Here is a 71,447-nt window from a genome sequence, read left to right as displayed (position 1 = left end):
TACTAATATATGTTATTGATATAAAATATTCTTTCCAATTTTTTTTTTAATTTCCTCTCGCAAATGTATGGAATTTATTTTTTTTTTTTGAAAATTTCATAAATCATTTTTTAAAAATCTTTAGCAAATTTTTGAAAACCTAAAAAATTTATCAAATCCATTAACATCAACTTATTTTTATTTTTTTCATTTTCATTTTTTGGAAATTGTGGGAATTGTAACCTTTTTTAAATTATAGAAAATTTTATTTCTTAGAATTTTTAATTTATAAAAAATAAATAAATACATAAAATTAAAAAAATGAAAAAAAGATTATTTTTCAAGTTGAAGAAATGAAAGAGATTTTGAACATTTTTTAAATAATTTTTGTTTTTTTAATTTACAAAATTTTCAACAAATTAAAAAAAATCATACATTTGCAGATTTACTTAATTTTATTTTTTGACATTTTTGCAAATTTATGGAATTTCAAAAATCCTTGAAATTTTTTTAAATCATTTAAATTAAAAAAATTAGCAATTCATTTAATATAATTTTTTTTTGCAAATTTTTGAAAGTTTTAAAACTTCAGATATCTTAGAAATTCAAATGTCTGAATTTTTTATTATTATTATTGATATTTTAATTTTTTCATAATTTATTTAAAGTAAAAAAAACTGAGAAATCACACAATAATATTATAAATTTTGAAAATACTTCTTGTTTAAATAGTTATTCACTAGATTTAAACAATGTATAGTGTTTTTCACAGCCTCTATTGTAAAGATAAAGTAGTTTTTTTCTCCATAATGACTTTAACTCAAGTGAATTGAGGAAAAACAGTTCATGTGAAAGTAAAGGTTGCAGACCCCTGATCCAGATCAATGTAAGAGCAGAGACTAAGAGTGAGGAGAGAAGTGCTGCGAGAACACAGTGTGAAGGAATCTGAGTGTGTGTTTGTGTGTGTGTGTGTGTGTGTGTGTGTGTGTGTGTGTGTGTGTGTGTGTGTGTGTGTGTGTGTGTGTGTGTGTGTGTGTATGAGTGTGTGGTTAAGAGGAGCTGACTTTCGAAGCCTTATTTGGTTGTCGAACACCAGCACCAGACTGTTTGGTCTCCCAAAGAGGGGCAGAAATATTGCATATTGCCTACGACGGCGATAACGACGCGCTGCACGTCGGGATTATTCTGCTGTATGAAGTCTTGGCACCCAGCCGATTAAATATGCATGAATGTTTGAAATGAATTTTGGAGGATTTTTCCCCCTTCTCTGCTCTCCTGCCCCCTCCTCCCCATTGTCAAACTATATAATCATATTCCTGTCTATTAAAATTCGGATGAATAATTTAAATGTATGACAACAGCCAGGCAGTGAAAGAGGAGGTTTGTGCTCAGCAGCTGGCAGACAAGGTTGCGTTTGATGAGCGATGCATGCTAAATTGACATTGTTGCAGCAGAAAAAAAAGGGCTTCGCAAAACAATAAAAGAAAAAAAAAAAACAACAATCCGCTCAAAATTTCACCCCTGTGAGATCTGACGCCACAACTTCAAAAGTGTGACACAGAAACATATTGGCAGATATCAAATATTTAGGGAGGTTAGAGCGCGGCTGCAGCAGATGGAAGCACGTTGTTGTTGTTTGCAAACACCTGTCAATCTTTGGTCTTTCCTCACAGTTTAATTCCACTCAATTACTTTATTGGTGTGACAGTTGTTGGGTAACAAGTCTGCAGAATGTAGACTGTGTTTGAACAGACGTGAAAACAACCAAACATTGGTACGCGGTGAGGAACACGTGTGGAGTTTGACAACAACAGCCATGCTCTGGCTCCTGATCGTAAATCTGATCCTTGTTTATCAAAACTACGTCACTGACAGATGGCCAGGAGTCATCAGCAGGTCAGATCCAGAAGGAATGAGACGTTTTGGATGAGAAAAAGTTCATCTTGGAGGTGAAAAACTTCATAATTCATTAGTAGAGCAGCAGAGACTGTGAGGGATTCTGGGAGAATCTGTCTGGGTGACAAAAAATATATATATTTTTTTTCTTTCGAGAGTCTTTTCACTTCTTGACTCTACCTCCCAACATATTTTACAATCCCCTAAAAAGTACACAAAACAGCAGCTGTCATTCATTGTGAAACGATTGCAAAACATGGCTAATATTCATATGGAGTAGCAAAGGATTGGATATCTGATAAAAATATCCATATCATTTTAATTTTTACTTCATTTTCCACCGCTTATCGGGGTACAGGTCGCGGGGGCAGCATGGGCAACAGTATCATCAGTGAAGACCAACGACCCCTGTCCCTGGCCACTTCCACCAGCTCCTTTGGGGGGATACCGAAGTGTTCCCAGGTCAGTTGAGAGACATAATCTCTCCACCGTATCCTGGGTCTACCTGGGGTCTCCTCCCAGTTGGAAACACCTCCCGAGGGAGGCGTCCAGGAGGTACCCTCACAAGATGTCCGAACCACCTCATCTGGCTCCTCTCAATGCGAAGGAGCAAGGACTCTACTTCAAGCCCCTCCCGGATGTCTGAGCTCCAAACCCTATCCCTAAGGCTGAGCCCAGACACCCTGCGTAGGAAACTCATTTCAGCCACTTGTATTAGCGATCTTGTTCTTTCGGTCACTATCCAAAGCTCATGACCATAGGTGAGGGTCGGGAACGTAGATTGGCTGGTAAATTCAGAGCCTTGCCTTCTGGCTCAGCTCTCTCTTCACCACAACAGACCATTATAGCCTCTGCATCACTGCTGACGCAGACCCTATCCGTCTGTCAATCTCTTGGTCCATTTTCCCCTCACTCATGAACAAGACACCGAGATACTTGAACTCCTCCTTGGGGCAAAGACTCTGTCCCAACCTGGAGTGGGCAGTCCACCCTTTTCCGACAGAGAACCATGGCCTCTGACTTAGAGGTGCTGATCTTCATCCGAGCTGGAGGTCGGTGTTCGATGAGGTCAACAGGACCACATCATCCGCAAAAAACAGAGATGGGATCCTGAGACCCCCAAACCAGACTCCCTCACCTTGCCACTTGACTGTGCTTAGAAATCCTGTCCATAAAAGTAATGAACAGAATCGGTGACAAAGGGCAGGAGGAGGAGTCCAACCCAGACTTGGAATGAGTTTGACTTAGTGTTGGCAATACGAAGCTCTCACTCCAGAAATACAGAGACTGAACAGCCCGTAACAACAGTCCATCGACTCCATATTCATGGAGCACACCCCACAAGATACCTTGGGGTACTGGTTGGGCAAACTCCCATGCGCCCTCTAGCATCCTTGCAAGGGTATAGAGCTGGTCCAGTGTTCCACAGCCAGGACGAAAACCACATTGTTCCTCTTGAATCCAAGTAAAAAATAAAAAAAATACCTTGGGAAATTTGTCAAACCCCTTGATTTGAAGTGAGTTCCAAGGGCTAAGGGGTAAAACCAAAGACTGTATAGAATATGGACATACTCTCTGCGACGTCACCTGTCTGTTCCTGGAACAGTGAAACTAAGCCAATCGTTAGATGCGGCCATATTGGATATGAGCTTCCTCTTAAACAGCTATAGGGCACCTGACAGTCACATGAGCTGAGCTGTGTTTCTGATTGGACAATCAGACAATCCTAATATCTTTGAAACCGCAGGGTTAGAAAAAGTCTGTTTTTTGTCTTTGTGTGTAGGTGGTTTCCGGTCTTTCTGCAGCCAGCCTCATGCAGATTTTCGATGAACAGCAACTTTTAACACTTCAGCACAGGCTTCACTTTTCCAAATTGGATGTTGACCCTTGGGAAAAACAAGGGCTAGGGGGCAGAATTGGGATTGGCCCTAAGTTTTTCTTGATCCCACTGGGATCAGTATTTGAAGAAATAAGAATACCAAAATTTCTATTCTTACCCTTAAAGTGTACGTATCTCTAATTTTACTGATAAACATGAATGAATGCCAAGAGGTGATATACTATTAGCTCGTTATTCAGTCAGAGAAGGTCTGTGTGTTTCTGTCTGTATGCACGATCAGGGAGTGTCTGCAATGCTCATGTGCTCTCCTTGTGCTCCTGAGTGTGTGTTTGTGTGTGTTTGTGTGTGTGTGTGTGCACCCCACGTCTTCACACATTCAGCACTAACTGTTCCTCTGGAGTCTCCGCTCAATAAGTTGGCAACAAATGCAAAAACCTGCGAGATCAAAGGGAATATCACCCCACTAATCCGACTTCAGATCAGAGAGAGATCTTCAAATTAAGTGCGAGGTTTTGAAGTAAACGCTGTTTTGCCACCGCGTTTCATTTATTTTCGGCTCCAGCGCCCTAATTGGCCCCAGAGGTGAGGAGGAAAGTGGATGGGATGGGAGCGCAGACCCCGGGCCAACTATCCATCTAAAATGTGCGCTAATGAAACGGTCTGGGGAGAAATTGACATTTCGGTGCAAAAAGAGCAAGGCCGTGTCAGAGCGGCTAGTCGCCCGGCAAGGTGCCCCGCGGGACCGGCTCTCTGAAAGCAAGTCAATATTTCATATCATGTCAGTATTAATTAGACTCTGCATAACAGATCTTCACACCTACTATCGTTAAGACGGTCCAGACACAGAAATTGACCTCAGCGTGTCTGCAGACTCCTCATCCTGTTAAAGCATCAGAGCAAGGACACATGGGGAACATTTAAAGCTGCTGATGTCTGAAACAAAAGGAGCACGTGCACCAAACGTCTGGCAGCAAACGGCTTCATACGCCCGACATGACTGCACAACAAAACATGGTTCCTAAAACACCTCCAGGGAGGCCAACAACAACCAGCCAGGCGTTTTTCAGCAGCTCATTTCATCCAGAGAAATATCAAATGTCATAAAGTGACGTCTGAAATCTGCCTTCCAAAAATGGACCGAGCTTTAAGCAAACAGCTCGTGATGATCTCTTTTTTTTTTTTTCAGACGCCAACCTTTACCTGCCCTTTGAGAGCGCCGTGATAAAGAAAAGGGAGGGCGCTGTGTTTGATAAACATAAAGACTCATCTGCAAAACAAAATGCCATCTGGTGTCACTGCGGTTGCATCATGTTCACGTATCCTGTTTCTTCTAAAGTCAGGATGCCACAAAAGAAGACGTCTCTGTGAGACTTTCAAATGATCAAAACCTTGCAACTTTAAAAGCAGCGACAGGAACAAGACCTCCGACGCCCTGTGTAGAAGACATAAATGAATTTAGAGTTTAATTTGATATATTTTTTATTCATTCTTTGGGGTGGTAATTTGTTGGCTTGGGATTTAGCTGAATTTGGGGAACATGTTGAAAGGTTTATAGTTGATTGTATGGGAGGGGGTGGAGAAATGAAATTATCTCCTTTTTGAAGTCACCTGTCACCTTTTGTTTGGTGTTTGAGATATTGAGGGTCAGCTGGCTCGCCATTTTTTTGTTGACTGCTGTTTTCCTTCAACCTCTGTTAAATATTCCTTATCATGTTACCATCAGTTTTTCAGCAGTTCATCATTACTTTTTATTAATAGAAAGTCAAACTTTTTCTTTTTTTTTTGTCAAATCTAAAGATGCTGTGAGGAGAATCTCTTTTAACTGGACTGCACTGCCACCTTCTGGCCCGGAGTCTCCGCACACTGTCATAAAGATGTGGCTTTTAACCAGGCATTTGTTTGTTTTGGAACAAATTTTCTTTGTTAAAGTCAACTTTTATCATTGTACGGTTTTGAAGCCAAAATTCCTCCGTCACAGGCGCTGCCATTGTAGCAGTTGTGCAGCCATAGTCTGCGCAGTAGAGACTGTGAGGGATTCTGGGAGAATCTGGGTGGAGCTGGGCAACAAAAATAATATACATTTTTTTCTTTCGAGAGTTTAATCACTTCCTGACTCTACCTCCTGACATATGTTACAATCCCCGAAAAAAAAAAAACTCTTATAACTAATGAAAACGAAACTTTTCAGAAAAAAAAGAAACTTGAATACAAAGCAGCCAAATGATATCTTCAAATCACCACAACAGTTGGACGTGAGAAACATTTCTACCAGGAGTATTAATTTATTAAAGTTTGACCACAGCCCATCTGGAATGACTGGAGATTGATTTTTTAACCTATACTGCAGCCAGCCACCAGGGGGAGCAGTTTATGTGGCAACCTCGCTTTGAGCCAATTAAGATGATGCCCATTGTTTTTACAGTCTATGATTTAACCGTATAGTTACGTAGCGCTAGTGTTTGAAACATGGCAACAAACAAATGTAAGTTTGTACCACACGTCAGTAGCTGGCTAAATGTAGTGCTAGCAGCCCGGTGCTGCCACATATCCATAGGCTAACGTGACAACAAGCTAACTGTCAGTTCAGTAATAGTTTAGTAGCTGTACCGCTGCTGATGCTGTGAGACGTGTCTGTAAAGTGTAACATTAGTGAATCCTGGTTAGGCTCCAGTGTCCACCATCACGACCAAATTAATCACAGAAATCGTTCAGCACCTTTAAGTGATTTTTTTTTTCCACACCACCCAGTTTCACTTTCAATTACACGAACAGACTCTTTTATCCTCTGTGCAACCTGATACCAAATGTAGTCTTCACACCAAACATGTATCACTTAATTAACATGTTTTCTAACAGGTGGATGTTTCTCACTTGATTAGTGCAAATAACTGGCTCCATTCCAGAAAACCAAGAGGATGCCAGTCTTATGAGAGGGGAGGAGTCACCTTTAAATGTCTCCCAAGTCTGTTGTCATGAAAGAAGGTTGAGTTTGAGGTTGAGATGCACTGCACCTTGTCAAAAGTCACGTCTTCACGACAGTGTGCGTGAGACTCCGGGCCAGAAGGTGGCAATGCAGTCCAGTTAAAACAGATCCTCCTCATAGCATTTAAAGACAAAATGTGGTCTGAGTTACTTTTAACAAGTAAAAAAAATCTGCCAAGGGGGTAAGAGAAGTTTTTGGGATTAAGACATTATTCGAATTTCAAGAAACTTGGCAAGCAAATTTTTCATACATGTTGCTCATCTGCACACTGACTTTACAAGTTATTTTATTCCTGTCAGTATATCTCATACAACACTCCTCTTTCTTTTATTGCTCTGCTCTCAAAAAAAAGGTAAAGGTTAAGTGTTTGAAAAAACAAGATGATCATCACAGGCTGTTTGGGAGGCAGGGACTCAACTCTTCCTCGATAAAGGCAGTGTAGAAGAGTAGACGGCTTTTTTTTTTTTTCAGGGTGAAGTTAATCATATTGTTTTCAAAACTTACAGAATAGAATAGAATAGAATAGAATAGAAAGCCTGTCCCTCATTGTCCAGTCAGCCAGCCTCCACCTCCACAGGGTCCAGGACTGAGCTTCTTCAGCAGTCTGTTCAGTCTCTGTCTCCTGGATCCTGTCTGCTCACAGCAGGTGAAGCTCTTCCAATGTGGCGTTGGTGTCTGCTGTTAGCTCTGTTAGCCACGTCGGTGAATAGCATGATGCTACTCTGCCTTCTGGTATTCCCTCTGTTGCTGGGTTAGCACAGCTAGCTCGTCCATCTTATTGGAGATAGATCTTACGTTCCCGATATCGATGGAAGGAAGGACAGGTCCACGTCGTCACTTCTTAGCCCCTCCTTCTCCTCACCTTCTTGGGGAACATCCGGCCTTGCACCAGTTAGCACTGACAGGCTGCTAACAGCTGATTTCACATGTAAACAATGCTGCCATGGTTACATGTAGGATCTCCAGACAAAAATGATGAAAAAAAGACAAAAAATAACAAGAAGCAAACAAAGAAGAGAGGGCGGCGCCTAGCAACCAAGAAGAAATAGCACCAAACACATTCATAAACTATATTTTCATTTTAGGCCAATCAAAGGGTGACGCTCCATCAAGGCGGGAAAAGACAAACACAAACTGTTGATGCAGAATCCCAAGACCAACGTTCCCCAAACTATCTCTGTGTGCTGTAGCTTTTCAGCAAAACCTCCCTGGAACCAAGGAGCCTGGACAAACTCGGACTTTTGTTTATCTGATGTGCATAACTCTAAGAACATGTATACGGTTGCAGAGGGAAGAAACATCACAATCCAGCCGAGAGACGCGAGGAAAAGCCTGAAGAGCCGGGGTTTTGTTTTCTGTCTGACTCTGATAGATAACTTGAGCCTGGATGAGGACGCGTCTGGACGGTCCAGACCTTTGAGAAATCCCATGGATTAGCAGGAGGAAAGAGCACATCAGCACATCAGTCGCTCAGGAAGGATTTTACAGTGAAGTTAGTGTGTTGTTGATTCGTGACGTGTTAAACTTCCTCATTTTGAAGCACATATAAAACAACAGCCCTGTGTTCAACTCAACACGTTATTACTTTATTCAAATGAGGGATTAGAAAGCAGACAGTTGTTGGGTTTGTTCCATCGTATAGAGGCGCGTGTAATCCTTCAGTTGACCTTAAAGTCGCCATGAAATGAAACTTTTTCAAGGCCTTTGTTCCTTTTTTCTCCACATCATAGTGTAATCCTTCCTAACAAAGCAGACCTGAGGACAAACCTAAGCTTCACCAGTCGTGTAGAAACAAAACTCTAAGCCAATTAAACTCTTTTTATGTCTTTAAAATCACAAAAACTTTCCATCAATCATCCTTCGTCACGTCCTGATTTTATGGAAGAACATCAAGTTAATGAGGCAAGATGCTGAAAGCTCCTTAACCTTTACGTTTAAAATGTGTTGTTTACCATAAAACCTGTTTAATGTGCAACAATGAAAGAAATTTATGGAAGTAAAGCCTGAAATCTTTTCAACCTAGTTTTAATATGACTCAAACTAGTTGAATTCCTCAGGGATTACATCATCTGAAGGCCACATTCATCTTTTCAACAGTCACACTCGTAGGATGGACATTTCTGCTACGTGACTGCTTCACCTCACTTCGTGCGATCAAGGTTTTTTCCCTGATAATAAACACGCTGTGGCGAACTGGAAGCAGCCAACATGCTGGAGGACGCTCGTGCTCAAAAACCTCTTCTGCCTCCTCACCAAGGCCCCCTATTCATGCTGCTGGAAAAGCTCCCACATGCTGTCAGTGGAAACACAAGGGATGACCGTGGGTGCCTCAAAAGAAATCCAAAAAAAAAGAAGGAAAAGAAAAGGAAAGCTACAATCACTGTCAGGACAGGCGGTGATTTTTACAGGGAAGAAATGAGTTTCACATGAAGGTGGGGGGTCCGGATTATTACAGAGTATCAGCCCTAATCCCATATTAGGATCTCATTGTGGTGTAGGGCACTCAGGGAAGCTTTATACTCTGTTTTTGCTGACTCATTTCTATGGTGTCTCTCACATGCATGTTACAAACAGGAAGAACTCACCTAAGCATCCTTGAGACTCTTTTTTTATGGCATGTTTCCTGTTTAAATGACAGGAAACTCAAAGAAATAGAGATTAGGGATCTTTCTGACCTAAAGACTGAATAAAATTAACAATTTAAAACAATACACAATGTCTAGTTGACATTATAGACCATACTTCATCTTGGGACCACCTTTAAAAACCTATTTATGCCTAAATAGACATGTTTTGGCAAAGAAAAGTAGTTAAAATACAGTAAAAATTCAATTTAATGAGATTAAAATTGTGATTTAACAAGATTAAAGATGTAATACACTAGAAAAATAAGTTGTTACAAGATTTGATTTGAAAAAAGTCAAAATGGTATGAGGTTATAGTCTTTATGTCACAAGAATAAAGTTGAATGTTAAGATTAAAGTTGTTATAATAAAGTCGTGTTGTTTAGAGATTAAAGTTATAACATAAAAGTTTTCATATTAAAGATGTAATGTTTTGAAATTAAAGTCGTAATGATATAAGATTAAAGTTGTGATGCTTAAAGTTTAAAGTTTTAATGTTTTGAGTTAAAACCCATAGTGAAATTATTATATTTAAGAATTTATCTAACTTTTTTTTTTAAAAATACAACTCAAATATCCAAACACAGGAACTTTAATAAAAAAAAATCTGTTTTATTTTATTTTTTTCTTAAACTGCAACATTTGCTGTACTTTATCACATCTCTTAATATAAGATTATTGCATCAGTTGGCAAAGAAACAACACACAGAGTGATGAAAAATACATTTTTAAGGGTTAATTTGGCTTTATGATGCTTCTATTTGTTTACTGCATATTTTGTTTTAATAAACTCTGTAGAGAAACTGAATTATTTACTGGGAACACTGGGAGAGACGTTCCCTAAAACCACCAAAGGGTCCTAAAACTTTGGGATGCTCCCAATAACTGATTTTATAGTTGTTTCTTTAATACAAAAAAAGACATAACTCTGATACAAATTGTGTTTTCAAAATAGCTCATTTGTAATCTCCTCCATTCAGTTAATATTTGCAGTGTCATGGCAAGCAGAAGTTGCTAAGCAACACTGAAGGACAGTCCTTCCACTTATTTATCTGATTGTGTAAAGAAAAATAAACGTATAAAACTTAAATAAGAGGACGCTGTTCACCATTTTTCTAATTTTAGTGATTTACTGGATTTAACTAACAACTTTAGTTGACTTGTGTTGCGCTTTTTAAGACAGAATGAAATATTCAGACGCCAAAACATCTAAACACGATCTTTCGGCGACATCTGGTGGATGGTGGTTTGAATTGCTTTATAAGAAGAAGCAGAAGAAAATAACATTAATTTAGTAGATATATTTTATTAATAAAGTTTTAAACGTGATAAATTATCATTTGAACCGTCCATACAGTTTGTTTAAGGTAGTTTTTAAATCTAAAAACCGTTTAATCGTCCTTCAAAACCGTCCCATACTACTGATGTGACGTAAACCAATCACAGTCAGTGTTCTTCGCGCTCCGGCCAATCACAAACAAGTATGTTTGTATGTGGAAGGTTAACTCGCGAGCGTCAAAATTTGCTCAAGTCGTGCTACCAGAGCTGTGACGTATGGAGATAAGCTAAAGTCCCGTTGAAATGTGTTCGAGATCTGGCATCTGCGCAGTTGTGACAACCGTTTATGTGCGCACAACTAACCCAGCGTGTCAAACGTTGCGATAACACACGGCATGAGAGGACACTAAAGTGGGATGCAGGACCGAAATGAGAATGGTAACGAGGAATAACTGACAGCGTGGGATTAAAATTGGTTGTTTTATAACCAAACATACTGTGAGTAGTCTGAATTTAACACGCAAACAGCTGACAAAACCATGTTTCGACAAACGAAGGCAGTGCTCCAGAAACTTCGATATGTGAGGTAAGTCAGCTAACGGCACCGTTTGCCAACTGAGCCATATTGTTGATGCTTTAACCGTTTTTTTAGTGATTTTTGAAACACAAATGTGAATTGAATGAACAATTTTGACCTCGTTTTGCCTAATTTTCGATATAAATAGTGGTTTCAAGGTGACGAAATGCGGGTCTGCGAGAGCTGATGTAACTAAACATGACAACTTATCTTTTAACCTATGTCTTAAGTTTATTCAGGTAGTTACATCAACTGATATTTAAATAGCAGGTGCCTACAGGGCGTGTGAAACCGCCAAAACACTCATTCAGATACTAAAGCAGTGTAAAGATAAGAATTGGTTCAGGTCTTTAAAGAGCTGGACCAATTCTTATCTTTCTTATCTTTACAACACGACAATTGTCGTAGTTTCTGATTGCATTACAATGAGCTAATCAGACATTTGTATCATTTTAAATCCTTTAATTATGCCTTTTATCACTAATAGTGATGATATTCTCTCACTGTCACCTACCGGGTGTCTAAACAATGAGCCAATAATCCCAAACAGGATCACATGTGAATATAGGATAAAAATTAAGCAATGGTGTCAGCAATTAAAAAATAAGCACTGTCATTAATATTTAAAACTAAAGTCAGTGTTTAAATACCCTAAGTATACATAACAATAGAGCTTTTTTAACGTAAACATGAGTGAACACATAGTACCCACAGTCCTTTGACATCTATCCAGTCAGATAGTGTTATGGGCGGGTCATTAAATGTGACAGAGCTGTGGGTGTAAACAAACCCAAAAGGAAAGACACACTAGCATATGAGACAAAGATATACCCTTTTCAATAAATAATTTTACTATAGTAGATTGGGGGAAAGAAATGCTGATACAGATACTTGGCCAAGGTCTATGAACTGTCAAACCCTGTCTTGAACTGTCATTGCGCATGTCTATAACTCTGTTGGACTGTACTGCTGCCAGTCTTGTTCACAGCAGTTTTGTAAAAGAGACATTCAGAATCAGAATCTAGTTTTTTGCAAAGTAAATTTTCTACATTGGCCGGTGGGTGTCAGATGATTTGCAAAAACCAAGACATGAATGCAAATGCAAAAAGCTATAACACAAGTTAAAAGAGATCAGTTATCCCAACAGACACAGAAAAGCTGCGAAAGTAAGTAAATGATTATCTTTTAACTTCATGTATGATAAATAAAGCTTTGTAGGGGTCTGACCTTGTTATATCCTTCATAGTTCTTATATTTTTTTTTATTTACCGGATAAATACGTCATCTTATTTAGCTTTCTGAATCAATAGCATTAGCATTAAAGCTATCTTTACTATAGCTGAAGGTTAAAAAGAAACCGATCTTTAACTTACTTTGACAGCTTTTCTGTGGCTGTACTTTTGTTGTGTTGTAGCTTTTGCATTCATATTGTAGCTTTTGCAAATCGTCTGACACCTACCAGCCACTGTAATTTAGAATCTGACTTTGTGTATTGGTCCTTTACAGCTACCTAGGAAATAACATGAGGCTAGCAACAAATTAGAATCTACAGAATTAAATGTGATACAATATAAAGAATAGAATATAAAAAAAGTTGAGATATAAAGTATAAAAATATTTTTAAAAATACAAAATGAAAAGAGGTGCAATGTAGGAGCTGTGGAATAATACAGTCTGAGATTTTCATCTGTTTTTACAAAGATTTTTGGTTTTATAGTAATAATAATAATAATTATAATAATAATATTAATAAACTTTATTTATATAGCACTTCAAAACAAAGTTACAAAGTGCTTTACATCATAAAAGCAACCAGTAAAAAGAAATAAAAGAGAAGAAGTGAAAGAGAGGTAAAAGAGAAATGTGAGGAAAAATATTAAAATATATAAAAGACTAAGAACCATCACCAATAAAAGAAAGGAAAACATCTGTAAAAAATAAAAGCATTAAGGATTGAAACAATTAAAACAACAAAGGATAAAAAAATCTTATTCTAATTTGTAACTATTTTTTTTATCCGTCAGTCTCAACGGGCAGAGGAATACATGGCGCCTAAAGAGCTCCTCAGCCGTAGAGAGGGCGTCTCAGTACCAACCAGGACAGAAGATCCATGGCTTCACTGTCAGAGAGGTGTGAGACGCTGTCCAATAGGAGCAAACACTTTCATCAAAGCTCAAAAAGTCGTTTTGTTTTAAATTTTTAATTCTGTTTCCTCAGGTCGTTGCCGTCCCTGACTTGTTCCTCACTGCGGTGAAGCTGACCCATGATAAAACTGGAGCTCAGTACCTCCACACAGCCAGAGATGACTCCAATAACCTCTTTAGGTTGGTCAAAGCATGCGGATGAGAGGCTTTTAGACAACGATCTAGGCTTTATATTGTCTCCTTGGTAATTTACAGTATATGTCTGAAACCCTTACCCAACATTTTGGAAGCCCCCTTCACACTTTGTTTTAGCTACTTTCTCTTAAAGTTCTCCTGGAGCTTGCATTCTGGAAGCCTCCTCACTGTTGCCATGCGAAAAAAGTTGGTTTTTAAGATGACAAATTTGCCCCTTTAAAGCAATCTACCAACCCTTGACGTCATAGTTTAAGTTACCAACATGTTGATCTCTGTGAAGTCGTGTGGAGGGTTTGAACTAACTGATCATCCTTGAGTTACTCCAAAACATTTTTACCTCACAATTTACAATTTTGTTAAAATTTATTATCGACAGTCAGCGTTTTAACTTCTTAAAAATGAAGAAAATAATACGTCATGTTGCATGTTTCAGCGTCCAGCTCAGAACGACCCCCATGGACAGCACCGGGGTCCCACACATCCTGGAGCACACGGTGCTGTGTGGGTCTGAGAAGTATCCCTGCAGAGACCCTTTCTTCAAGATGCTCAACAGGTCTCTGTCCACGTTCATGAACGCTTTCACAGGTAAGAAACATCCCCTGGATCAAAGAAAAGGAAGTTTGATTTTTTTGTTCATCTTTGAAGTCAAATGTCTGTTAGTTTTAGATTGTGATGAGTGACTTTGCATGCGTTTCCAGCCAGTGACTACACCATGTATCCGTTCTCCACCCAAAATGGAAAGGACTTCCAGAATCTTCTGTCGGTCTACCTGGACGCAGTTTTCTTTCCTTGTTTACGTGAGCAGGATTTCTGGTGAGTCTTGACTGTGTCCTCAAGGTATGGTGAAAAACAGAATGAAGTTAGAGACAGTTTGATCATGTTTGTCTTTGCCGTCCAGGCAGGAGGGCTGGAGGCTGGAGAATGAAAACCCAACAGATCCCAACTCGCCTCTGGTTTTTAAAGGAGTGGTGTTCAATGAGATGAAGGGCGCTTTTGTAAGTCAACTTTAACACCCAGACATACCCAAACATCTGATTCAGAGTATTTCAAAATGACTCAAATGTACAGAATTTTAGGTTTTGGTGACATTTTACAGCTCAAACATTAACATCTTGTTTGTATTTTTACAGTCGGACAACGAGCGTGTGTACGCCCAGCACCTCCAGAACAAGCTGTATCCAGACCACACTTACTCTGTGGTGTCAGGAGGAGAACCTCTGGCCATTCCTGATCTTACCTGGGAGCAGCTCAAGCAATTCCACGCCACACACTACCACCCCAGCAACGCCAGGTAGACAGACAAAAAGACTTTACTCCTTGCTCTGATGAAAGAGACAGACCAATAAGCTTTCAGCTTTTTTAAATTGTATGTTTATTTACAAAAATGACCTAGAGAAAAAGTTCATAGCACACACATATCAGAGTCTGTCTTTAATGTGTTCCTCAGGTTCTTCACTTATGGAGATCTGCCTTTGGAGCAGCATCTGAAACAGATTGAAGAGGAAGCTCTGTCCAAGTTTGAGCGCATCAACCCGAACACGGAGGTCCCCTCCCAGCCTCACTGGAGCAGCCCTGTAAGATTCAAGTTTAGATACATTTCTGTTACAACCTGTAACAGAACCTGTGGCTCTGGAGCCCCCTGCGACTCTTTGACTCCTTTGCAGTGGCTCTTTGTAGCTTAAAAAAAAGTAAATTATTATTGAAATAAACTATTTTTAGTATTCTTACAGAGGTTTTTGATGAATTAAGACATTATAACAAAATAATATAAATGTATACATTTAGATTAACTTAATATGCTTTTTTTTTTTTTATTTCAAATTTTTTTTTTTTTTGACTTTTTGCAATTTTTTTTTATTTTATTTTGGACATTTTTTAATATTTAGAAAAAAAGAAATCTTTAAAAAGATTTTGCACATTTTTTTTTTTTTTTAAATTTCTTTTTTTAATGTCTGCATAATATTAAAATTCCATTTTTAAATTGTAAATTTTTGATTTTTTTTAAATGAGCATTTTTTTTAAATTTTTTAATGTTAATGTATGCGATTTTTGCAAATTTTTGAAATTTCAAAGTTTAAGGAAATGCAATTTTTTCTTTCAAAAAAAAGTAAATTTTTGAAATTTTAAAATTGTTATAAATTTTTTAACTTTACTTTTCAAATTTTTCCATTTTTTTTATATTTGCATTTTTTTTCAAATTAGAAACAATGACATCCTATGTACAATTTTATAAGCACAAAAAACATTTTGGTAAGCTAATTATACACAAGATCTTTTCTATGTTTAGAACTTTATGCATTTTTTTTGTCTTTATTGTGAAGATAAAGTACATTTTTTTTGCTCCCCATTGACTTTAATCCAATAGAGCTGAGGTAAAATGGCTCTTAGAAAATTAGGGTGCAGAAACCTGAGTTAGAGTGAAAGGATGTGGAGGTTATTAAAATACTTTAACAAGTCTCTCAGCAGCTGAGGAACAAAAGCTCATTGTATTATTGACACAGGTGCATCATTTCTGAAAAAAAAATTTAGTGTCTTAAAAAGAAAAGATGAAGCAGACGCTGTGATTTCACGTCTTTTGTTTCCACAGAGAGAGGATCATGTGACCTGCAGCCCCGACGCCCTGGCTCCAGATCCAGCTCGGCAGAACACGCTGTGTGTGAGCTACCTGCTGGGAGAGTAAGATCACTTCATCTCTTTCATAAGCCTCATTCAGGTGGAAGTGAAGCCTCTCCTTTTGTTCAGGGACGTCTAAAAGTCTTATGTTTTTTTTGTTGCAGCATCACCGACACATTCGAAGGCTTCACTCTCAGCCTGCTGTCGTCTCTGATGATCTCTGGACCCAACTCCCCTTTCTACAAAGCTCTCATTGAGCCCAGTATAGGAACTGACTTCTCCTCAGTCGTGGGGTGAGTTGGGATAAGTTACTGTAGAGAGAAACGGGGGGTTCCTTTTTCTTGGAGGGACTGACCATGATGCTGATTTCAGAGGAGAAAGATCCTGAATGTTTCCCATAGAATAAAAACGGGATTTTCCTGAGTTGATGCATCAGTGACATTCATCTGTGCACTCACTTTGTTTAATTTCCTGTTTTTCAGATACGATGGCAGCACCAAAGAGGCATCGTTCAGTATAGGTCTGCAGGGGATGGCTGAGGAGGACATAGAGAGAGTGAAAGAAATCATCTGTCGAACCATTGATGACATCATAGAGTAAGTCCAAACACACCTCTGATGGATCTGCGAAGTGGTTCAGTTGGTCCAGAGAAAGTCAAAGTCAAACTTTATTTATACTTTATTAGCACATTTTAAGACAACCGCAATTGACCAAGGTGCTTTACAGGATTAAAAACAAGATCAATAAAAACACATTTAATAAACACAATCAGTTAAAACAAATGTTGATAAAAACAATTTGAAACAGCAGATAGGTAAAACGACACAATAAATAGTAGAATGAAAACAAGTGACAATAAATAAAAGAAAAATAAAACGTTGGCTGTCTTGCCTAACAGAAGACACCAAAGATGAACCTCTGGGTTCACATATACTGTAGATATGATTGTACAAAATCAGTAAAATCACATCACATCAAATCAAATCAGTGCATTTGGATGTGATCAAAACAACAGACCAAGATTAAAGAAATGTAATTGAGAAAGAAAAACAGAAAGACAGAATAGAAGGAATGAACTTTATTAATATCAGAAGGGAAATTCAGACTCACAGCAGCCAAACAAGAAAGTTTATAGAGCAAAACATTCAAGAATGTATTAGTAGAATAATGTGTCAACTAGATTAAAAAGTCCATCAGAGACAACAGCTTGGCCTCCATTCTCCAGCCAGCCTCCACCTCCACAGGGTCCAGGACTGAGCTGGACTTCCTCACCAGTCTGTTTACTTTCTCTGTCCTCTATACTGTCCACTCACAATGTTGTCTCTTCTTTGCTCACACTGCTGTTATAAAATCTTGTCCTCATCCCCTTCACCTCAGCTCAGAGGGAAAATTGGGCCTAGCACCGGTTAGCATCATAATGCTACAGGCTGCTAAGAGCTGAAATGTTGTGTGTAAACAGTGCTACTATTTCTAGATACACACAGGAGGAAAAAAAAAATATAATAGATATATATATGTAAAAAACAAATTTAAAAAAAGACAAAGAACAATGAAGAGAGAGCTGCTGCAACAAGCTGCAACTCAAGCAACATTTATCAACAACAACTAAAAAAGAGAAAAAGAAATGGAGTGAGATCAAACCTGTTGGAAAAAAAAAAAAATTGAATAGGATTGAAGCAGATGACTAGGATCGAGGGAATGGGATGAGATGAGAAAGAGTTGTTTTGTTTAAAGATTTTCAAGCTGTATGTTTCTTTTCAATCGTTCCCAGGACCGGCTTTGAGGAGGAAAGAATCGAGGCTCTCCTGCACAAGATCGAGATCCAGATGAAGCATCAGTCCACCAACTTCGGCCTCTCTTTAGCCTCGGTGAGTTCCCTGCTGCTCGTCTGTAACCTTCACTGTGTTTCCATGAGCACAAGGACGCTTCTTGTTTCTGTAAACATTGATTTCGAGGTTATGCAAGAAGTAGTAAATTATTTTTGTGACAGTGTGTATTTTGGTGTTTCTAGTACATTGCGTCATCCTGGAACCATGACGGTGACCCGGTGGAGCTGCTGCAGATCAACAACAGCGTTACCAAGTTCAAACAGGCTCTGAAGGACAACCCTCGCTTCCTCCAGGACAAAGTCAAGCAATACTTCAAGGTAAGAGGAATATGAACCACTCAACAACGTGTTTGTCTTTATTGTAGTTTATTCATGACAACAGGACAGATTTTACCATCACAAGAGGTTTAACATATTTGTAATTTGTCCGTTTCTCTCCCAACAATCCTCGTCCCGTCAGGACAACACGCACAGACTGACCCTGTCCATGAGCCCAGATGACGCCTACTTGGAGAAACAGGCCAAAGCTGAAGAGGAGAAACTCCAGAAAAAGATCGAAGTTCTGTCAGAGAGCGACAAAAAGGAGATCTATGAAAAAGGTAACGATTTCTTAAGTCTGTTTTTTCTTTCAGTTAATCAAATGTTGAAATTACAGTGGTGTTTTTTTCTTCCTGGGAGGTTTGGAGCTGCAGGCTGCTCAGAGTAAAACCCAGGACGCCTCCTGTTTGCCAGCACTGAAAGTGTCTGACATTGAACCAACGATTCCCCTCACACCTGTTCAAATCAGCACCACAGGTATGACAGAATCCAGTCCACAACAGCCCTCATCACATCAGTGTCACATAACATCTCTTAAAACCTTCCTCTCTTTGTCTCCACAGGGGGCGTACCGGTCCAGTACTGTGAGCAGCCCACTAACGGCCTGGTTTACTTCAGAGCCATGTGCAGTCTCAACACGCTGCCGGAGGACCTCAGGCTTTACGTCCCGCTCTTCTGCAGCGTCATCACCAAGTAAGATCAGAGTGGGATTAAAGAATGTTAGGGAGGTTCACATCCTGCAGAGTGAATTTTAAGACTCATTGATTTGTCGGTTAGGATGGGCTGTGGAGTTCTGGACTACAGACAACAGTCCCAGCAGAAAGAGCTGAGGACAGGAGGCATGTCTGTCTCCACCCAGGTCCTCCCTGACTCCAGCCAGCTGGACATGTACGAGCAGGTCAGTGTCAGAAATGAAGTGTTTGGATGGTTTGTTGCTCCACTGATGTGAAACATCCCCCAAACAAAAGAGAAGGAGACACTAGAGCAGAGGGTCTGCAGCCTTTGCTTTAATTGGAGCCATTTACCCTCAGCTCACCTGGATAAAAGTCATTCAGGAGCCACAAAATCTACTTTACCACCATGATAAAGAAAGTATAAAGTGTATAAAATTCTATAAATTTAAAATCTAGTGAATAATTATCTAAACAAGTAGTTTTTTTAATTTATGCACATGTGATGTCTTAGTTTTTATTTTTTTTAATTGCAAAAATGTTTTAAAAATTGTGAAATTAAAAAAAGTGATTTTTTTTTTTCAAAATTAAAAAAAAATTACAAAATTGAAAAATTAAATTAAAAAATAAAATTGTGAAAATTTCCAAAAAATTTGAATTTCAAAAGATTTGACAAAATAGGAAATTAAAAATTAGAAATTGTACATGTAATTACTGTTTTATTCATAATACATTTCCCCAAAAAAATAGAATTTAAAAAAAGCAAACATTTTTTTAAATTAAAAAAATGCAAAAATGAAAAATATTTCCAGAAATTTCTTTTCTTTTTTTTTAAATTAAAAATAAAATAAAATAAAATAAAATAAATCAAATGTAAAAACTGCGAATTTTTTAATTTGGAAATTTAATGAAATTTAAAAAATAAAAATGAAAGAATAATTGAATTTAATTTCTGTACATATTTTGATAACATCACTCAATTCATGTTTTTTATCTTTGCTAATGTCTTGAAATATATCAATCATGTATATTTAGTCAGCACGTTGTCAGTGAAATGAGTCCATCCAGACAGAATTAAAATCTGTATTTTCTTCCAGATTAGTCTTTTTGTAGATGTAGTTATCTTCCCAGGGCTGTAAAACTTGAGGTTAGCCACAGGTGCATGGAAAGTTGGTGGGCTGTTGATGTTGTAGGAGGTGAAGTAGAGCGGTGGCAGGCTTTATTGACAGATGGGATGAAGATTTAGTTCAACTAAATGTTAACACAGGATTTTATTTACAGTCATTGTCTCTATTTGTCAATACCCGCTGTAAGAAAAATACAAATTCTTTATTTCAATTGAATTTTTTAAAAGCTACAAGGAGACACTGCAAAGGAGTCAAAGAGCCACTTGGTCTAGAGCTTTAGAGTTAACACTTTCTTAAGATGTGTGCTCCCTGTTTCAGAGTGTCCTCCTGTCGTCGTCCTGCCTGGAGAGGAACCTCCCTCACATGTTTGATCTGTGGAGCGACATCTTCAAAAAGTGAGTCCTCGAGTCTTTAAATCAGCTGTTCAAAAGTCAGCCTGCTACTGATCCGGTCAGGAGTTATGATGTTAAACGATAGTAATGTTTCTCTCCAGCCCTCACTTGGATGAGGAGGAGCGCCTCAAAGTGCTGGTGATGATGTCAGCTCAGGAGTTAGCCAATGGGATCTCGTACTCAGGTCACTCGTACGCTATGACCCGCGCGGGCCGTCTCCTGACCCCAGCAGGGGACCTCATCGAGACGTTTGGTGGGATGGAGCAGGTACAGAGGACCATACAACACTTATAAGAAAATCACAGACATGAGCAGTAACACTTACCTTGATTGTTCTTAACTGTTGTTTGGTTTTTTGGTCTGAGACACGTTTTTATTTTACTGTTTGTTTTTGTTATTCCATCTTCAGGTGAAGTTTATGAAGAGGGTAGCAGAGATGTCCGACCTCAGCCAAGTCAGCAGAATACTAACCAGGATCAAGAAGCATCTCCTCAATCCTGACAACATGAGGTGGGTTCATCCTGCGCCTGGTTCGTTTGATCGAGACTGAAGCATCCCAGCTAAGGCCATGGTTTTAACTCTCAACAGGTGTCTTTAAGATCTTTATTTCCTTCCTTTAAGCAGCGTCGACTCACAAACAGACCGTAAGAGCTGCAGAACAAGACAAAACAAAATAAACTATTACCAATAACCAAAACAAAACGAAAACACAAGAAGAAGACAAGTTAAAATTACAAAACTGTTCCTCTCCTCGAGTTTAATAACTGCTCAAATGCCAAGTAAACAAACCCCCCCAAGACCATTGTTAATGCTTCAAATTACAAATTACTTGATGGTCTTGGAAACTCCTGAGACAACAAACAAACAGAGCTGATTCAGCTGGCGTCAGATATGCGCTGAAGAGAAGCTACCCTGTAAGCTAGGTTCCTCATTCCCAGCTTAGCAGGACGCTATCTTGGCAAAAGATTCACTTCAAACTACCTGGCAGGACGTACCTACTTGCACTGTTTTAAATCATTTCCTGTGTACCCACACTGAACTCTGCTTTCAAAATAAAAGCCCAACTCTGTTTCATCAATAGGGAAACAAAAGAGCAAAAAACAAGGGAAAGAAAAAACCATGAAGCAAAACATCACAGCTTATATCTTTTAATACTTAACAACAATTACCTGGGCCATTTACACTGAGCTCTGTTGTATTTCGACTCTTTTTGTTGATTTTTTTTTTATTTTGTTTTGTTGATACAGTTACTTAGTGGAGGAAAAGTTCTGGATAAACTTCAATCTTAATATCTTGTCCTGAATATCACATGACTGGGATACAACTCTGAAAAGTAAGCAGGCTAACCGGTCACAGTAAAAAATGCAAGTATTTACAGAGCGCACTCCTAACAAAGCTGTAATGCTTTTGTCAGACATGTTAGGCCTTTTAGCTGGTACAGAAAATGTAAGATGATGCAGAAAAATCATTAAAGCACAGTTATTCTATCAGTCAGTTTACAGATTGGACATATTTTGGATTGGGTTCCTCCAAAAAAGTGAGTCAGCTGAAAAAAAGTTTGGGAAACACTGTTGTAGAGGGCTCTGCTACTCAATGATAGTATTGAAGGTTTGTCGTCAAAATGGTCCGAAATGATGCATTTTCATTGTTGCTGTGTGGCTCTTTCAGCCGTCTCCAAACCACTGCTTCGTGGTGTCGGAGCGATACAAAAAGTTTGATTGATTGAAAATGAATCTCTTATGAGGAAGTTTGGTACATTTGTTTGTGTGGTCAGTGATGAAAGTTGATATTTTGCTGGAAAACAGAAGTTTTATTAATGTATGCTAGCTGCTAGCCCATATCTTGTAAGAGAGTTTTGTTTCAGTGGGCTCTCAGGAAGATCTCTTGTAGCTCTGTTTTTACCTTATGTCTTAATAACAGTACAAACGCATGAAGTAAGAGGTACATACACATGATTAAACTTACTTTAAAGTATGAACTCTCAACTTTAATCAAAGCAGGTCTCTTGCTCAGGCTAACTACTGTTAGCAAACCTTTAAAGCTGAAGACACGTACACTTTAAAGCCTTTATACGATTTGCTACATGGTGTTGTACTAGATACCTGGACGATTCTCCGTACATCATTAAAAGACACTTCATGCAACTCTAATCTCTGCCATCGTAACGCAGTCTTTTGTCACTTTTCTTTCAGTAACCAGATATATTTTCCCATCCTTTGGTCTTCCTCGATCACATCCCTGAATAATTACCTCACTCTGCTCTAACCCATTGATCCTCTCAGGTGTGCCATCAACGCCACTCCACAGAAAATGTCCGACACGGCGGCACAGCTGGAGAGCTTCATGAGGGACGTGGCTGAAAACAGGAAGGAGCGCAAACCTGTCAGGACGAACATCATTGAGGTGAGATATCTGTGAAATCAGCTGTTCAGACCAAATCATAACACACTCTGACTTTATGTTGATCTTTCCTTATAGAGGCCACTCGACCCTCTGGACGCCTCCGGTCTGAGCAGGAAACTCATCTCTGTGAGTTTTCACTTTGATCTTCTTCAAATGAATGATCAGAAACAGGATGATTTCACAAACAGCTGACTTTTCCCTCCTGCTCTTGTCTTATTTATTTTTATTTTTTGCACGTGTAAAGTATTCAGTGTGTTTTTCCGTTTTGTTTCAGGAGCTGAACTTCCAGCCGTGTCAGATGAAAACTTTCTTCCAGCTTCCTTTCCCCGTTAACTTTGTCAGCGAGAGCATTCGGACAGTACCGTTCTCACACGAGGACTACGCCAGGTAACCTCACCTGGACACAGCAGGGATCAGTGACAGGGTGATGGGTGGAGACCTGTTACTCATTTTCTGCTTCTCTATTTAAATTTTACAACAGCTTATGCAGGGTTCCCGCAGATCCTTGAAAAGTCTTAAAAGGCATTTAATTCATAGTTCTAAAAATAAGGCCTGAATTGGCATTAAAAAGTCTTAAATCCAAATTTCAAAAGTCTTAAAAATTTGAACACATCGGTAAGATTTATGTTCGTTTGAAGTAAAAAAATATATATCAAGTAATATTTATCTATTTTTCTAAATAATTTCCTGATTTACTTTTGTGGCAACATCGAGTAATCACAATAGCGGAACTAACGAAACGGTGATGTGGTTGCATCAGGAGCTTTTAAAGCAGACGCATGTCTTGGTTCTACCTAGGGTGCCTGGAAAAAGAAAAAAATGAGCAAAAATTGGCAAAAAAAAAAATCCAAAAGTGGCTTAGGAAAATTGATTATGGCAGCAAAATTGAGAATTAAATTTGAAATTAAATTTCAAAAACCATGTAAAAATTCCAAAAATGGTTGTGACAGTGGACAAAAAAAGAGAATGGGGGCAAAATAGGCCTAAAGTTGTAAAAATGGGGTTAAAAAAAGGTAAAAAGTGATGTTTTATGTAAAATTAACATTGGGTTAAAATTGCCTCTTACCCAGGTAATTCATGTGGTGTTTTTGTTTGTTAGTTTTGTCTGTTTCAATTGAGGTTCATTGTCGACTTGTTTTAAATTTCATTCCCAACATCATTAAAAAAGTCTTCAAAAGTCTTAAATTGAACTTGCCTTGAGCTGTAGGAACCCTGTTATGACTTTAGTTTTTAAGTGTTACTCCATGAAAATGATCAGTCTGAAGAAAGGTCAGAATATTAATATCTGAGTCTGACTTATGGAGAAAAAAAGGTGAAAAAATTATGGTGGCGCATTGCATTCACTTAAAAATATTTTTTTTTAAATTCTCCTGTATTTTTGACACAACTTTCTCATAAAAACAGGAAATTATTTATTTTTATAATTTATTTATTTTTATTTTATTTTTATATTTTCCTTTTTTTACATGATGCTGTCTGTTGCTCCAAGAACATGTGCATGCATATTTAACTTAGACCCCAATTAGGTGGGAGGTAATAAAGTATTTGTTCTCAGATACTAAGGGTGAGAGTAGAATAATGTAGCCAACAAACCACAATTAACTGCTGCAACAAAATACTTCAACCTTCAACAACATTCAGTAATCAGTGCTGGGTCTGAGACCTTCTGACTCATTCTCCCCCTGAGGACAAAGACGTGAAAAGTCAGATTAAGGCCTAAGTGTTCCCTGATCAGATTAGTTTTCAGACATCTCTTAAAGTATAAAGGGACTCTGTGGATCGTATAGAGTTAGGTAATTCATTCACCATTTGGGAACAACAGAGGAGAAGAGTCTGGCTAGAGATTTGGAGCCATTCTGGGCTTGGAGCACCAGGCGTCTTTCACAAGCAAAGCGTAGAGGGCGAGGAGGAGTGTAGACCTGGATGAGGGACCCCAGGTAGGCAGGAGCCGGTCTTCAGCGCTTCCAACTCACCTAAAATATGAAATTTTATTGTAACAAAAATAGCAATGTTAAGAATTCAAATGATATTTAATCACAGGACAAAGTATCCGATATATTGCTGAATCAATATTTTCCTCAATCCTCTATTGGATTCTATACTTTAATGGATTTTGGATCAGATTTGGGCCAGATTTGTCAGAGAGGAAACAAGCAAAAATTGAGCAGGATGGCACCCTGCTTCAAAAAATTTGGCAGCTTCAGTCCGTTCACATGTCCTGGTCATCATAAAGGTGTATCTGGGCGAAGGAAGCAACATTTATCTCCATTTATTCATTCATTAAACACTCTTTAACACTAAATTCAACCTGAGAGCAGCACAAAACTGTTCAGTTGTTATAAATGACACTACACCATGGAGTCAACTTCCATCGAGTTCTGACTGTTACAGAGCAACCGGTGTTTTGGAGCAAAGAGTGACTTTGCTAACTAGTGACCTTCAGCTGAACGTGTCAGCTGAAAGTCACCAGTTAACAGGGTCACACTTTACACTGAAACACCAGCAACATCTGCAGCTTTTTTATTTAATGTGTCTACTTTATACAACCACAGTTAACCAGGTTTGACCACAAAGAAATAATTTAACAGCTGGTTTTCTAAACCCAGTTTTTTACTGTTTATTTAGTGTCAAAGTTGGTTTAAGGCCGAGGTTGGTGTTATTTATTTAAAAAGTGTGTTTTTGATTGACAAACCATTAAATCTTTTCAGAAATTTCTTGTAAAAACAGGATTCTTTTTTTTTTATTATAATTTTTTGGTTTTTAATTTTCACTTGAATGCAATACCCCACTGTAAAAAAAGTAAATTGTGAATATTCTGTGGCTCAAAACAGATTTTTAATGAAAAAAGACAAAATCCTTCATTTCAGAGCTCTTTAAGTTTTTTTCCAGTGGCTCTTAAAGTCTTCTGCACTGGATCATGTGACCTTGTTTTTAAACTATCGTCTTTATTTTTGCCAGTCTGTGCATCTTGGCGAGGATGATGACGGCTAAATTTCTTCACGGAGAGATCCGGGAGAAGGGAGGAGCGTATGGGGGCGGAGCCAGGATGGGAGGAGGTCTTTTCACCTTCTACTCATACAGGTGAGGAGTCGTTACGCTACACTGGTCATGTTTATGGAAAGCAAGAGAATTAAAACCAACCATTTTGATTTTTTCATCCTGAAATAAACTCAACGGTTCAGCTCTCCTGACTTTGTCTTTATTTCTCTCAGGGATCCAAACTCGCTGCAGACCCTCTCTGCTTTCCGTCGAGGCGTGGACTGGGCCAAGTCCGGAAAGTTCACGGAGCAGGACATCGATGAAGCCAAACTGTCCGTGTTCTCAGCCGTAGACTCACCTGTGGCGCCGTCAGACAAAGGTGAGGAGTCACCGCATGGTTCATCACCTCAGGGAACTCGCTTTTTCACCATCCTTTTGGTTTTGGTGTTATTGATCAGATTTAAGGTTATCACTCAGTTCATCTAGATTCTTCATCTTTAAACCCTGTGGCTGATTTGTTCTGTGTCCGTGTGTGTGTTTCAGGAATGGGTCGCTTCCTCAGCGGCGTCACGGATGAAATGAAGCAGAATCACAGAGAGAGACTTTTTGCCGTCACTCACAAAAGTCTGGTGGAAGTAGCTGAAAGGTAACGACTCAGAAATGCCAAAAACTCGGCTTTTAAAAAATCTAAACGTCTGCTTTTCTGTACATGAAGTCTGACTCGCGCTTCGTCTTCATCCTGCAGGTACCTCAGCATCGGTCACCGGACATGTGGCGTTGCCATCTTAGGACCTGAGAACGAGACAATTAAAAAAGATCCCTCGTGGCTCGTAAAATAATCCCATCAGTAGAAATTTTCCAATTCAAACCCAGGCTGAACTTTACAGCATCACAGTGGCAGAACTCTGAAGAGAAACCTCAAACGCATCGTGTTAGGATTTTTTAAATGGCAGCAAAAAGCTGAAGCGCACAAAAAAGAGGACGAGGACTGAGAGCTGGTTTGTGTTTTAATCATTATTTGATGTTTGGATCATTTCTCCATCAGTTTCTTCTGTTTGTAATAATGAATTATATTATTATGTTGGAAAAAACATGGAGTCAGCTCTTCTTTCTGATCACGCAGCTGGGGACGCTCTGGAAAGTGTTTTCCAGAAAACTCTGGGAGTTCATGTGCAGCGCTTTGTTTCAGGCCTGATATGATCTGTCCTTTCACCGTTTGTCCACTAGATGGAGCTTTAACTCTATTCAATCCTCAGTCTCCACTGCTGTTTTCTCAGTAACTGCATCTATAGAAGTAATTTATGTTTACAGTGGGGGGAAGTGGGGTCTTGGTGGAGCTTGTCAATCAAAATCTTGCTCGTTAACTACCTTGGGTGAGAGCGCTGTGCTCTTTGGACGAGAGCTCAGCATGGATATGAGGAGAAGATGTGAGATGACAGAGGCATTGCGAGACACTGCAAGTCAGAAAAGTTCAAAATCAGGATTCTTTGTCAAAAATTCAATTTTATTTCTCAAATTCAAATTCCTTTATTTCAGTCTTTGTTTATAAAATGGATTGAAAAAGAAGTTACCGCTTTCTCCAGCAGAGGGTGAAACATCTGACTCACGTGTATTTTATGGGGAAATGTGGCTCCTAATAAAGTCTGTAGTTATCATCATCATTATTCAACTTTTTTCCCAATGCCTGGTGTCTAACTGGTGTCTAAGCTAACTAAAAATCGCTAAAATCCTGAATATCAGAGAGTGCAAATTGCAAGAATAGCATATTGTCCCAGTAGTTTAAAGAGAAAGAGCGGCACGATCGTGAGAAAGGATGACAGAGATCATGGAGAGGATCAAAGTATGGAGTGCGCCAAGACGAATGGGATCAAAAAATATATATGTTTTGTCTGTTTTTTGGATCAAAAACAGGAAGAAAGACATAAAAGAAGAGAGTCCACTCTTCTTAGGCAGTTTTGATATTTATATAGTTGGAGAAAACAAGATTATTTTGGGTTTTTTTCAAGACTGTTAAGATGCTCTAGAAATGGCTGGGAGCCAATGAGTTAAGAATGACTCAACATGTCCTGTTACAGTTTAAGTCTCTTTGCTGACGAGCGATGCATACTTCATCACAGCGGTCATGCTAAAAATGTGCTAACCTAGCTTAAGTTACTCCGTCTGTAAAACAGAACCCACAAAGAAATGTACATTACCGTCTCACAAGAGATTCCTGTTCAGTACATTCAATTGTTGTAAATCTGCTGATGTAGAAAAATGATATCGAAAGTGTGCTAGCTTAATGCTAACGTAAACAAGAAACTGATATGCTAGCGTTAAGATTATTGGTATAGCTTTGGTTTTACAACAGAATTTCAACCTTCATCTCAGAAAAACATCACAGTTACTTCCTGTGAACAATACTAAGAACTCTGAATGTCAAAACACCAACAGGTGAATGTTTTCCAAACAGGAAGACAGAAGAAAAGTTGAGTTCTGGTCTGTGGGAGCCAGAAATGTAACAACGACCAAAAATGTTATAGTTAATTTGTTGTAATGTTTTGGTTGTTATATTTCTGGCTCTAATCTCGGGCTCATGGCTGATTTCAGCAAAACTACGGCAAGCTCAAGGCTCCAAATGACACATCTTTAACATACAAAGAAATCCAGATCCCTCCAAAACCAACTTTATATTTATTTACTTATAAACTCAGAAAAGAATAAAACCTGTTCCTGTTTTCGAACTTTGTTTAAAAGTTGTTCTACCTGACGAAAACTTACCTCTAATTTGCAGCAACAGGAAGTACAATACAAGACGATACAAGATGTGTTTTCTAACTCATTTTTAATATTAGAGTGAGTCTATAATTTTTTTAATTTTCAAAAATTTGCAGATATTTAAAAAAAAAATCTAAAATTTTATTAAGAATTGACATTTAAAAAAAATTGCAAACAGATTAAAAAAAATGAAATTCACAAATTTTTAACTTTTCAAATAAAAATTGAAAACTTAGCAATTTTTTTACCAAGTATTTATTTCAAGCAATGACCAGTTTTGAAGTGGGTCGTTTGGCTCATATTTTACTTTAATTTAATACAGAAAATTGACAGGTTCCATCATTTATTTAGCTAAAAATGCAAATCATGTGTTGAAATTAGCAATAAATATAAAAACAAAATAAATACATTTTTGTGTTTATTATTTTTAGTATAACTTGTTCAAAAACATCATTAAAACTTTTTAAATAATTCATACAGATTAAAATAATTCACTTTGTGTGTGTCCGAGAAATCAGCGTGAACTGTGTTACCTGTTAAAAAATACCTGTAAATCAGAAATGGTTTGCTCCAAAGTCACATGACTTAAATCAAGTAAAGTCCCGTCCTTTTTGGTGTGAACCTTGAAGAAAGTGTGTCATGTTTCAGCTCCTCCTCATCAATATTTCATCAGAATGATTGTCTGTACATGGGGCGCATTAACTGTTCATCAACTGTGTCACCAACATTTTCTGCTCTTCTTACTATAGATGTTATAAAGACCAAACTGAAGAAAAGGAGCAGAAGTGACCCATGCTATAATGTGTGATCAGATTTCTGTAGAAAAAGACGAGTGTAGAGTGAAGAAGTGAAGAAGAAAGGAGTCTGACAGTTTTTCCTCACATTAAATGCTTTATTACTCTGACAGGACAACCACTGCCGGCACAGAAAGTTAATGTTTCCTCCACTTCACTGCCAAACTACAGCAACAGCAGGACCCTACTCACAAACACCACTACAGAGATGTCACACACAAAGCCCGGAGTGGATACAAACATCAAAAGCAACACCAAAACACACTCTCACACACACACTCTCACACACACACACACACAGAGCCAGCTTGGATTGTTACACCTGTAGGTCACATCTTACAATCAGGACGGTGGACGTTTAGAAAGGCTGACAGCGTGTGATCTCCTCTCAGATGATACTCTCTCTGTCGTTACGAGCAGCTTCAGACGAGCACAGATAAATATTCAGCATGGGGCTCAAAGTGCTGTAGAAAATAAGTTAAACTCACAATAACTAGACTTTAAATATACCTTCAATTCATTTAGATAAAGCTACGTCTTCAGGACTAAAACTTGCATACAGAACAGGATGAGGAGTGCTTATATATGTGTTGATGTCTGTGATAACTTTGATAGAGAGCTAGAAAATACTACATCTGCTATGCTGGCTTATTGAAACTACATAAAGAGCTCTTTTCATATCGTTCACCCTCGTTATCTAGTTTCAGGTCCCTTCAGTGTAGTTCCATGACTCAACCTGGCAGTATCGCTCTCTGAAATCACCTACCCTCTCTTTAAATCTTTAAATTAATTGCAGTCAGTCAGCGGTTGGTCGAGCAGTCGTCGTGTGAGTAGCTGTCACCGTGAAGTGAAGCTGCGTTCTCGTTGGCGTGGAGCTCCAAGCCTCGGGGCTTCAGATGGCCGCGGTGTTGTTGCTCTCCCTCGGACGGAAACGGGTCACGTGCTCCAGCTGGCCCGAGTCGGACACGTCGTAGCTGGTCTTGTACTTGGCCAGGATTTTCATCAGGGGACGGAGCTTCAGCCACCACTGCTCCTTAGGGATCCTGTGGCTGAGGAGACGACACCAGGACGAGGTGTTAATAAGTCAGTCTGTTCAAATTAATCAAATTCAAGGTTTCTTACAGCCAAGGTGATGATAAACAAAGGGGGAAACACGCGGTGTGATCAGTCTATGAGAGGGGTCTGTAGGCTTTACTTTCAAAGAAGCAGTTTTCTTCAGCTCAACTGGATTTAAGTCTTTCAAGAGCCACAAAATCTAATATATCCTCACAATAACAGACTAACTTCACAGTTAAAACTATAGAATGTATAAAATACTAAAGTTTAAATCTAGAGAAAAAAAAAATCTAAACAAGAGATTTTTGAATTTTTGAAATTGTACACGTCACGTCTTCCTTTTTTATTTTTAGAAAATTTAAAAAAAAAAAAAAAATTAAAAAAATTGGCATGAATAGAAATGAAAATTGCAAAAGTTTCACAAAAAAATTGCAAAATTCTCAAATATTTGAATTTCAAAAATTAGAAACATTTCCAAAAATCTGAAAATTCAAAAATCTTTTACAGAAAAAAAAACTTATAATCTTACAAATATCCCAAATAAAATAAAATTCAATAACTTTTTAAAACTTAAGAGTTTTGAAATTTCAGCATTTTTTAAGTTTAAAAAATTTACAAATATTTAAAAAAAAAACAAGAACTGCAAAGATTTCATTACGAATTGAAATTTTAAAAATTTGCAAAAAGGTTCAATAGACTGAAAACTAAAGTTTTCAACTTAAAAAAAAAAAGAAAATTCAAAAATTTTTGATTGTTTAAAAAAATGAATTCAAAAATTACAATTTAAAAAATATTTAAAATCAAAAAATGACTTACAAAAGTTTGAAAAAATATATATATATATTTTAAACTTCAGAGATTTTTGAACTCTCCCCAACTCTTTTTGAAGTTTCAAAAATTTGCAAATATTAAAAAAAACAAGAAGTGCAAAAAATTCATTAAGAATTGAAATTTCAAAAATTTGCAAAAGGGTTCAATACACTATGAAAACAAAATGTTTAATTTTTTAAATATAAATGCAAATTCAAAAACCTTTGTGAATTTAAAAAATTGAATGTAAAAAATACAAATTAAAAAAATATTTAAAATAAAAAAATAACTTTCAAAAGTTTGAAAATATATATAAATATATAATTACTTTTAAACTTCAGAGATTTTTGAAATTTCCCCATTTTTTGAAGTTTCAAAAATTTGCAAATATTAAAAAATACAAGAAATGCAAAAATTTCATTAAGAATTGAAATTTCAAAACTTTGCAAAAAGATTAAAAAATTATTCATTCACAAATGTTTTACTTTTTAAATATAAATGCAAATTCAAAAATCTTTGTGACAAAAATATGCTATATAAAATATAAACTTTTAAAAGTTTGGAAAAATTCTACAAAGTTTTGAAACTTAAAAGATTTTTGAGGTTTCAAAATTTTTTGACCATTTCTATGTTCTAAATATTTGTTTGTTTGTTTTTTTTACAATGGGGTCATATTTGCATAGTGTGTATTTAACACTTGCCGCTGGTACATTTTTTTGTATTTTCATGATCAAAATTTTAGGAGTTTTGCTGCTTCAGAGTTTAAATCTTTAAGTTTTTCTTACACAAAGTCGGTCTCATCGCGGAGCTGAGAAACGGGCTGAAAGACGAGGGCTCTGCGACGCATCCCCAGCAGGCAGACAGTGTCCTCTGAGTTAGCGAACACTCGACCTGCAAGAAAGAAATACACCAAAACAAATAACTTCCAACTGTTTTCAACAACAAATCATCCTCAGAACGTCATGTGATCACGACACGTGGGTTAGGTCTCACCTCCTTTGTAAGAGTCTTTAAGCGTCCTCGTGATCCACTGCATGGCTTTAGCAGCAACTTTGGTTCCAAAGTTCCTGTCGAATGGTGAAGGAGCTCCTCCCTGAAAACAAAAGGAAACTATTGTTGCAACATGAACAGGAAATGTTGCAACTTTCATGCTAAGAAGTAAATCTAATGTAAATGAAAAAATCAAAGCGTGTCCGACCTGCTGCATGTGTCCCAGGATGTTCTTCCTGCAGTCAAACACGCCTCGTCCCTCCTCGCTGTACAGCTGGTAGATGAAGTCGGTGGTGAAGTTCTCGTTGCAGTTCTCATTTCTGAAACACACGTTTAAAAGACAGAGTTTGTTAAAGGGAGCCTGCCTCAAGTGGCCACTCAAGGAACTGCATGTTTATTTTTTTTGCTTATGCATTGGTTTTAATTTTTCCAAACAAGACTCTGCAGCCTCCTCTTCTCCACTCCAACCAGCAAAGTGTGAGTACTGCACCTGCCTGTACCTGAGTGTGTCTTTTAATGATGAAGCCATGCAGGTGCAAACACACAATGTCACACACACACACCATCTAGAGTACTACGTGTCCTATTTCCAGAAACCTCTGTCCTGCTGGGAGCAGTTTAACCCACATGATGCTGCAGGGGACTAAAATAACCACCAGAAATGAAACGAAATGAAGGCGGAAAGATATTTCAGGGTTAAACGATTTGGTTTTTAGATGATGATAATTCTTAATCTACACTGAAGCAAAACCTGTGTGTGGGTGAGCAGATGAAACGGCAGCGTAACACTTTGTGCAAACAGAAAGAAACAGGATGAAGTCTCACCGGAGAACCAGACCTCTCTGGATGGACGTCTTCATCTTCTGCGTCAGATGCTCCACGTTGCCCTGAAATCACAGAGCGAAGCCCGGCGTTAAAAAGAGGAGCAAAGGCAGCGACGAGGAGCCGATCCAGCCTGGAGTCCCTCACACCTCTGTCTCAGAGGAGTGCAGACTGAAATGAACACCAGCAGAGGGCGCCAGAGCTGCTGTTTTTACCCTTCTAGTGGCTGTGAGTGCAGGGACGGTTAAGGGTGATATAGAAGTTTTTTATTTAGTAAAAAGAAAAATAGAATAAGGAGGAAAGAGAACAACTGAAATAAACTGTATCAGTTTTGATTTTCTTTAAACAAGAATCTAGATTGAAATGAGAGGAATCAATGGTTGGGAGCAGGGGTCTGCAACTTTTACTGTCATAGGAGCGATTTAACCTCCGCTCACAAAATCTACTTTATCTTCACAATAAAGACATAAAAAGTAAATAAACTTTTGTTAAGTTAATTATCTAAACAAGAAGTTTTTTTTAATCATAAAATTGAACAAGTAATGTCTTAGTATTTGTAACTTTTTAATAAATTTGCAAAAATTTCAAAAAAGTTTAAAATTTTCAAAATAAAAGGAAAGTAATTTCAAAAATTTGCAAAAATTTCAAAATTTTATTTAAGTTTCCAAATTTTGAAAATATTTTAAGAAATTACCATAATACAAAATATGTAATTTCTAAAATAAGCAATAATTGTCAGAACGCTGAAAAAAATTGCAGAAATGACCAAAATAAGAACACACTTCAGGAATTTGAAAAAAAAAAAGATAATAATAATAATTAAAGTAAAAAAAAATCATTTCAATCATTTGCAAAAAAAATGTAAAATTAAAAACACCAAAAATAAAAAAAATAAAATAGTTCAAAAATATATTCTTTAAAAAAAAAAAAAAAAAAAAAAAAAGCTCCAAAAAAATCTAAACTTTATATTAAAAAGTTCAAATATTCTAAAATTTAAAAAAAAGTTTCAAAAATTTTTGGAAAAAAAAATACTATTTTTGAAAACTTATTATATTTTTACTTTTTTAAAAAAAAAATTAAAACATAATAAAAGTGAACGATAATAAATTTGAAAAATTCAAAGTGTTTGAAAGAGTGCCTGAAATTGATATTATTATATCACTCAACTTATCATTTTTAGTTAAATACTAATGTCTTGCTATATATCAATCGTGCATATCAATCTGGCATATTGGCAGTTGAATGAATCCATCCACGCAGAATTAAAATCAGTATTTTCTTCCAGATGAGTCTTTTTGTAGATGTAGTTATCTTCCCAGGGCTGTAAAACTTGAGGTTAGCCACATGTGCATGGAAAGTTGGTGGGCTGTTGATGTTGTAGGAGGTGAAGTCATGTCTGATGTCAATGTGTCATTTCAATAATATATTTTTAAAGCTAAAGGAGCCACTGCAAAGGAGTCAAAGAGCCTTGGTCCAGAGTTTTTAAAGCTCTATGGGTGAGTTTGTGTCAGACCAGACGTCTCTGGTGTTGATGGGATCTGTCAGTGATGGTGTGTGTGATGCAGCTCAGTGGTTATTAATAAATCGTATTATATGCAGAGCTATAATCTGGGTCACCTGCCACCTGCCTGAAATATCCAGACATGGAGGCTGCACATGTTCACGTGAACAGCGTGATCTCTGCCATCACATCACAGATTCCATCGGTGACAATAACACACAGATGTGGTTTCACGTTTCTAACCTGCAGGTCCCGGATGTCGAACGGCTCCTCGTAGATGTACACGGTGTCCGCGCCTGCAGCCAGACCGCCCACGGTCGCCAGGTAGCCGCAGTAGCCCCCCATGGTCTCGATGATGAAGACCCTCCGCTTGGTGCCGCTGGCTGACTGTTTGATGCGGTCACACGTCTGAAGCAAACACAGGATCACAGTCACTAACAAGCAGGAGGACGGACTCATCCACCAGAGAGAGCATGCAGAGAGGTTTTCAAGTAGAGCTGAAATGATCAACGAGGAACTGACGACTAGATGTGTTCACTTGTTACGTTAAATTCAGGAGCCTTCTGAACAAAGGTTCATTAAAGTGTTTATAATGATCAGCTGCAGCTCTACTTCAGTGAAAAATACACTGCAATGAACACACATGCAGCCAGAGTTACCTTTAACAGTCCATGCTACAAGAAGGGTCTGATAAACAAGACTTTAACTCAAAAAGCTGATCTGTAGCATGTTATTAGTATGTGTAACTCTCTAGGATACCTCTGTCTCTGATCGTCCTGATGTTTGGACCCCTTACCTCCACGATGGCGTTGAGGGACGTGTCGGCGCCGATACTGAGGTCAGTGCCGGGCACATTGTTACTAATGGTGGCAGGCAGCATGCACATCGGGATGCAAAGCTCCTCGTAGTCGGCCCGGGCCTCGTACAGCTGCAGCAGGGACTCAAAGGCCTGATGGTGGCCATGATATGATGTTAGAGCACCAGGGGGCACATATCTGAGACTGTGTGAGTGTGTAAGTGTGTGTGACCTTGTGTAAAGTGTGTGTTTACAAGCTGCTTCATGGTGCCCAGGAGCTCTTTTGGCCTGTATCCTTCTTTACTTAGGCAAACCTCTAATTTTTTGCATCACATACCCAGAATTCATTTGCATAAACGGTGCACGGTACAAATCTGTTAGCCTGATTCATTGAGGTCGGGGCCTATCACAGAAAATTGAACTCCAAATGTGCATGTTTTCTTTGTTTTCCAGAAGACACAAAGAAAACACTGTTATTCTACACTTCACAATATAATTTGATACAGTGTGAAACAATGCAATCCTTCACTCCATGGTACGGTACTATATTGCTGTGCTATAATACAGTACATTATAGTACAGTACGCTGTGATACTATCCAATGCAATACGATACGGTTACGGTGAGATGTGGTTTGGTATGATGCAACATGTTAGCCCCATTTCCACTGAGTGATACAGTTTAGTTCGTCTTGGTACGGTACACATTTTGTTGTATTTCCTTTCACTACAATTTGTCAAAGGTCCCCAAATAACCAACCCATACCGTCCCACTTTTTTGGTACCCCTCTGTTGGGACATACCGATCTGACCCCAGAATGTGGAGCTAGAAACACTGCAGTCTGTTGATTGGTCAAAAAATGGTCACCTCCTATGCAATGGCAGTAATACAGAACAATCCCGAAGATAGTTTTCTTTTTGTTTGAGAGATGTGGCCACAAAACACAATCCATGGTCGACTGTCTTAAGTCCGTTGTTGCTCATTGTTTACTTTGTCAGGTTTTTCTTCTTGTTGGATTTATTAGTGGGATACCATGTGTCATGCTGCTATGGAGTCACACTATTACATAGCTGATGAAGCTATTGGCATCCAGCTTACACGCCAACAGGATCACAGTTTACTGATCCATCCCATGGCAAACTATTCTGATCTATACCGGACCACTTGGTGGAAACTGTGTGTCATGTTACATTACATTAGGTTACGTTATGGCATGGTACGGTACGGTACCTAACAGTATGTCACGTTAGGTTACATTAGGTTACCTTATGGTACGGTACGTTAAAGTATGTTGCATTACGGCACCTAGTGTTATGTTATGTTATGTTGCTTTACATTACATTAGGTTACATTATGGCGTGGTACAGTACAGTACCTTACAGTATGTCACGTTAGGTTACATTAGGTTATGTTATGGTACAGTACGTCACAGTATGTTGCATTACGGTACCTACATTACATTACATTAGGTTACGTTATGGCATGGTACGGTACTGTACCTTACAGTATGTCACGTTAGGTTACGATAGGTTTAGTAATGGTACGGTACAATACATTACAGTATGTCACGTTAAGTTACATTAGGTTATGTTATGGCACGGTACACTACGGTACCTTACAGTATGTCACGTTAGGTTAAGTTATGGTACAGTACAATACATTACAGTATGTCACTTTAGGTTACATTAGGTTACGTCAGTTTACAGTATGTCACGTTAAGTTACATTAGGTTACGTTATGGCACGGTACGGTATGGTACCTTACAGTATGTCACGTTACGTTACGTTATGGTATGGTACAGTACAATACATTACAGTATGTCATGTTACGTTACATTAGGTTATGTTATGGTACGGTACAGTGTGTTACAGTATGTCACGTTCCTTACGTTATGGTACGGTACGGTACAATATGGTGCGGTATATAACCATACCATACCATACAATATGATATGCTACAAATATGAATCAAAACAATACTCTATGATACGATGGGATATGATACGTTTTGATATTCTAATCGGTTAAATGTCTCAGCTTAGGTTCTGGTTTCCATCCATCACAGAACTGATGGAAATCAAAAGCAGCAAAAGAACACTCAGTACAAAGCTAATCCACTAAACTTTACTGCCTGTGAGTCGCCTTTTCTGTAAACCATGTTCCACAAGAAGACAGATGAAGCAAGGTTTTCCTGAACCAATAAACATCTTCTTGTTAGTTTAGCTATGGTGTGAAAATCTGACTTGTTTGCCGCTTTAATTCAAATTAATTGATCTGTTTGCAAAAGCTGGTTAAAGGACACGCCGAAAGAGTTCCTCTGAATAAACTGAGACTATGAAGCCACAGCTCTGTAACACGTGTGTGTGTGATCTGTGGTGTGTGTGCTGCTGGCTGGCTCTCTCCAGGTGACGAGGACTTTGGCTTCCCATTGGCTGAGAGGAGATGGGATGGGGGGGACCGGGGTGGGGTTTCACCCTAGCTGACACATAACAGTGTTGACGCGACAAGCTAGTGATTGGGGTGGGCCCTCCAGAGGCTCTCAGCGACGTTTGTTTCCTTTTATGTCTAAGATCCAAAGGGACTTTTTTCCTGTTTCAAAGTCTGGCATGCAGATTGACGGCTTCCTCGCCTCGAACAATAACACGGCTTCAGTTAAAAACTACATTCACTGGCGTCGTGCTCACACAGCATGCAGACTCACTCTCACAGATTCTTGTGTTTCTAGATGAGGCTGAACAAGCAGAGAGTCCCTGTTGCATTGAACCAGACCGCTATTTGGTCATCTGCTGTTTCCAAAACAAACACAGCAAGAGCCGCACTAACACGCCAGGGCCACGCGCCAAAAACATGCCACAACACGTCACTGCATGCCCCAACACTTACCTGGGACCTCCGCTGACCAGCTCGCCTCCAACAACAACCGATAACACGGCGTCTGTGCTACAGGTGTCCCGATTCAGTGTGTCAGGGTGCAGCTACTCTTTGTTAGCTTCTGAGCTAACTGTGAATGAGCTCTGGTCAATGAAGGATGCTTTTAGAGAATTATTAGGTGCAAGTCAGTTTTTGCACCATGTCCTACTAACTTTTAAAGAGCCCAAGGTTAAACCTGTGCATTGCCTGTAGTTTAATGGAGTTCCTGCTTGTTGAGTGTCAGGTTTCTTGTGTTTACACAGAAAATATAACAGCCCACTGACAATTCACAGCACCAGGAAACGTTTCCGTTCATATGGCATGGAAAAGCTACAACAGACTAACAGCTTTCACAGCAGAACAATAAAAAATATGACTGCAAAAATTAAAATCTTAAGATTGAAAAAAAAAAAAGTCTCGATCACCAATTAAAGCTCCTGTCATTGTTGATTTTGGTGCCCCCCTGTGGTTAAAGCAATGTATATGTCCTCTTTGCTGATTTGTCCTTTTCTGACAAAAATCTCACACTGCTTTATTTAAACTGTAAAGTATACCAATACCTGTGAGCGCTATAACTAAGAAAAGCAAAAACTGAGGCTGTTTCTTGTCACCTACCCCCTCATGGCGGTTAAAGGGGATACTAATTTAGACTTTAAAAAATACAAACTCGTCCTTGGTTGTTTTCTTTGCTATTTTAGATCGTAGAAGTATGCAAAACTGTAACCATAATCTGTTTCAAACCTTGTTGAAAAATCATCACAGGAGCTTTAAGCTTCTAGCAATACCATACATGTGTTTTTCAGGAAAATTAAAGCTCCTGTATGTGATTTTAGCAGGTTACGTTGTAGATCAAAAGCAATACTGATGCTTTTCTGTGACCTATAAAGGTGAAGAGGGCTAATGATGACAAGATTAACTACCTCTGGCAGATTAGGTTCAAGGTGTAGTTAACTTTGAAGACGCCCCAAAAGGCTTTTAAGAATTTTTATTTATTTATTTATTTAATTTTTGAAGACTTGAAGAATTCATTTGACTAGTTGGAAAATAATAGCAAAAAAAAAAGATAAAGATAAAACTTTAAAATGAAACAAAAATAAATGAAAAGAATTAAAAAATAAATGAATAAATATTCAAAATAAATAATTAAATATTCAAAATAAATAATTAAAAATAAATAAATAAATGTAAAAATTAAAAGAAATATTTGAAAAATTAATAAATACATTTTAAAAAATAAATTAAATTAATTAAAAAAGAAAGGAGGTTAATTTGATTGAATTCAAAAATTTTTTTTTTTTTCCAGGACTTTGTTATAAGGTGAGAGGTACCATTTTGACCTTAGGGGATGCCAAAATCAACACACACTGAAGGTTCTTACTAATTAAGTAAGTTGACTGTGTAGACAATTTGCAAACTAGGCCTTATGTTTCGCTTTTAATATCTAGAAATAAGAAGTTTTCAAGATCTATCAGAGTCATTGATGTTAGAAGTAAGACTAACAATTCATCTACTCTTTCAAAGATTTGAGTTTTTGCATGTAAGAATAATCCCATAGAAACGTGCACTTAACTGTAACGTTTTACAAAAATGATGTGATTTTAAAAATTTAAAGCTCCTGTTAGGAACCTTAGATTTCTCTGCTCACTTGTCCTGAAAAAGTATAAGTCATGTCTTTTGAGAAAAAAAAAAAAAAAAGTCAACGATGTAGATATCTAGCTTTTTATTACACCACGCCATAAATGTTCTCTTCTGACGCCTACCCCCTCACAGCAGTTACTATGATAATGAAAAGTAACATTTTTAGATATATCTTTTTATTTTTTTGCTAATAGTCGTGTTAGTTTCCGTAGGTAAAAACAGGTATTACTGTTAATCTGAGTTTGCTTCATAACAAGCCAAAAAAAAAAAAATTCACAGGAGCTTTAATTTTTTTTAAACATCATATTTTAAGTCTGTGTGCTGCAAATTCTGTGATATTACAATAATGACTGTGATTTATCATGAGGTATCTTTTCCCCCCTGTCTGATTGTGTTTTTTGAGGATGCGAGCTGTCGATCAGCGAAGCCCCAAACTGACCGGCTGGACAGTGTGTGTGTGTGTGTGAGGTCTGTACACACACACTTTCTCTATCCCAGCCACACTTACATCAGTAATGGCATTCAGAGCGGTGTCTGAGCCAATGCTGAGGTCTGAACCAGGTATATTGTTGGAGACGGTGGCGGGGACCATAACCATGGGCACACAGAGCTCGCTATGTTTGTCCCGCGCCGCAGAGAGCTCCAGTAATCCCACGTAGGCCTGCAGCAGTGAGAGCCAGTGAGAGCCAGTGAGAGCCAGCGTCTTATTGGTCGTAGTTGAGGAGGTGCAGACAAAGGGAGTGAGGTGTTGGAGGACAGAGAGGAGGCCTAACGCCAGTGTCTTTGGGAGTGAAGTGTGTCAGAGGTTAAAGGTCGGGTTTTTAGGAGGGAGGATCATGGGAAGGCCGTGGCGGGTACAGAGGTTAGGGGTTAAAGCGGCTGGCTCATGTTGGTGGTTCGATGTAGAAGGAGTGTGTGATGTGAAGGAGAAGCCAAGGGGAGAGAGCCAGACCAATGACAGACAGTGACAGACACACACACACACACGGGTAGAGGAGGTTAAAGCTCCACACACAGACAAACAAAGAAGACCAGAACTGACAGAGACAAACAAACAGGAAACTGAAAAACTGACGCTGCTGCCTTTGAACCTCAAAGTATTGTCTTCTTATTAAAGTTCAAAATGTATCAGTGACGTTTGGAAAAAGGTAAATATAGTTAGTATAGTTTTTTTTATTACTTTGAATTCAAACCTTTATCAAAATTTGAGACAGACTTTGTCAAAATTTGCAAAATTAAATGGGTTAAACTGCAGCTTTCTTTAAATAAATACTTTATAACACCCCACTCTAAAAAACTGAATTGTTCCTTTAAAGTAGATCACTTTGTAACTTCACATGAATTTTTTTCTAAGTTTTGAAAGTTTTTAGTACCACATTACAGTACTGAGATTTCAAGATATAGACATTTTAAAACATATTTTTCTCTCTTTTTTGACTGTATGTCCATATGTTAAAGGGAGATTTAGGCTAATGAGAATGTAGCTTTAAAAGAAATACTTCTAAGGAGAAGAGTTTTTTTTTTTTATAATTGAGGAGAAGCTAACAGGAAGCCACGCACGCTGCTGCAACGTGAAACGTGACAACAAGCAAACATTGGGAGTTTGTACCGCACGTCAGAGGCCGGCAATATGTAGTGCTATCGGCAGCCCGGTGCTGTGAAATGTGTCTGTAACGTGTAACGTTAGTGAATCCTGGTTCTGTCCTACCAGAGCTCATCTACCAACTCCAACCTCACCAAGCAGAGCTAACGTAACCTCACTCTTCATTTTATTGATAGACTCTCAAGTTTGAACAGACCACTGCAGAATAACTGCTGACTGTGGGTTGGAGGCAACATTAGCACAAACAGATTAGCCCTTTTAGCCTTTAGCTCGTGCTCTATCTCTCTCCTGTTTCTCTTTCTTCTGCTCTTCTGTCCTTTTTCTGTCCGACAGTTAGGCTCCAGTGTCCACCATCACTACAAAATTAATCACAGAAATCGTTTCCGTGCCGTGAATCAATCCGGTCCTGCTCCAACTAGATGAGGAAGCTACAAAGTATGATCTATGAAGCATTTTGAAAAAACCTATGTTGATGCTGATCATGTCGTTTTAAAGTGTGGATTATGATCAGGCATAAATCTAGAAGGGAGACTTTTTCAAGATCACTCAGAAACTCCTCACAGCCTTTTTGAGTTAAATTACTTCTACATCTTTACAAGAGATGTGTGAGTACCAATACCAGGTATCGGTATTGGGGCTAATACCAGTCTTATTTGAATGTACCCAGTAACTCTTGAAGGCTGTTGATACTCAGGGTAAAAAAATCTTATATCCAGTAGGGATGGGTACCTTTCACATTTGAAACGATATGGTACTGATGCCCGGTACCTGGCAATCAGTACCAGTTTTCAATACTTTGTTGTGTTTTTGTGGCAAAAAATATCCATTTGTTCAGTAATAGAGTACTTTTTTTTCAATATAACATATTCATTCTTTAATATATAACCTTGCAATGCTGTGTTCATGTCCAGCATGGAAAATCACCTACTCTTCCACTCCCTCACTGTCACAAGGATGTGTTTAGGTACCTATGCATGGTACCATTTGATTTCATGAGAATCAGCACCCAGTTCTTTTGACAGAAGGTGGTCGGTACCTGCAAAAGTACCTAAATCGGTACCCATCCCTAACATCCAGTAAGTCCTCCTCGCCAGAAGTTGGCGCTACACCACCATGATTTGACACCACGGCAAATGTGCATAAGGTCCTTTCCAGACAACATGACTGAACTAGGAAGAGTGAGCAGTTGAAGTTTTTTGTTTTGTTCTTCAGTTTATTTTAAAATTTAATAAAACTCTGAGATTTGTGAGATTTGTTATTTTTATTTTGTTAATTTGTTTAAAACAAATGGTAAACTTGTTCATGTCTTATTTTGGTATCAATAGCAGAGTGACTGTCACTGTTCCTTCAAATTTTATGTATCAAGAGTATTATTGGTACCAGTACTCCCTATCTGTGGTTCCCATGCAGGTATCAGTCTGAACAAAAGGGGTATTAAACATCTCTTATCTCTGTTGTTGTATTGTTATTTTTATAAGAATCCTGTAAATGAAAAACTTTATGAGTGTAACATTGGGATTTTTTTTTCTAGTATTTAAATCTCCTTTCAGATTAATGCGTGTCTATATTCTTGAAATCTCAACATATTTTTTTCCTTAGTGTGCTCTTATCCTAAATTGTAGTTTTAAACATTTGGAGCGTCACATACATTTACTTCACAGAGTGAAGAAAGTAAACATAAAGACAGACAAGGAGAGAGCCTAGAGCATCTAAATGTGTCTGAATTCAGAGATTCGATGTACAAACAAACAGCTGAAATGTGTATTTAAAGAGAAATCAGTGAGAATGAAATGTAAAAACGACATCGTGAGTTTAAGATACTGGAATGGAAGAATGAAAATACATTACCAAGGAAAAAGTCTCTTATTTTTAACGATAAAACACTTAAAATAAATCTTTCCTGTTGGGAAATAAGCAAACGATGCGTACCTCGAAGCCTCCGATGATGAGCAGAGCGTTGATGTTGTGGATCCTCATCTGCTCGGCGATTTTATCCAGATGTTTCCCTGGAAGAGTTCTGACAAACAGAAAGGAAATGATTATCACGAGAAGTCTACGAGAGCAAACAAACAAACACTTTTACTCCTGATGACGTTAACGTACCGCTTTGTCCCCAGCAGAGACCCTCCCTGGCCGGTCCATCCGCCAACGTCTCCCCATTTGATTTCCTTGATCTGATCAATGAAATCAAACCGACAGACGTCAAAACATTAAACCTGCTTCATGTGGGAAATGTTTTTTTCAGTCTGGGAGATGATCATTTCACACCCTCTTTATTTTAAAGTGTAATCTCATTCGTCCTCTTTCTTTCTGCTGAAGCTACATGACACCAGCAGCTCTTCATAACAAAGTGTCCTTCTTAGTCCGGGCTTAAGCTCGTGATCACAGCTTCACTTTTTAATCAAGTCTAATCCTCAGGATGACAACTCTTCCAGGACTGCACCGCTTTCAGCAGGTCACAGCTGAGAATGTGTGTGTGTGTGTGTGAGTGTGTGTGTGTGTGTGGAAAATCCGGCACGCGATCCTGACAGTGTGACCAGATGAAAACTGTGCATGTGTACTCATGAAAACCTGCTGTGGGAGTGGAGTAATTGGCTTACAGTAAGTCCTGCAGGTCTGTTTGTCTTATCACAGCGAGGAGGACGGCGTGGAAACACTTCCTGTCCTCTACGATTGGTCGAGCCCTGTCACTATGACCTCAGAGGAATGCTCTCAGCGCTTTTGTTTACGCTCAACAATGAGTGTTTGTAGTTTCAGATTTATTGTCCCATTCAGGGGCTGAGAGCAGGATTTGTTCCAGGATCACAGAGAAATGCTCGTTTATCACAGACGAGCTGATTAAAGAAAAAGTTTAAGGGTTAACGCTTCAGCAGCGTCAAGTCCAAAATGATGATTGTGACAGAAACGTCTGCTGATTAAACTTATCTTCCTCCTGGCTCCTCTAAAAACCAAGGCTATCACTGTGTCAGAACAAACAGATTTCAGTGTTTGAACATTTATAGTCCTGGCAGGAAAAGTCAGGGTAGAAAACATGAAGCAGCTCGTCTGGGCAGTTTGTGGGAAGTTTTCAGGATGTTTGAAATAATTTACTGACTGAAGAAACAACCCAACATGTATGATGAGAGTTTCTACAGAGATTCTCCAGATGCTCACAGACAGAAGCAGCATTAACAGGGAACCACATGACTGATTAAAGGGTGAAACAACACAAATGTTTTTAATGTTTGAAGCTCTCAGACAGACGGATGAAAATGATTTGATGGTTAGACGGACACACAGAGTGAAGGATGGACAGAGTGGTGAATACATGAAACGCTGGATGGGACTAATGAACAGAAGGATGGACAGATGGATGTATGGATCCTATTGAATGGACAGATGCATGGAGAAACAGTAGGATGACAAATAGATGAATACATGTGTGAAGGTGGATGGTTGGATGGGTAAATGGATGAATGGATGGATGGATGGATGGATGGATGGATGGATGGATGGATGGATGGTTGGATGGATGGATGGAAGGATGGATGGATGGATGGATGGAACAAGACCAATAGATGGGTGGATGGTCAAACTGATGTATGGATGGATTGATGGATGGATGGATGGATAGATGATCGGATGGATGGATGGATGGATGGATGGATGGATGGATGGATGGATGGATGGATGGATGGATGGATGGATGGATTTGATTGATGGATGGATGGATGGATGGATGATCAGATGGATGGATGGTTGGACGGATGGATTGATGGATGTTGGATGAATTGATGGATGGATGAATGGATGAATTGATGGATGGATGAATGGATGGATGGATGGATGGATGGATGGATGGATGGATGGATGGATGGATGCATTTATTGAAAGACAGGCGGAAAGATGTATGGAAGGATAGATAGATTTAAAGATGGATGGCTCGAAAGACAGATGGAAATGGATGGATGGATGATTGGATGGATGTTTTGTTCTACAGACAATAGGATGGATGGATGGTTAGCTGATCAAATTGATGGATGGATGGATGGATGGATGGATGGATGGATGGATGGATGGATGGATGGATGGATGGATGGATGGATGGACGGATGGATGGATGGAAAAACTGATGGATGGATGGATGGATAGATGGATGGATGGATGGATGGATGGATGGATGGATGGATGGACGGATGGATGGATGGAAAAACTGATGGATGGATGGATGGATGGATAGATGGATGGATGGATGGATGGATGGACAAACTGATGGATGGATGGATGGATGGATGGATGGATGGATGGATGGATGGATGGATGGATGGATTGATAGATAATCAAATTGGTGGATTGAAGGATTGATCATCAAATGTTTTGGATTTTTTTCAGTTGGATAAACAGGGATGGACTGACAGATCAAAGAGTCCTGATCTGTTTCACTGTCAGCTCCTGTTCTGTGTCTTTGTGGTGATGAGCGTCAGCGTCTCTACTAACTGTGTGAGCACACACTGAGCTGAATCAGGGAAAAACTCTTTGACTGACTGTGAAGTTTGCTCTGAACAGAAGTGATACAGATTGTATCATTAATGACAAAGCTTCCTTCCTGGAGAGGGCAGACACAATACGCCCAGGCTGTTGGGAGTTGTTGCCATGGTTACTAAGGAAGTTTGCATCCACCTCTAAAATCATGGATCTGGGCCAGTCTTTAAACCCTGATTCAGAAACATCTGGCACCAGCATCACTCCTACCTGTCCCTTGTAGAATCCCTCGAAGCCGTCGCTGACTGCAAACATTTTGTGGCCTTCAGTGATTCCCACTCTGACAGCAGAACGCACGGCAGCGTTCATCCCCGCTGCTGGGGCGCCGACGTTCAACACGGCGACGTTGAAGGAGCTCTGTGGATAAAGCAGAGCAGCGTCACAGACAGTACAGTCCGGCACAGGTAGACTATAAGAGCATACGTTCCCACACCTTCCAGACCCATCTTCACACCTGGAGTGGGAGACTCACAGACGGTCTGCTATCACAGCATCACAGCGTACGATGCTGGGCGTAAAGACCATGGTATATCAGACACTGACTGAGGCAGCCAGTAGAGATCTTTCTTTCATTAACACACGGCTGTTTTGTCAATTCATGCCTGGTTTGTCTGATTATACCATCCACGTCTCTCTGACTTCTAGGAGCAGGCCAGGTCTTTGCCTGAAGCAGCAGCAGCAAAGATTACCTCGCATGCAAGGAGCCACATGCTGCTAGATCAAGGGTCTGCAACCTGCAGCTCTGGGGCCTCATGTGCAGTGGCTCCTTGTAGCTTCACAAAAAATATTTTTTAAACTTTTTTTTTTTACCTTTTGTAAAAGACACTCACTAAATAAAATCATTTAGTTGGACTAAATCTTCAATCCATCTGTCAATAAAGCCTGCCACCGCTCTACTTCACCTCCTACAACATCAACATCCACCAACTTTCCATGCACCTGTGGCTAACCTCAAGTTTTACAGCCCTGGTAAGATAACTACATCTACAAAAAGACTAATCTGGAAGAAAATACAGATTTTAATTCTGTGTGGATGGTTTCATTTAACTGACAACGTGCTGGATTAATATACATGCTTGATATGTGGCAAGACACTAGCCAACAAAAAAAAACCCAAGTTAAATTATGTAGTAATAATGTGTTTTGCAATTCAAGTATTCCTTAAAAAATGTGAAATTTATTAAAAATTAAGTTTAAATTATGTACGAAAATGTTTCAATGCAATTACTGCAAATGTCCAAAATTTCCTTTTTTTCAAACTATTCCAACACTTTCATAAAATTTTGTAATTTTTGAAATAAGATTAAGGACATTTTTGCAAATTGTTTAAATTTTACAGATTTTTACAAATGCTTAAAATTTGTATTTAAAAAAAATCATTTGTTTTTAAAATATTTCTGCTTATTTTTGCAAATATTTAAAAATGTGAAATTCATTAAAAAATTAAGTTTTAAAATTGTTTGCAAATGTTGCAATGCAATTACTGCAAATTTCTTAAAATTATTATTTTTAACTATTCAAACACCTTAATATAATTTTTTAATTTTTGAAATAAGAAAAAGGACATTTTTGCAAATTGTTTGAATTTCAGAAAAATGAAACTTTTGCAGTTGATTTGAATTTTAAATATTTTTGCAAATGTTTTTAATTTTTTTTAATTATGTGTTTTTAAAACATTTCAGCTGAGTTTTGCAAATATTTTGAGTTTTTTTTTTTTAATTTGCAAATCTTTCTATTTAACATATTTTTTAATTTTTTAAATAAGAAAAAAATGTCATTTTTACAAATTGTTTAACTGTAAAAAAATTTTTGCTAAGTTTTTTTTAATTTGCAGTTTTTTTGCAAATGTTTTAAATTTTAAATAAAAAATGATTTTTTTTAACATTTCTGTTATTTTTTTTTTGTTTTTGCATTTTTTTTATATTTTTGCCAATTTATTATGAATGAAATACTCAGACACCATGTGTATAATTTTATAAATCAAATAAACTTGTCATTGAGATAAATATTTTCTAGATTTTAATTTTTAAAACACTTTTCTACCTTTTACAGTCTTTTATTGTGAAGATAAAGTAGAATTTGTGGATCCTGAATGAGCGTAATCCAGGTGAGCTGAAGCAAAGTGGCCCCTGTAAAGGTAAAGGTTGCAGACCCCTGGTCTAGAAGATGCACGGAAGCAGCATCCAACAATGCAGAGAGTCAAAATGCAGACTGTCCAAAGCCTGGTCTGTTTTTCACTGTAGCAGTTTTTTAGTTATTTATTTATTTCCAAAACTCCAAAACCTGAATCAGAACTTTAGATGTAGGAGGTCACAAAATGAGGAAGGTCAAAGGTCATCTGAAGTGAATCACAGCAGAGTCTGAGGTCGGTCTGGTGGGAAAATCCTCTAAATCTTTGCATTTCTACGCGTCTAGATGAAAGCAGAGCCATGGAGGAATGAGGAGAGACAGAGCAGGAGGTAACGAGCACAGGCACGGTCATGTTGTGTCGCTGCGTGAAACGGAGCAGGGTTAGTCTGTTTGTCTCTCGAACAACATGAGCTTCCACCCAAAAACAAGCGCTCATGATCTGCTCACATGGAGAGGGTTGAAGTTTTAGCGCACAGGGAGGAGGGTCGACTAACAGGTCTAAACTATTCACCGTACAGCGTCTCTGCTCTGTGAACTAACCTACAGAAGCTTCAGAGTTTACACAAAACATACATCCAACTGCTCTTCATCCCCCGCCTCCTCCTCCTCCTCCTCCTCTCCCTCAGGACAGAGACACAGTCACAGAAAAACAGACTCTGTTAGTGTCACAAAGAGGCCGCAGCACCCACAATGCACCTGACCAGGAAGTACCTCATACTACCGTACAAATCTCAGAGCGGCTGGTGGAAAGATAGAGGAGTTACAGCCTGATCATCCAATCACTGAAGAGTTATTTTTAATATCTCTAGCGGGAAAAAGAGCTCTTACATTTGGGAGTTCGGAGTCTGCTTTCCGGTAGGAGAGGAGTCTGTACGTGCTCAGGTTGTTTTCAAAGCTCCTGCAGAAACAGACATGAAGAAAAGCAGGAGTTTAACGATTCACCGTGCTGTTGTTGTGGAGGAAGCTTTTAGAGACACAAAAATCGATGCACACACATTTAAAACAGGGCAAGCTTCCAAACCTCAGCTATTCATGTCATTACGGTAACTCAGGTTAAAAAAAGAATACCTGCCACGCAGTCTCACCGCCTCCTCAAACTTCTTCTCGTCCATGGCCTTCTGGACCTCCTGGGTCTGAAACAGAAAAAAGCATCTTTATCTACACGTCGAAAACCTGTGACAGTGATCTGTGCCAGCACGGGTTGTTGTGTAATCAGCATCAATAACCATCCAGCTGCAGGCTGCGGGCTTTCTGCTGCAGAGGAAGAGGAAGAGACATCCATCGTTTCACACTTTGAGTGATTCTGCCGTCAGATCTGGGTGTGAAGCTCCGTCGCTTCACGCTGGCTCCATGAGCGGCTCGTTCTGCTCTGTCGCTCTGAGTTTGACGATGACCTCTTATGACAGGTTGTTAGTTACGCAACACAGAAAGTGAGATCTCATTAACGCAGCTGGAAGGGTGTTATCTCTGGTAATCGACTCCAAATCTGTGAGGAATCAGGTTTTTTTAATTTGTTTTTCACGTCCACAGAAGAGGATTAAGACCACGGAAAAGTCTCTTTGGGCAGGTTAGTCCAGTCCAAAAGAAGACTCTGAGGATCATAAAGTCAAAAATCTGAGTATATTCTTTGAATACTAAAAAAAAGTCTGAAATCTTAGGTCATAAAATTCTAACTATTGTTTCAGAATTCAGTGAAAAACAGAAGTCTGAATTCCACCAAACAATCAACTTTTTTCTTGAAATTCTGGTTTTATCTCAGAAGTCTGACAACTTCTGAAGTCTAACCTTAGAATTCCAACTTCTTTCTTGGAACTATTAGAAAAATCAAACTTCTTCCGGAACTTTCAGATACCAAAGTCGGAATTCAGAGTTTCTTCTTCTTCTAAAGATTCTAGAGTCTTCTGACCACAAATTCTAGAATGTTTTAAAACTGTAAGAAGAAAATCAGGATTCTAATAAACAGTCTGAGCTTTTCAAAGTTCAGACGTTCTTTTCTCAGAATTTCAAGAGGTTAAGAAAATAAAACTAGGAAAGAAAATCAGACCTATCACTACGACCTAAAATGTCCTACTTCTTTCTTGGATTACTGAGAAAGAAAGAGGAAAAATTAAAAGAAAAAGGGGAGAAAAGGCCTGGACCACATGTATATGGATATTTTTTTGACTGGATATCTTTGTCCTTGTTTTAAAAAAAAATGTCTGTCCACACCACAGAAATATCTCTGTCCATATGAAGAGGCAAAACTGAAAACGATCGCCTCTGAAGCCTGCAATGCCATGCCTGGCCGATAGGTGGCAGGCTAGCAAAATGTGAAAACCATAGAAGAAGAACGTCATGAGGATGCGCAGTCAAAAACAGGAAGAAGAAGCAGTCAACAGAGTAAGAAGATGGGGAAAAAAAAAATAATAATAAAATGGAGTCGTTTGTGTGGACAGTCAATGAGGTGGACTTGTTACTTCATGAACATCAACAACATAACGTTCATCTGTGGAGCTGTAACGAGGGCAAAAAGTGCAAAGAACACAGAAATAGCGCAGTAATTGTCAGCTATCGTTCTTGTCGTTGGCAACCATTGCTACAGTAACTTGTTGCTAGGTGCTTGACATCATCACATCAACACCAGCTCCATTTTACAACGCTACACGGATTCACTCAACCAGAATTTTTAAAGAAATCTCTGTTTATGTGGGTCAAATCGCCATGTTCGTGTGGTTGGGAGGCCCAGTTGAACAGAAAAATGTGCGTCTAGGAATATATAAGTATTCGTGTGGTCCAGGCCTGAGATGAAATCAAAATTCTCACTTGACCTTGAAATTCCGGAACTTTTTTATTTCTAGAATTCCAAGAACAAAGTCAGAGATCAAAGAAACAGTCGGAACTGTTTCTGAGAATTCTTAAAATTGAAGTAAAACTTGTGACTTTTATTTTTCCAGGATTCTAACAAATCTTCGGAACAGTTTTCTGAGAACGACAGTTACATTTCTGATTTGTACCTCATAAGTTCAACTCCTTTCTCTGAATTCTGATAAAAAAGTCAGAAAATCTGAGAAAGCATGAATTCAAAAATGTTTGACAGAGTCTTACGCAGAGTTTTCAGTTTTGAATGATTACTATTGTAAGATGCTGTGAGGAAGATCTGTTTTAATGTGACTGCAGCGCCATCTTCTGGCCCGGAGTTGCACGTACACTGTCATAAAGATGTGACTTTGAACCAGGCGTGTGTTTGTTGTGGAACAAATTTTCTTTGTTCAAGTCGACTTTTTACCAGATACAATGCCACAAGGTAAGGTAAGGTTTATGAGCACAGTTACGTAGCGCTGTAGCCAGCTATATGTAGCGCCACTAGCAGCCCTGTGCTACGACGTATCCATAGGCTTATATGACAAAAAGCAAACTGTCAGTTTGTACAGTAGTTTAGTAGCCTTGGAGAGCTACTGGTGCTCCAGGACGTGTCTGTAATGTGTAACGTTAGTGAATCCTGGTTATGTCCTGCCAGTCATCTACCAATCAGAGCTAACGTAACCTCACTCTTCATTTTATTGATAGACTCTCAAGTTTGAACAGACCACTGCAGAATAACTGCTGACTGTGGGTTGGGATCAACATTAGCACAAACAGATTAGCCTTTTTAGCCTTTAGCTCGTGCTCTATCTCTGTCCTGTTTCTCTTTCTTCTGCTCTTTCAAAATAACCTGCATTGTTGCTGATAATCGCATTTTAAAGTGTGGATTAGGATCAGGCATATATCTAGAAGGAGGACTTTTTCAGGACCACTTAGAAACTCCTCACAGCCCCTTAAAGTTCAATACAAAAACAAACACACACACACACACACACACACACACACACTCTTACCATCTGAACACACTCCATCAGTGGCAGTCGAACAGCCTGGTTTCCAACAAGAGACACTACGCAGGCTGGAGTGGTCGCAGAGGCCTCCAGCAACGCCAGGACTGCTTCCACCCCCATACGGCTGGCCTGCAGGGGTCAAAGGTCAGTGAAAGATTTAATTCAGTAAAATTTTGGCAAGCAAGAAATTATCTTCAGATTTTTTCCTCGGCAGCTGACCTCCAAAAAAATCAGTAAGTGTGTAAATTTTGTTGATTGGCTCATGTGTGTGTGTGACTCTGCTCTGCTCTCCATCACAGCTACCACACCCTGAGCTCTCCTCATTTGTAGGTCAGTAAATACTATAATAAATGACCTTTACCCACAATGGAGAGGTATTAAAGAACAGAGACTCACCAGGATCCTGTCGAAGGCCGAGGGGGTCCCTCCTCTCTGCACGTGGCCCAGGATGGTGACCCTGGTGTCGAAACCCAGGCAGCGCACGACCAGCTGGATATCAAGTGGTATTAGAGGATAAAAAGAAATTACATGTCATGATGTTTAAAGGTTTTATCTCAACAGTTGCATGACTTTAAGCTTTAGCAAAGAGACTCAGATTTAAAAAAAAAAATGGCATGATAGAAAAAAAAAAACATGCAATTTCAAGCACTGAAAAGTAAAACAGAGGGGGAGACGCGCAAAAACATCTCCTGTTATGTGAAGGTGTCTTATCAGTAACATGCAAAAGTGAAGCGTGAAAAGCAAAAATAAGGGCGCACAGGGACAGAGGCTGGGAAACACAGCGTGGCAGGAAACTGGGTGACAGAAGAAAAATGAGCGCTACGAACGTCACCACAGGTGCTCCACAGACGGCAGATCATGAGGTGAAATGAAAACATCCATGCTGCTGCAGAGGGTTCGTGGATCCCTGAGTGGGTCACATACTTACATCCTTGATATAATCAGGAGTTATTGCCTTGTTGTGGCTATCTATGGCGCCTTCAGCTACAATTATAATGTTCAGCCTTTTCTTATCAGCGCGGTTCTACAGAGGGAGGGATATAAAGAAGCACAAGAGTTTAAACAACATGACAGAAAACGTTTCACGTCACCAAAAGCTGGAACCAGAAATGGAGGATAATCAAACGTAAACCAACAAACTTATGAGGAACAATCGGACTGTTGTGACCAGGGGTCTGCAACCTGCAGCTCTTTGACTCCTCTGCAGTGGTTCGTTGCAGCTTGAAAAATTTCATGGAATCAGATTTTTTTTATTTTTCTTCCAGAGGGTATTGGTGATTAAAAACATTGACACTAAATAAAATCATGCGTTAACATTTAGTTGGACTAAATCTTCATCCCATCTGTCAATAAAGCCTGCCACCGCTCTACTTCACCTCCTACAACATCAACATCCACCAACTTTCCATGCACCTGTGGCTAACCTCAAGTTTTACAGCCCTGGGAAGATAACTACATCTACAAAAAGACTAATCTGGAAGAAAATACTGGGAACGTGCCAACTTAATAAACATGCTTGATATGTGGCAAGACAGACTAACTACAAAAAATGATAAATTGATTGATGTTATCAATGTATTATCAAATTCAATTATTATTTAAAAAAAATGAAATTTTTCCAAATGTATTAAATTTCAAAACTTTTTTTTTTGCAATTTTTAATTAGTTCTTTTAGTTTATGCAAATTTTAAAAAATGAAATTCTTCCAAATGTTTAATGCACATTTTTAATAAAAAAAAATTCTGCAATTCTTTTAAATTTTTGCAATATTTTTAATTTTAATTTTTTTTGCATTTTATTTCAAATAGAATAATTATGAATTAAGTGAAATTGATTATATATAAACCAGACATTAAATGATGTACAATTTCTAATTTTCCCATTTTAATTTTTGTATTTTATGTAATAAAATTCAATTATTCTTTAAAAACAAGTGAAATTTTTGCTTTTTATTAGATTCCACTTGTTTAAAAAAAATCATTATTGGAATTGAATTTTTTTTTTTTGAAAAATTCTGAATTTTTTTTATTAAATTTTTTTCAAAATTTTCCAATTTCACATTTTTTGGAAATTACTGTATCTTTCAAAAAAATCGTCTTTTTTCACTTTTGCCAATTTCTAAAAATTCAATTATTTTTACAATGTTTTTTTATTAACTAATTTTTCATGAACTTTTGCAAAATTTTGAAACATCTTTTTTTAGTTATACTAATTTATTTAAAATAAAAAACTAAGATATCACATGCACAGTTTCATAAATTCAAAAAAAAAAAATAATTCAAATAATTATATACCAGGTATTAACTATGCATACAATTTTATACATTGTATAGTCTTTGTTGTTAAGATAAAGTAGATTTCGTGAATGACTTTTATCCTGGTGAGCTAAGGCAAAATGGCTCCTATGAAAGTAAAGGCTGCAGACCCCTGGGTTATGATGCTGAACTTTGATTTTCTACTTTAGATTAGTTGTTAGACTGGTGTGTAACGCCAGATGTGAAGTCAAGTAAAAATGGATATCCACCAGTAGGTCCAGCTTCTGGTTCCCCCTCTGCTCCAGTCTTAGACTGAGCTCTACTCACATCCTTAACAAAACCAGAGGTTATGGGTTGTCCTTGTCTGTCAATGGCTCCTTCAGCAACTATGATAATGTTCAACCTGGAACCTCGAGATCGGCTCTGGATGACAACAAACACACTCAGAGGATCAAATCTGCTGGAAATGTGTCAGTTTGGAAAGATCGTTCAGAATAATTAAGTGTTGATCAGGGATTATTACTCTGTGTGTGGGCATTTAGCAACTTTTGTGACTGAAAGGTTGTTGGTTTGAGTCCCTAAGACTTTCTACTCATGTTTCGATCCAGCAAAGCACCTCATGGCTTGATTTGTCATTACTACTGTTGGTTATGGTGATTCCAACATTTATCAAGAGGTTATTTTGATTTGGTTGAGTCATTTTTTCCTCCAACCAAAAAGCCTCATTGGTTTTAAGCTTACGGTCAAACAGAGCTGGATATCAAAGTCTCTGAGAGTCCTCAGTATGCTAACAGGTTTTACAGTCCAGTGGGAGTCAGTGAGAGATGCTAACACCTTCAGGTCGTCTGCAGATCGTTGGGCGCTCATTATCCAAGGTGTGAACATTTAAGATACTCATTTCATTACAACGCTCTAAACCAGCAGTCGGTTGAGCCCATTTAAATTACTCAAAAAGTAAATGAAAAGCACAGTTGCATCAGGCTCTGTGGCGCAATGGATAGCGCATTGGACTTCTAGTCAGGCACTTGAGGAGTGATTCAAAGGTTGTGGGTTCGAGTCCCACCAGAGTCGCTGTTTATTTCAGTTACATGTCTGTGGTCTTCTCTAACTCCTTATCCCTGTTCCCACTAAGCAGTCTAACGTAGATCAGTAACGCCTGATTCTGTTAGTGTTTCCACAGCCACCTATGCCCCCTTGTGGTAGGCGGAGTGTCAGCTGGATGCCGATAGCAGCATCACTAGCCACGGTTACATAAGGAGTTTTTCGTCTTGCCGAATGGAATATTTCTGAATGACTTTTCCGAAAACAACAGTATACATGGAAAGGAATACTGCGCAAAAAAACATGAACAAGTTGAGAAACATCTCTAGTTGCGTCTTACGTCATATCTGAGCATGCACTGAAAGAACACACCCTGACAACTTTACGTTTCAGTGGATACATGAAACCTCAATCTGTTTGGGGGAAGGAATATTCCTCCCCTGTGAAACCGATTAAATGTCCATTTGGATCGGCACTTTTACTTTCGGAATGAGGTGTCCACAAAGGTTAAATTCTTTCCATTTGAGCAAATAAACCGGAGACATACTGCAGCTGTTGCAAAGTAAGTGATGATTCTTTAGACCAATTATCAGTCTGCAGTGTTGTAGCTCTGCCTTCTGGGAATCAGATCGGTTTAGTCTGGCACCCCTGAACTGAACCGCTTGGTGGAAACGGGACTCTTGACGTGTTTGTCTGAGACAACAACCCAGTGTCCACCTGAGGTTGTGGGTTTGAGTCTCCTGACTGTAATTAAGTTTCCTGCATGATATTTAATGAAGATCAGAAACTTGTAACTGTTGAAAATCATCATGACTCGCTGGATTTGTAACTTTAACCCCTCATTTCCTGACACAGGGTCTGGATGATGACTTGGTTAGGAATGACTTTATTGGACGGTAGTCAACAGGCTCTGTGGCGCAATGGATAGCGCATTGGACTTCTAGTCAGGCACTTGAGGGGTGATTCAAAGGTTGTGGGTTCGAGTCCCACCAGAGTCGCATTTTGTTTAGAAAATCCTAAACTGAAGAGCTCTAAGTACTTTGGTTAAGTTAGTCAAGACTTCCCTAGTTTCTCAGGAGTTGGACAAGAAAAAAAAGTATCTGTTTTTAAGAGCACAAGATACTTTTTCCAGCAGCACTCCTGACTTAAGTTGTGATGTCACGACTCAACTTGAAGTTAAGAAGCAACGGCATTTAGACTCTGAGAAGGACTGAAGTTTAGCAAATTAGAAACTTGTTTTTTTTTTGTGTCTGAATCAGAATCTGTTTATTTGTAAGCAAGCGCCAAAGCTTTGTTCTCAACCTTAAACCTGATTCTCATGGCTCAGTCTAAAGGGAATTTGGCACTGTAAACCGAGGATTTCTGGTTCAAGTTTAACATGGACCAAGTTTGGGAATTGGGCTGATAGTTGGAGAGGTGTTAGCGTAACTTCCTGAGCACTTTAAAGGGATAGTTCAGTTTTTTTGAAGTGGGGTTGTATGAGCTCTAAGTGACCACTAAGGACATTAGATACAGTAGAAAGTTGTCTCCTCTCCCTCAGTAAGACACAAACTGTAATCGATGGTGACGAGGAAATAGATGCTAACAGGGAGAGACCGTACCAAATTCAAAGGCTATTTTCTCTGCCTACAAGAACTAAAATGAAAAAGTAACACCACAGTTTAAGAGTACGATACATAAAATATTTTTTAAGTGCATTAAGTCTTTGGAAATATAAACATTTATCCGGACCTAACTAACTGGTCATGTGTCCTTCCGCGCAGCTCTAGTGCGCTCCGTCTCCCCTCCTCCTTCCAGCTGTAGGGAATGTAAACAAGCTATGCGTCGAGCGCCGGTTTTAGCCTCGTGTAAGTTTGATCAAGTATTGTAATTCTTTTGTTTGTACTCTAAGGATTGTGAGGCAGCGTAGGAAATTCAAAATGAGTGACTATGACAGAGACAATGAAGTTCCATTCACTTTGGAACCAAAAGGATACCTGTATGAACCGGAGCACACAGAAGAGGAGCTGCTACAGATGGAGACTGAAAGGAATACAGAGGAAGGTGCCATACCCCCAAAACTGCTCAGGTTTAGACAAAAAACGTCTGCTAATTGAAACTGTAAACTCAGATTCTTTGCTGATGATTCTGATTTGACGAGAACTCAAAGTTTAAAGATTTAACCACAGCGCTTCATGAAAAAGATCTTTGTTATTATCTAGTTGAATGCGTAAAAATAATAAACGTGTTTAGCTCCATTTGTTTGTTTTTGTTTTTGTCTCCAACTTTACAAAAATTAGCCCCCAAGCTATGTTAAACACTACCTACAACCCCTTATTTTCATGAGGTTGTATCTCGTTGATAAAATGTTAACGTCTTCCTTTTTTTGAATTATTAAAAAACAAGACTTATAGCCCGCGCATAAGGACATCGAAGCCAAGTTGAGGTTTTGGAAGAAAAAAAAAACAGTAAAAATCTGAAACTGTGTGACTGTACCTTTGATTAATAACACATAACAGTGAAGCTCTTGAGCTGTGTGTTAACTTTCAGTTTCCATATGACATCTGATCAAAACCAAAAGTCTTCAAGCTCCCTCAGAGCCACCAAGCCAGAGGGCTCTGTGGCGCAATGGATAGCGCATTGGACTTCTAGTGAAACACTTACGAAGTGATTCAAAGGTTGTGGGTTCGAGTCCCACCAGAGTCGCATTTTACAGTGTGAGTCACTCCAGTGGAGAGAAAATTACAGCCGCTATAAAAGATTTGAAAGAGTTAATGACACAGGCGTCTGTGACTCACCCTCATCTCCCTGTTAATCGATCTTTATCTCAGCAGTGTTATTAGTTTTACAGCCTAATTACACACTCTTTCATTTCCTCCTTCATATTTCACGGAGCCCTGGAGTGATTGGTTCAAACTGTTTGGAAAAGAAAAGTTTAGTTTGTGAGTTGCTCAGGCAGCATGTGCCTGAATGAAAGGGGGAGGTCAGCAGAGTCTGAGGCTATTTTTAGATTCACAACAGGCGGCGAAGTGGACGACTCAAACGCCTCCAACATGATGAGGGTATCTGAAGAATATGGCACTGAAACGCTATTCCTGCTCCCATGTTTATACCTGTCAACTTATGACATGTACAGAACGGTAAAATATGGATGTGGAGGATTTTTAAAGCAGTGAAAAGTGTGTGTATGTGTGTGTGTGTGTGTGTGTGTGTGTGTGTTACCTCAGACAGTTTCTGACACATGTTGTCCTCCCAGCCGTCCTCAGGAGGCATTTCTGGGATGAAGACCCAGTCTGCTCCACACGCCAGGGCGCTGACCAGGGCCAGGTATCTGTCAGAGAAAAACGTGAAAATTCCAACAACTGTTTTTAAACCATTATTTTCCTTTAAAACTGGAAAAAAAAATCATCAAACAAGCCTAAAAAATCTGAAATTTACTTAATTTTGAAGATAACTGCTGTTAACAAAACTTATCCCAAAGATTTCAGTGCTTGTTTGCGAATTTGGACTCTGTGTTTGCAGATGCATACACACCAGTGCAGTGAGATTGTACTTATAAAAATAAAAAAATAGAATAATAGTAAATCAAAAATTTCATAATAAAAAATAAAAATAAAAAATAAATAAATTAAAAATTTAAAAATTTAAAATAAATTAAAAATTGAAAAATAAAAAATAAATCATAAATTAAATAATAAAAAATAAATAATACATAAAAAATAAAAATAAAATATATATTGAAAATAAAAAAATAAAAAAGATAAAATAAATTAAATAAATGTAATAATATAAAAAAATGAAAATAAATACATAAATTAAAAAAAAACTTTCTTCTTACCCGCAGTGTCTGCCCATCACCTCCAGCACAAATGTCCTTTGGTGGCTAAAAACACAGAAAACAGATGTTAGAAACTGCCTCACCTCTTATCAGGTGAAGGAATAACCTGAGGTGACACGAGGGCGCCCTCACTGAAATCTAAATCTCTACAATTCACCCTTTAATCTACTTTATATTTCATTTTCATTTCATCTTGTGTTATTTCTTGTCTTGAGCATTCATTTACCTCTGAGCCGTGGTCATGATGGCGTCCACCACCTCGATGATCCTGTGCAGAGCCGAGTCAGTGCCGATGGTCATGTCTGTGCCGCAGAAATCGTTGTCGATGGAGCCGACCATGCCGACGATGTGGAGCTCCGAGTTAGTGCGAGCGGCCTCGTCACTGATCAGACCTGGAAAACATGAAAGGGATGATGATGATGATGATCTTTTTTGCAAGGAAGAAAATGATTCAAGCAACATTTTCATCAGTAACTGAAAATCTACATATGCAACCTCATTTTCACCAGAACTTCGAGATACTTGCTGGTGCATGCTGTATCTTGGTACATCAAATAACTGACTCTGATAGCTCTGTAGTAGCTTTGAAGTTCAGTTCAAAAATCTGGTGTCTTTGGAAATTCTTATTTCAGCCTCTGTCTGACAGGCTTTATTTGAACTACTGTCTCTTTAAGGCTCCCCAAGCATTCCAGAACCCTCATCCACTGTTTAATGCAAGAGTCAAGCTCTGGTTCAAACTCAAAGCATTCCGGAACCCAGCATTTTGGAATCAAGCATTCCGGAACCCAGCTTTCAGGAACCAAGCATTCCGGAATCAGGCATTCAGGCACAACTCAGCCCAATAATATCTTTGTACCACCACAGCGTACGAATATGAGAAACATTGCTACCAGGTGTATTTATTTTCTAAAGTTTGACCACAGCCCATCTGGAATGACTGGGGAGGCAGAGTTTTGACCTATACTGCAGCCAGCCACCAGGGGGAGCAGTTGACATTGAGCTGAGTGAGATGACTTTGATTTTTTTTTTCTAAAGTCTATGATCCCACCCATAAAATTTGGAAGAGACGATAAAAGAATAAAAAAAACAGGAATGTGATACATTTGTTATGCCCTTTTAAGGACGTTCACCAGTCAGTGATGTCACAAATTGAGTAAATCTCATGTGAATCTCACTTAGTTCTCGTCATCCCGGGCATACTCAGTGAAATTTTTCCTTAGGATCTGGAACCTTCCATATTTAACTTTATGTCTTCATGTCTTTTGTAAAAGTCTATTTCAAGCTCTGAAGATTTTAGGGGTCAAAGTTCATGTCTGAATTTGAGACATGGACTGTTTTCTGCAGTGATGGACCACCTTGCTGGACCAGCTCCTCCAGGAGGCCGCTCCACTCCTCCCTGAACAGGTTGGCTCCGGTCAAGCTGCCGTCTCCTCCGATCACACACAGGTTGGTGATGCTGTGCTGCACCAGGTTGTGCGCGGCTTTCAGGCGGCCTTCGTGGGTTCGAAACTCTTTACAGCGGGCGCTGCCGATGACCGTACCACCCTAAAGAATAAAAAAGAACGTATATTTTCACAGTTTCTTCAAAGCGGGCTCCTTTGATTGTTGATTCTTTAAGATACAGCTCCTCTACGAGGTAAATCTTTTAAACGTGGCGCTGAGAGTAATCCAATTTAGACAATCCGTCCTACAATGACACAGTGAACAGGTCTAATTTAATCACAGGCTAATTTGGCTCAATGCTAATAGCTTTGCAGCTGAGTCACTTCCGATGGTCATCACAGACGTCCACTGACGCAGCAGATATCTGTTGATCTCAGCTCCCAGCGATCACAGCGTGAACACATGATGGTGTCTTCAAAGCTTTCGAAGAGCAGCACTTTCACTTTCACTTTCACTTTCACCCTAAGTGTGTGCGCGCAGAGCTTTACTCACCACTTGCAGCATGCTGGACACACTCTCCCACGTCGCCTCCTTGATGTTGTCTCCACCGTCCACCATCCCCTGGTAGCCCTGAGAGGAGAAACACGCAGGATGAATGCTCACAGGAGCCTTTGTGACTCTATATGACCATAACTAAATTATCTCTGATGTGGTTTTTAGTCATTTGGTCCAATTTGGGTCTGTGCTTCTGATGTTGTTGTTATTGTGTGACGAAAGGTCGTCAAGGTTTTGGTCATCGCTTGTGAGCAACGTCTCCTGTTCAACACAGCAGCAGTAACTAGGAATGTGTGTGTTTGGTCAACTAAACGCTAAAATGTCGTTATCTGCCGTTGCTTAGCACACAAAGTACTCATCGAGAACAAATCATTGATATTTTTATTACTTAGGGCTGGGGATGGGTAGGAGATTATCCATACTGGACATGAACACAGCATTGCAAGGTTATATGTTGAAGAATAAATATGTTCAATTGGAAAGCTTTATGACTCTATAATTACACAAATTAATATTTATTACCACATAAACACACACTAAAGTACTGTAAATTGGTACCGTTAAGTACCGGTACCAATTGCCAGGTACCCGGCATCGATACTGTATCGTTTCAAACGTGAAAGGTACCCATCCTTACTTAAAGATACTATGAGGAGGATCTGTTTTGATTGTACTCCCTCGCCACCTTGTGGCCTGGAGTCTCGGCACACTGTTGTTAATTACTTTTAGTGAGGTGTGTATTTGTTTTGGAATTAAATGGAGATCTTTTCTTTGTTCAAGACAACTTTTTACTGGATACAACGCTCCAAGGTAACGGATTTATCAGTACAGTTACGTAGCGCTACGGTTTGAAATGTGACATCAAGCAAACGTAACAGCTGGCTATTTGAGCGCTATCAGCAGCCCAGTGCTCCAACGTATCTGAAAGCTCACGTGACAACAAGCTAACAGTGTCAGGTTGTGTGTAGTTTAGTAGCCCGTTGATCTTTCTTCTGCTCTTCTGTCCTTTTTCTGTCTGACAGTTAGGCTCCAGTGTCCACCACCACTACAAAATCAATCACAGAAATTGTTTTCAGCAGAGAAAAACACGGATCTCTGTGTTTAATCTCTTCTCACTTCTATACTTCAAATCAATCTGGTCCTGGACGACCTGAACTGAAAGCTAAGATAACCTCTAACCAGCAATATTGGTGTTGATAATCGCACAGCCACCAATTAGCTGCTGCTGAAGTTAATGGCTAATGCTATAAAGCTCTACTACCTGGATGTAAACAGTCACAGATAACAGACAGCATCTTGTAATGCAGGGTTGTTTGGCGGTATTGTTCAAGAAAATAGAGATTGTCTTTAAAAGCTCAACTTAAGGATAGAGCACTGAGGTTCGAAAGCTAGTGGTGCTAGCTCTGCTATTGTTAGCCACAGTCAGTTTACCTTCAGAGTCTGTGTTTAGCCGTGTGCTCGATTTCGACTGTTCTCTAAGCGTTTCTTTACCTCAACACAAGTCAGAATTTAAATCCTCGTTTTACAGGCCAGGAGCTAAGTCGCTTTAGAAATCCTTAGCGGTAAACATGACGCGTCTCCAAGAAGACACAAGACAACCTGAGGGCAGCTGCCATGGCAACGGGAAGGTTTGGCAGCTGTTAGCTTTGGTGACTTTTGAAAGTTTGACTTGAAGAAGAAGGAGCACCTGATTGCTAGCCTAAAGCTAACATTGCTAACAATGCTAACCCATTGACTCAAAAGTGGTTTTACTTCTGATCTTTGTTTGTTTACATCTTGTTTGTTTCGACCAGGAGCTTGGAGACTTTGAGACCCATTTTTTCAAAATCTCAGAGTTTTGGTTTGATCGAGTCTTCAGTTCGCACAAACACACAGAGCTGTAGTCAGGTGATCTTCTGAGGATCAGGTTGTTAGTCCGGTGTTTGTAAATGTGTGTTTTAAAGAGCCCAAAATAAAAGAGTCACGGTACTTAGCTGTCATTACTTAGAGCTCAGGGGTCAGTCCAGGCTGACGGGGATGACAGTGCAGTCAGTGAGGGATGAAGCCTGCCCCTGCTAATCCAATTATATCCACCCTGAGCCCAGATCGTCTCTACCTGCCTCTGTCCCTGTCTGCAATGGCGCCCTGCCAGATTAAACCAGAGCTGTACCGTGCACTCCGAGTCATATTTTAGAGTTACTTCAACACTCACTGAAAATCTACCATTGCACCTCTTTAAAGAGGGGGATCTGATAGCATCACCAGAAGCTAACAACACCACAAATCACTGTTAGATTAGTCCCAGTTAGGACTAATCCATCCCTATGCTGATGATCTTGTTTTATAAAGACACAATAATATTATTTTCAGTCTGTTCCATAACCACATAAAAAGACTCACAGGAGCTTTAAGATGCTGAAATTAGAGTAAAAAAAATTGCTTATAGTGTCTTTAAAAAATGTATGTATCCATATCTTGACCTGGAAAATATTCGCCTTCCTAACAATTCGTCGTAAACATCAACAAACTTTACAGAAAGTTATTTAGTTCGGCAAAAAGCAGACTGAATAACAGTGCAGTGGGATATTTTGAGATTTATTTATTTATTTATCTGAGGCTGACTTCCATCTGCAGACCCTGGTACGTCAGAACAGACTGGTCAACAGATGGCTCCATGTAAAAAGCCAAAATTCAAACCCCCACAAGAGAAATCAGTTAAATATCAGAAGTATAGTTATTTTCTGAACCGCTCACCTCTGTATCGTACCAAACTGATCGTATTATATAATTCCTCTGGGGGTTTGAACTTTTCAGACGCCTGTTCCCAAATGTCCGATAACACCAGCTCTTAGGGTTCAGCTGGGTCTCCCAGACTCCTCTCCAAGCTAAAAGTGTCAGGACTAGTTTGGCTCACTGTCAAAAGTGAAGGTCAGCGCAGACTTTCCGGCGGCTAAGTCTGGATCCTGAGTCATGCCTCACCTCGTGGATGAAGTACACCTTTGCTCCGACGTAGATTCCCATCCGCACGGCGGCCCGGACTGCAGCATTCATACCTGACAGGAGACAGAGAGGGAGAAAACTTTTAAGGGAAGACACAGAGGGGTGTTCCTGGGTTTGTTATTGTTTGTCAAACATGGTTATGACTTTTGTGCTCCTATTTTTCAAAGAATTAAAAAAAATCTCGAATTGAGCACAAAGAACGATGAGAGGAAATCAGTGTCTTTTCATTGGCATCAAAATCAAGGTGTTAAAAAGACTTTAAACACACTTTTTTTGAAAGAATTGTTTTAATACTTAAATGGCTATGTATAATAATGCAATCAATAAACAAATATATAGATATAAAAAGTTATGGAAGCCCACTTCAACCAGTTAAAAAAATGTATATAAACAAAAAAAAGTCTAAATCAGAGGATAAAAACTCTTTCGAGGGCACGTTTGCTCAGCACCAACCCATGAGAATCTGCTAGCAGAGTTAATATTTCATTTGTGGTATAACCACGTTGAATGTATGGCTCAGTGTACCCACAATCCTTTTCTTTATCTCGACAAACAGCAGCTAGAGCAAACTTCAGAGTAAAGCTACTGCTTTGTCTTTGAAAAGATTTCTCCCTTTCTACTTTATCATTGTTTTTAATTTTGTATCTTATAATTATGACTTTTAAATCTCATAATTTTGAATGTTGATCTCAAACTTGTTGCTTTTTAATCTCATAATCTCAATTTTTTATCTCATACTTCTGACTTTTTAATCTCGCAATTTCAACTTTGTATCTCATAATCTGTATTTATCTATTTTCAATTTTCTAGTCTCATAATTTCATTTTTTTTATTCTCTTGTTTTATTTTTTATTCTCATAATTTTGACTTTTTAATCTTATAATTTTTATTTTTAATCTTCAAATTAAGACTTTTTTTATCTTATACTTTTTACCTTTTAATCTCATAATTGTAACTTAAATCTCATGATTTTTACTTTTTTATCTTACAAAAATGACTTCTGAATCTCATGAATTTCATTTTTAAGTCATAATTATGACTTCTTAATCTCACAATTTTAACTTTGTAACTCTTAATCTAAATTTCTATTTAATTTCTAGTTTTTAATCACATAATTTTTATTTTCTATATATAATTTTGATTTTTAATCTCATAATTATTTATTTTTTAGTTTCATGATTAATATTATTTCATAATTATTAATTATTGTCACTTTTTTATCTCATAATTTTGACTTTTTAATTGTATAATTTTTATTTTCTATCTTATAATTATGACTTTTCAATCTCATATTTTTGATTTTTCTCAATCTCATAATTATAACTCTTTAATCTCATAATTTTTACTTTCTATCTCACAAATATGACTTTTCATATTTTCTCATTATTTTTATTTTTTATCTAATAATAATGACTTTTGAATCACACAATTTTCATTTTTTAAAGTCATAGTAATGACTTCTTTATCTCATAATTTTGGCTTTATTTAATCTTATTATCATGATTTATTTTTATTTTTTTTATCTCATTGTTTCAACTATTTATGTTATAGTTTCGACTTTTTTATTATTATTATTATTTTAACTGGCAGAAATGGGCTTCCATAAATCTATGACAAATCAGCCCTTAGAAAAGGAATAAATGACAATTGTTTGGTGTCAAGTTGAAAAACTTCCTATCATCATGATCGCACAGTGAAAAAATATAAACAGCCAAATACATGAACTAAGGTAAAGAATTAGTCCCACGTTTTACTTTAATCTGTAACTTTACATTGACTTTGCCATAAAACAAAATGTTGAAACTAAAACCAAAAGAAGGAAGGAGGGAGAAAAGTAAACAGGCAGCAGAGACAGCAGTGATACAGACGAGCAGACGAGGTAATGATGTTAAAACACAGACACAGACACAGGGGACAAAATGTCCTTCAGGATGTCTGCGGAGCACTTAGTGAATTAAAAACAGACGATAAATCTCCAGAGGAGTCTGGGACCAGCTCTCTGGTTTTGGTGAAGCCTGACACCGTGGTGGTGGTGGTGGTGGTGGTGTTGTGTTATCAAAGCATTTGGTGTTGAGCTGCAGTCGCAGTCAGCAGGGACTCTCTGCCAAATGTCCTCCCACACCTCCACACCTCATGCTGCTCACAGGCTGTAACAGCCCTGAGTAAAAAAAACAATCAGTGATATCAGGGACGACTGGACTGTTTTTGTTTCTCTATCTGCTCCACGTCGTGCAGAGGAGACACACAAACCAGAGTTCCCCCCACCGAGGAAACGAAGATGAAGCCTGGATGTGGTTTCAGGCTGAGCTGCGGGCTAATGGGATGAGCTAGTGTTGCTATGAGACCAGGACGCAGCTGATTGGCTGAAACCTGTCACATGGCCTTAAATGGGACACGTTTGTTCAATGAGTTGAGCAGAAACAATGAATGAGGAGACTTGGCTGAATGGTGATCATTAAAACCTCACGGTGAGAGTGTGAGGGTGAGGGTGACGCAGCCTTCACAGCAGAGATCACAGCAGAGATCACAGCAGGGGGTGAAGCTTTTAATATCTTCAAAAAACATTCAGAGGTGATCAGGGAGTCTGGATCTGACCTGGAAATCAAGGAGGACCACATATTTGTTTGATATAACTTTGTTTAAAAGGTTTACGGCCCCTGTGAGGAGGTGACAAAACCATAATTAGCATTGCCTCAGTACGACCTCTACAGAAAGACCAGATCAAAGCCACAAGGTCAGCCATTTCTGAAGAAGCTGTTTTTAGCAGCTGGGAACTCTACGATGAGGATGATATCAGTCAAAAAAAAAGCAGGATCAGATTCTATGTAAAAAAAAAAAAAATCAATTTGATCATTTTGAGACTTATTTTGTTTTGTATTGTACTTCTACTTTTTATGTTATTAAGAATGAAATAAAGACAAACTAAACTAAAGTAAAAAAAAAGGTGACAAATGTTTACGAACAAGCGTACAATTAAGATTATCAGTTTGTCCACAGGGGGCGCCAAATGCAACCAAACATCCTCACAGATTCTTTTTTATTTTTGTAAAAGATCACTCCCATTGTGTTAGGGGTTTAAAAGATGTCTTAAACTTTTAGCCTTTAGCTCGTGCATAAGCCTACCTGTGTTTTAGCCTTGGGCCTGTTTTTTGTCCTTTAGCTTGTGTTTTAGCCTTTAGCTTGTGCTTTATCTTTCAGCCTGTGTTCAAGCTTTTAGCCCATATTCCGACCTGTAGCTTGGGTTTTACCCTTCAACTTGTGTTTCAGCCTTTAGTCCTTGTTCTAGCTTTTAGCTTCTGTTTTAGCCTTTAGCTTTTGTTTTAGCCTTTAGTCTATGCTTTAGCCTTAAGCTTGTGTTTTATCTCTTAGCCCGTGTTTTGTCCTTTGGCTTGTGTTTTGTCCTTAAGCTTGTGTTTAAGTCTTTAGTCTGTGTTTAGCTTCCAACTTAAGTTTAATATTTTAGCCTATGCTTTAGCCCTTAGCTTGTGTTGTAGCCTTCAGTCTGTGTTTAAGCCTTTAGCCTGTGTTTAGCTTCCAGCTCATGTTTTATTCTTCAGCCTATGCTTTAGCCTTTAGCATGTGTTGTAGCCTTAAGAATGTGTTTAGCTTTTAGATCCTGTTTCTCTTTCTTCTGCTCTTCTGTCCTTTTTCTGTCTGACAGTTAGGTTCCAGTGTCCACCATCACTACAAAATTAATCACGGAAATCGTTTTCAGCAGACAAAAACACAGATCTCTCTTCTTACTTCTTAACTTCATCAGCTGGTGGGGTGTTGTCATAGAGACCTGGACGTGCCATAAATCAATCCAGTCCTGGTCGACCCGATCAAGAAGCTAAGAATTAGGAATTAGGAATAACCAACATCGGTGCTCATAGTCTCATTTTAAACTGTGGATTATGATCGGGCAGATATCTAGAAAGGGAAACTTTTCTCTGATTTTCTCTGTTTTGTATGGAGGCCCTAAAGTCTCACTAATATTTGATGGTACACACAAGCTAACTCTTAAATTGTGCCACAATAGGAAAATTTACAGAGCTGTTTACAGAGTGTTACTGATGATCAGACAAACTGAGCACGGCTGGAAGAAAAGACCTGTGACACTGAATGTTACAGTCTTCTTATTATGTTGTGCACACAAGATTATTTACTTGCTTCCACTCGATAACTTGTGCACACTTTGTAATTACCTCAGAGGACCAAGTTATTAGTTTGTGTACACATGTACCAGGCAAGATAATAAGACTGCATGCACAACTTATTTTCTTGGATGTGCAATAAAAGACGATAACTCTGGGACGATATTCTTACATTAAAGCCCTCTGAACTTTAAATTATTTTTTTTATCATTATTATTATTATTATTTTATTTTTTTCTATAAATATTCTTTTTTTTTTTTTACTTTTTTTATATTTTACATATTAACTTTATCTATATTATATTTTACATAGTGTATAGTTTGTAATTCTGTATTATTTTTTATTTTTTTAAGGATTTTTTTTAAGTAATTTTTAAAATGTTTTTTATTATTATTATTATTTTTGTTTTTGTTTTTCTTACATTTTTTAAAGAAACTTTTCTTTCCTTGTTAATTGTTAGCACTAATACACCAAGTCATATTCCTTGTATTCCCAAATGTACAGAGCAATAAAAACCAGATTCTGATTCTGATACTCCACAAATTATCACATGGGAAACTTGTATGAACAGCGTAACTAATGAATGCTACAAATAAATAAAAGTGTGGGTCATGTAAATTTTATTCTAGTGTCTTAATACAAAGTAAAAACATAAAGGCTAAAAATAAACAATGAATCAGAAGAAAAAAAATCAAACTAGCACATGGGGAAAAAAATCCCTGGTTTGTTTAGAGAGCAAGTTTTTATGAATGACTGAAAACCAGGACAGTGGAAACTCTGGCTCAGCTCCGTCCATCATTTCTGCATCAAAGTGCAGCTTCCAGGGAAATCTCCCGACCCACGTCTTTGCTCCAAACACTGATCCTAATACTCGTTTACAACAGCGGGCATGTGATTTACTGCAGGGAAGCTGGGAGACAACAAATCAGAGCGCTGCCATCATGTGCTATAGGAGCAGAGTTACATAACAGCCAACAATAGCTGTGGTTCACCTCCTCACTGCATGTACGGATGGCAGAGCACAATACACATCAGACAGAGACGGAGGGGACACAGGAGGACATCAGCTGAGGTGAAGGGACACCTGAGCTCCAAGGACATCTCTCTGCTGACAATTTTAGACACTGATCATTGATTTTTATCAGTTTATTATGGAGTATTAATAAAGATTTGACTAAGAAAAAACATTTTCTTAAAGTTTAAAAAAAACATCTGATTTAATCTTTTTTCTATACGTGCACTGAGACATCCCCCCTGCATACTCGCACCTCCTCACGTAGGCGATGAAAGCCTCCAGGTCAGGATGAGTCAAGCGCTATAGGAGGCACCCACCGGAAGTGGACATCCCCTGCCTTCAAAATAAAAGCACCACAGCGGAAACTGGAATACTGTATATATTTCTTTTATGATGGAATAACTGCAGTGTTTTTAAAGTGGCTAGCTTTACACTGGACCTATCACGACTCATCTTTAGTGATGCTGGACACGTGATTTAACACATCTCCTGTATCACAAAAGATGAAAAGTTGATTTAAATCACTTTAACTCATTAATTCTTATTAATAACTACAAATTAAAGCAGAAATTAGATGTTTTCTTGCATATTTTGGTGCAAAATTTAGCTTTGTTATTAGTGCAAATGGATGTTTAATGGAGAAACTTGACATTTTGAATAATTAAAGCTAACGCAGACTGATTTTACTCAATAATAAATGCATTAAAGACTAAAATTGTATTACTATGAGCAACATAAATGTAATTACAGGATGTCTAGACTCATTTTTCATCATAACGGTTGGTAAATGAGTTATATATGTCACCGTGCATTCTGCACAATCACACACATGCGCCGTGTAGCTGACAGTGCAGCAGGATGCATGGCAGGAATAAGAAAAATGAGATGTCTCTGAATTATTCAGGGATTAAAAACCACTTGTTGGTTTGCAGAAAATGATCCCGCAGCACTGTGAGCTCATTGATGTGCAGGTGGTCGGTATGATGTAATGTGATGCTTAATCCTCATGTTGAGAAACTGAAGCATCCATGAAAAGATGTGAAACAGGAGTGTGACAGGGAGCGTCGATCAGCTGTTGCGTAACCGCGTTTTAAGATTTCTCACACAGCCTGTGGATAACGGTGACACATCCTGAGCTGCAGGATAACAGGAATAAAAACATCAGGTGTGAGGATAAATGTAACTTCCCTTCTCTCTTTACGCGTTTGCACCTTTAAACCACACCTTTATTGCAACTGCAACACGGTGAGTCCTTTATCGGACAAGCTTAAAGCTGCACATCCAGGATAACGTCATCATTTCCAGTTAATGGGGAAAAAATCAGCTGGAAATTCAACCTCAAAGTCAGTTGTCAGAATTGGGAAGTGTTGCACATGTTGCAGCACAAGCAACACTAAAGGGAAATGAGTGTCTAGCCTCAGAGAGACACTCTGTACGATTAATTTTGGTGAATAAAACAACAGGAAATATTTGGTTAAAGCATAGAGGTTTAGTCTTGTTGTCTCATGTTGAACTCAGCAGGAATATTTAGATCAAAAAATGGAAGAAAACAGACACAGCACCTGCTGTCCGATAATGGAACCCATGCACAACAACGTTACCTTGGGCATCTCCCCCGCTGGTCAGCACAGCGATGGATTTTCCGGCTCCGGACAGATTCTCGAAGAATTTCCGGGTGTCCTGCCGCTTCGGTGCCGCCGTACCCGCCATGTCCGTCCCGGGTCAGAAACACCTGCTCCACAAGAATGAAAACTATCCCAGAAGCCTTCAGCGGCAAGTAACAGTGTCAGTATCCGACAGAGGAGGGATACTGTAGTAGGACCGCAGTGGTTACCGCCCTCAGGATCCAGCTCACACACCCCTCACCGAAGATCGTATGTGCTGACAGATGGCTCACTCCGCGGAGTTTTTTTTTTGTTTTGTTTTGGGTTTTTTTTTTAAACTTCATTAGCTAATATTAGAGTGAAAATTATTCACAACTATAAGCTAGCTGGTATATCATATCCTTGTTATATGTCAAGTATATTTTTACGAGTTAAACTCACGCATGTAGCTAATAGCAAAAGTTAGCTTCTTGAGTTTCAAGTTCTAGCTAACGTTTGGCTTTCACTTCATGTAATAAATAAATAAATAAACAGCAAATAAGTTATTACTATTATTTTCAATAATAATAATAGAATAATAATAATAATAATAATAATAATAATAATAATAATAATGTGTCCTTACTGTTATTATAA

General features: G+C 38.5%; 2 protein-coding genes and 3 non-coding genes across 8 annotated transcripts; 4 read left to right on the top strand and 1 right to left on the bottom strand.

The window, feature by feature from the left end:
* Window positions 1-10,917: 10,917 nt before the first annotated feature.
* pitrm1 (pitrilysin metallopeptidase 1) lies at window positions 10,918-27,510 on the top strand. Its single transcript, XM_074689434.1, has 27 exons — window positions 10,918-11,186; window positions 13,202-13,307; window positions 13,395-13,501; window positions 13,950-14,101; window positions 14,215-14,329; window positions 14,415-14,511; window positions 14,647-14,807; window positions 14,964-15,090; window positions 16,104-16,192; window positions 16,294-16,422; window positions 16,612-16,725; window positions 17,901-17,997; window positions 18,141-18,275; window positions 18,418-18,556; window positions 18,636-18,752; window positions 18,839-18,968; window positions 19,053-19,173; window positions 20,392-20,468; window positions 20,567-20,732; window positions 20,875-20,975; window positions 22,748-22,868; window positions 22,944-22,994; window positions 23,143-23,255; window positions 25,827-25,949; window positions 26,081-26,226; window positions 26,391-26,493; window positions 26,593-27,510. The coding sequence occupies exons 1-27, from the start codon at window positions 11,140-11,142 to the stop codon at window positions 26,684-26,686; spliced, it is 3,078 nt and encodes a 1,025-aa protein (XP_074545535.1). The 5' UTR covers window positions 10,918-11,139; the 3' UTR covers window positions 26,687-27,510.
* Window positions 27,511-29,475: 1,965 nt separating this feature from the next.
* LOC141803961 (ATP-dependent 6-phosphofructokinase, platelet type-like) lies at window positions 29,476-71,046 on the bottom strand. Of its 4 annotated transcripts, none has more exons than XM_074688123.1 (22): window positions 70,809-71,046; window positions 64,035-64,108; window positions 61,074-61,151; window positions 60,494-60,683; window positions 59,365-59,530; window positions 59,139-59,183; window positions 58,523-58,631; window positions 54,608-54,703; window positions 52,422-52,514; window positions 52,029-52,154; window positions 49,243-49,307; window positions 49,003-49,072; window positions 46,255-46,401; window positions 43,627-43,697; window positions 43,453-43,540; window positions 40,429-40,581; window positions 34,821-34,985; window positions 33,080-33,141; window positions 32,463-32,574; window positions 32,258-32,357; window positions 32,050-32,155; window positions 29,476-30,447 (listed from the first exon to the last, which is right to left on the bottom strand). In XM_074688123.1, exons 1-22 carry the CDS (start codon window positions 70,915-70,917, stop codon window positions 30,291-30,293), a joined length of 2,382 nt encoding a protein of 793 aa, XP_074544224.1. In that variant the 5' UTR covers window positions 70,918-71,046; the 3' UTR covers window positions 29,476-30,290. The 4 variants fall into 4 exon arrangements, with proteins under 4 accessions (XP_074544224.1, XP_074544227.1, XP_074544223.1 ...); XM_074688126.1 differs by lacking the exon at window positions 40,429-40,581 and adding an exon at window positions 35,374-35,526; XM_074688122.1 differs by lacking the exon at window positions 54,608-54,703 and adding an exon at window positions 52,954-53,049.
* On the top strand, window positions 55,260-55,351 carry trnar-ucu (transfer RNA arginine (anticodon UCU)). The gene is given in 2 exon segments: window positions 55,260-55,296; window positions 55,316-55,351. It is a non-coding gene; the product is annotated as a tRNA-Arg (tRNA).
* trnar-ucu (transfer RNA arginine (anticodon UCU)) lies at window positions 56,228-56,319 on the top strand. The gene is given in 2 exon segments: window positions 56,228-56,264; window positions 56,284-56,319. It is a non-coding gene; the product is annotated as a tRNA-Arg (tRNA).
* Window positions 57,915-58,006, top strand: trnar-ucu (transfer RNA arginine (anticodon UCU)). Its single transcript is given in 2 exon segments — window positions 57,915-57,951; window positions 57,971-58,006. It is a non-coding gene; the product is annotated as a tRNA-Arg (tRNA).
* Window positions 71,047-71,447: the final 401 nt, after the last annotated feature.

Source organism: Halichoeres trimaculatus, unplaced genomic scaffold (assembly GCF_033239565.1).
Source record: "Halichoeres trimaculatus isolate MK-OKI-2021-1 unplaced genomic scaffold, fHalTri1.1 fHalTri1_scaffold_15, whole genome shotgun sequence".
Lineage (NCBI taxonomy): Eukaryota > Metazoa > Chordata > Actinopteri > Labriformes > Labridae > Halichoeres > Halichoeres trimaculatus.
This window is presented reverse-complemented; position numbering and strand designations above follow the sequence as displayed.

Coding starts and splice junctions, on each gene's coding strand:
- pitrm1 (XM_074689434.1), top strand. CDS start 11,140: ATGTTTCGACAAACGAAGGCAGTGCTCCAGAAACTTCGATATGTGAG. Junction 14,512..14,646: donor ATGAGATGAAGGGCGCTTTT/GTAAGTCAACTT, acceptor GTATTTTTACAG/TCGGACAACGAGCGTGTGTA. Junction 26,494..26,592: donor CTGGTGGAAGTAGCTGAAAG/GTAACGACTCAG, acceptor TTCATCCTGCAG/GTACCTCAGCATCGGTCACC.
- LOC141803961 (XM_074688123.1), bottom strand. CDS start 70,917: ATGGCGGGTACGGCGGCACCGAAGCGGCAGGACACCCGGAAATTCTTC. Junction 52,515..54,607: donor CCTCTGGTTTTGTTAAGGAT/GTGAGTAGAGCT, acceptor CTTGATATCCAG/CTGGTCGTGCGCTGCCTGGG. Junction 34,986..40,428: donor CTCTGAATGCCATTACTGAT/GTAAGTGTGGCT, acceptor TGTTTGCTTCAG/ACGTGTGACCGCATCAAACA.